At 45.3% G+C, this 71,488-nt stretch overlaps 3 protein-coding genes across 7 annotated transcripts; 1 reads left to right on the top strand and 2 right to left on the bottom strand.

Annotated features, from left to right (window-relative positions):
* Positions 1–2,938: 2,938 nt before the first annotated feature.
* LOC309675971 (G-protein coupled receptor 12-like) lies at positions 2,939–4,021 on the bottom strand (the record flags this gene model as incomplete). The annotated part of the gene is made up of 1 exon (XM_082488407.1): positions 2,939–4,021. The coding sequence occupies one exon, from the start codon at positions 4,019–4,021 to the stop codon at positions 2,939–2,941; it is 1,083 nt and encodes a 360-aa protein (XP_082344533.1).
* Positions 4,022–23,325: 19,304 nt separating this feature from the next.
* On the bottom strand, positions 23,326–55,039 carry LOC309675861 (ubiquitin carboxyl-terminal hydrolase 12-like). 5 transcript variants are annotated; one of them, XM_082488267.1, is made up of 9 exons: positions 54,899–55,033; positions 41,144–41,224; positions 36,706–36,919; positions 35,522–35,748; positions 34,236–34,312; positions 33,260–33,343; positions 32,414–32,611; positions 30,315–30,393; positions 23,326–25,711 (listed from the first exon to the last, which is right to left on the bottom strand). In XM_082488267.1, the coding sequence occupies exons 1-9, from the start codon at positions 54,944–54,946 to the stop codon at positions 25,610–25,612; spliced, it is 1,110 nt and encodes a 369-aa protein (XP_082344393.1). In that variant the 5' UTR covers positions 54,947–55,033; the 3' UTR covers positions 23,326–25,609. The 5 variants fall into 5 exon arrangements, with proteins under 5 accessions (XP_082344393.1, XP_082344395.1, XP_082344394.1 ...); XM_082488269.1 differs by lacking the exon at positions 30,315–30,393; XM_082488268.1 differs by lacking the exon at positions 23,326–25,711 and having other exon boundaries at positions 29,519–30,393; positions 36,706–36,779; positions 54,899–55,039.
* A 6,683-nt stretch (positions 55,040–61,722) lies between these two features.
* On the top strand, positions 61,723–70,967 carry LOC309675840 (ras-like protein family member 11A-like; the record flags this gene model as incomplete). Its single annotated transcript, XM_082488242.1, has 4 exons — positions 61,723–61,867; positions 63,307–63,363; positions 65,771–65,853; positions 69,792–70,967. The coding sequence occupies 4 exons, from the start codon at positions 61,723–61,725 to the stop codon at positions 70,257–70,259; spliced, it is 753 nt and encodes a 250-aa protein (XP_082344368.1). The 3' UTR covers positions 70,260–70,967.
* Between the last annotated feature and the right edge of the window lie 521 nt (positions 70,968–71,488).

Below are 71,488 nucleotides of genomic sequence, written 5' to 3'. Positions count from 1 at the left end.
TGGACTCATACCTGCTCAACTTCTTCCTCACTTCTCCTTGTTTTCCCCTCTTTCCACTGATAAAAAAGGAGAGGGAAAACAACAAAGGGAAAAAAAAAAAACACCTAGAAAAATGCATTATATATATTTTTTAGGGGAAAGACTGCAAAAATGCCAATTTACCAAAAAGCTCTTCAGAGGAGATTTCTTGAGACTTTTTCCTGAAGCCTATCAAACATTTTTAACAACTTCTGTGGCCACCTTTAACAGTGTCCAGGAGAGAGTTCCTAGACCATCACTCGAAAAAAAAATAGATCAGCATTTTATACTAAATCTGAGCACGCAACATGCTCGCGCCACATCTTGATGCTGACTGAGAGTTGGATTACTGCAGCAGAATAAAAGTCTCCTTAGTGCAAGGACCAGAATTTAGGCAGCAGAGTTTGCCTTTGATGAAGTTGCTGTAAATATGTTTGGGTGACTACCAAGAGTTTTGGTGAGGACATCTCCACCTCCTCTCTGAATTAGCTGTCTGGAAGGGGCCGTATCCTCCGCTTTAGCTCCTCACATCCCAAATCTTCCTCCTACTGCTGTGGAGGGCCACTGGGGAAAATTATCCTCCACTTCCCCTTTTATGCCTTTGTCAAAACTGATCAATGGATCCCTCCAACTGAGACAAGTTTCAATTATACAATTAAACTCTAAAACAACACTGTTAAAATCAAAATCTTCGGCAATAGGGAATTGAGTGGAAAGCCAAGAAAATGCAACTTTTTCATGTCAAGGTTTCTATAGAGCTGATTAGTTAATTTACGTTTCATTTGAAGTTACAAAATGAGCCGCCCAGGGAAACAAATACCGTCTTCTAGATCAGGTTGTATAAAAACATTTCAAAATGTTCACAAAGTTTCAAAAATGGTTTAAACGAACTCTGTCTTGAGTTTTCACACTGAGGAACTGCAGGGACCTGGCTGCACTTACAGAAACCAGAAGAAATAAAATGAGCAGAGAAAAGTGGCTTTATAGATATATTACTCTTTCTTACACATATATATTTACTTTTAAATGTATGCTGATTCAACATTGTGCCTACTGCCCGTTGCCCAAGGTATCCGAAACAGAAAGGAAATTAAAAAAAAAAAAAAAAAAAGAGAGATTGGCCACCTTTCAAAGGCAGACAATAAGTCCAAGCCCCAGGCACACTTTGGAGACTCATAGCTTTCTCATGTGCACTCAGCTCTGAGGAGCGAGAAATTCATTGCACAGATCCAGTTGTGCCTGTATCCAGCCATAAAGTGGCTTCGTACCCACTACAGCCTCACAAAGCAAGAACATTTCTGTCTTCCACAAAACTCCGGTGTACACGTGCTGCGGTTTGGTGGGGGTGATGCTGTTGGATTGCGTTGATAGGAACCGTTGCCTGTTTTGCCCATGGCGGAGCAGAACCGAGCTCCTGCTTTGAAGAGGGGCATTTCGGATGCTGGAGATCACAGCATCCTTCTTTAAAGGAGAGCAATATGTTTGGGATACCAGGCTTAGCTGGTGGTGGTGGGGGGGGTCTTCTGCTTCACCCACTGAGCTGTTCCCACGCCAGGCCCCAGAGCAGCACCCACCACCTCTGCCCTGAGCCACCCGAGGGGTTTCACCCCGAGCCCTACCACCTCTCTCGGAAGGTCGCTTGGGTTTCTTGCTTGCTTTTTAAGTGAATGCACTATTCCACTTCTCGGCCAAAAGAAAGCACAAGATAAAAGGACACTTCGTCATGGTCTCACTAACACCACAAAGCACATGATACAGTAGAGGAATGTGAGGGTACCATAGCTTCTCTAATGAAGCAAGTTAAACTGGCAGCATCCGGAATAACACACCAGGACACGCGTGTGATTACAGAGGCCTCCCTCTAGGGGACCCCAGCAAGCCCGGCCCCGTCTTTGGATGAAAATCCCACCCCATGTAAACGAGCAGCGTGGAAGGGAGGGCAGCCGGAGGAGCGCATCACCCCATAACCCCAAACCGGGCAGGAGAGCCCTTCCTCGGTCTCCCCACAGCCTCGGGCGTGGGGGGGGCACCCACCGCGACCCCCCACCTTGCCCGCGGCCACCTTTTTTTTACAATTTTTTTTTTTTTTGGGGGGTGGTGGTGAAATGGATTCCCCGAGTACCCCCGTCCCTGCGACAGCCCGAAACGATGGCCATACCCTAAAGTGCCTTTCGCCCCGCAGGTTCTCAAAGTGCTTCGCAAACGACATAGAAACAGAGAGGCACCGTGTGCCCCCTCCTCCCCACCGGCGGGTCCCCAATTCCCCCCCCCCCCCCCCCCCCCGCGCTCCTCCGGGCCTCCCCCCGCCGAGCCGGAGCTGTCCGCCCCCGCGGTGCTGAACGCGCCCCCCCCCCGTTATTGCATAGCATTGCAAGACCTGATTTGGGGGGGGGGGAGCCCCACACAACCGCCCCACACAACCGCCCCACGCGTGGGGACCAGCCCCGCCGTGGAGGGGGGGGAGGGGGGGCGGACCCGACACCCGCCCCCTCCGCTCCTGTGGCCTTGCCGGCGGCCGCCACTCGTGGGGGGGTGGAAGCCACCCGGCCAGGACCGGCAAACCCGCTGCTCCCGTGGCTCCTTACCCCGAGAGGAGACAAACGCCATCGGAGGGAGATCCTTTTTTTTTTTTTTTTCTTTTCTTTTCTTTTTTTTTTTGGTGTTTTGTGTTTTTAAATAAAAAATAAAATGTGTAAGAAAATAACATTTCTAAAGGAAACCATTATCATTCTACTCTCTCTCTTTCTTTCCCCCTTCTTTTTCCCTTTTCCTTTTTTTTTTTTTCTCTTTTTGGCCATCTTTTCATGGAACGAGATGTGCTGGCCGGGGGGTTTCCTCCCGGTAGGAAACAATAACAACGGAGGGGAAAAGGAGGAGGAGGAGGAGAGCAGGGGAGCGCGTCTCGCTCCGTGCTCAGTCCTCAGACGTCGCTGGATGTCCTTGGTCTGGAGGAGAAAGTGGAAGGGACGCACCCGCAGCAGGCCAGCCAGAGCGACTTCTGGATGTCTGGGTTTCTGAAGGCGTAAATGATGGGGTTGATGAGGGAGTTGCAGGTGGCGGGCAGCGCCAGGGAGTAGGTGTAGACCACCGGGTAGCTGGAATCGGCCACCAAGGAGTAGATGGCGAAGGGGATCCAGCACAGAGCGAAGGTGCCGAGGATGAGCGAGAGGGTGGAGAGCCCTTTGCGGGTGGAGGTGGCCTGCGCCGTGGCGATGAACTGGTGCTGCACGGCGATCTGCTGGGCGTGCCGGAAGGCGATCTTGCAGATCTGCAGGTAGAGCTGCATCATGAGGGCGAAGAGGAGGAGGAAGGTGACGGCCAGCACCGCCGCGTTGTCCTTGGTGACGGGCCGCAGGATGCTGCAGGCGCTCTGGTCCCTCAGGCAGTTCCAGCCCAGGAGGGGCAGTAGCCCCACGCCCAGGCACAGCAGCCACATCAGCAGCACCATGGCGCAGGTGAAGCCCAGCGTGCGCTCGCTGTGGTAGGTGAGCGCGTTGTACAGCGACAGGTAGCGGTCCACGGTGATGGCCAGCAGGCTGCAGACGGAGGCGGAGAAGGCGGCCAGCAGCAGCCCCGCCGCCCCCAGCTCCGCCGCTTCGCTGGGCGGCCGCAGCAGGTACCGCACGGCGAAGTTGGCTACTAGCCCGAGCCCGGCCAGCAGGTCGGCCAGGGCCAGGCTGCCGATCAGCAGGAACATGGGAGCCCTCAGGCTCGGCGTGTAGAAGAGCACGGCCAGCACCAGCGCGTTTTCCCCCGCCACCGCCGTCCCCGTAGCGCACAGCGCGATGTCCCAGGGGCTCACGGCCCCCCCGGCCCCGGCCCCGGCTGCGGCTCCGGCTCCGGCTCCGACCCCGCCGCCGCCTCCCGGCGCCGCCGTCCCCGCTCCGCCCGCCGCCGAGGGCCAGGCGCTGGGCTCCGAGGCGTTGCCGAGCCCCGGGAGCCGCTGCTGCTGCTGCGGCTGCGGCTGCCACGGCTCCCCCATGGCGGCGGGGCCGTGCAGCATCGCTGGGGAGAGAGGGAGAGGGATGCGGTGAGGGACCGGGGGCACCCAGCGGCGGGGAGAGGCGGCGAGCCCCGCACCGAGCCCCGGGGAGACCCTCACCGAGCCCGGCCAGACCCGCTCCGATCCCCGCACCGAGCCTGAGGACCCCCGCGCCAGTTCCGCTGGAGCCCCGCACCGACCCCCGCACCCGTTCCGCTGGAGCCCCGCACCGGCCCCCGCACCGCCTTCCGGGAGCACTCGCCCCGCGATACCCCGCACCGAACCCCGCACCGGGCCGCCCCCGCCCGCCGCAGGGCGCATCCCCGTCCGCCTCCCCCCAGCCCAACTGCAGCTCCCCCGGCATGTAACACACACACCCCCCCCCGCCCCAGTGCACCCCCACCCCCACCCCGGGCTACACCGTTATACCCCCCGCCCCACACGCACCCCTCGCCCGGGGGAAGCCTCGCCGCTAACTCCTGCTCCTCCCGAGGACGGGCTGAGGCCGGACACAACTCAGCGCCGCGCTGCCTCCCGCAGCCCCCATGCGCTCTGCCCCGCGCAGGAGCCGCAGGCGCTGCGCACCCCGCCGCCGGGGGAAGCACGGTGCCGGTGGCCCCCTCCTCCTCCTCCTCCCTTCCCCGGGGCACGGCTACCTTTTTGCTGCCTATTTATAGCGCAAAGCGCGCTCCCCCCCCCATCGCCCCCCCCCCCCCCATCCCCCGCAGTCTTTTCTTTTTTGCGTGCAGCGAGTAAAAATAAATACTATTAATAGGCCATCCCTCGCATGTATGCGGAGCCGCTGATGAAATGAGAAGGCAGCGGCAAAGGGACAGCCTGCATTAACTTTCTCCTTTCTCCCTCCCTTCCCCTCCTTTGGAAAAGGGCTGGTGCAAGATGCTCTCAGCCAGCTGCAAACAGCTGCGAAACCCTGCCCTGCTCGGCGCGGTCCCCCTCGCAGAGTCAATCTCCCCCTCTCCGAGCCGCGCAGCCGAGGTGTGAAGGTCGGGGGGTGGGGGGGAAGGTTTTGCCCGCAACCCCCGCCACCAGCATCACCCCTTCCCTCATGCAGCCCAGCCCGGGGGGCAGCCGCCACCACCGGGGGGTTGTTGTTTTACCTGGCTTTAATGCTCGAGGATCAGCTTGCTTCCCCCCGTTTTTATTTTTTTCCTTCCCAGTCCTTCCAGTCCTTGGTGTTAAGCCTCATTCCTCGGTGAGCATTGCTAATAACGTTGGCAGATAGCTGGCATCGACTTGCACTTAATATTCCTGCCCCATTGGATCTGCTGATAAATCTCAACTCTGACGTCAAAGTCTTCACTTATATTCATGATCCAAGTCTGTGAATCAGAGCCGCTGTGATCAGAATAACAACAAGGCTGGCTCCCTGCTCCACATCCACATCCACACCCGCAGGCACGAGGGGCTGCGCGCACCCGCACGCACCCATGCACGCACCCATGCACGCACCCGCCCCGCCGTTCATTCATGAGCTCTCCCGCCACCCCGACGCACCTCCCCAAGGTCGGGGCCCTCCGCACCTGCGTTCTGCGGATGCAGTTTGGGTGCCAGCCAGGCCCCGGCGCCTGGCAAAGGCGGCCGGGCAAGGTTTATTTTTACCGCTTGTGCCGAGGGACGCGGGGATCTGAAGGGGGGGAGGGAGGGGGCTGATCCGGCGTGGCGTGGCTCGGCTGCCCCGCTCTTCAAGGGCAATGCCCAGGGGCAGCAGCACCAGTCCCCCTGCACCCCCAGGAGATGGCAGCTGGGGGGTCCTCTGGGGATGCGGTGCAACCAAGCTGGGGCAGACGCATCACCCCGCAGGGGAGACATCGCACCCCAGAGCCTGTGCCCCGCACAGGGTTCCCTCCAGCCGGCGTAAAAGCTGGGGTGAGGAGGATCGACACCCGGGAGCTTTGCGCGGGCTGCCCAGCCCGGCACCCACCCTCCTGCACCGGGGGACCTGCCCGACAATGATGGGTGCGGGAGTCTGCCCCCATCCCCACACCGCTGCACCCACCCACCCCCAAGGCATCCTTCCCGACTATTTGGGAAAGGATCTGCCTGGAAAGGAATAAAGCCCAAAGGCACGATTATTTTTCTGGCCGCAAATGGCTCCGCGATTCAGAGAGGGGGCAGGATCTTCAAAGCAGGGATGCTCAGCTCCCGTGTCGGCAATATTTCAGCTACACCTTCTCCCCCCTTTCCTGCTGGTTTCATAACACTCCAGCTTCACTCCTTCATCCCCCTCTCTCTTCCAGGCTGTAGCTACGCAGCGCAGCGAGCTCGATGCCGGGAAGGATTTCCAGCTCCTGATGTGCTAAGATATTTAGGTGAATAACGGTGGTTTTGGCTGAACCCAGTCGCCCCAGTTAGGAGCATCTGGGTTCTTAATCAGGCCAAGCCCCGTCCCGGGGGACTTGAATCGTCATCTACCTGGGGCCGCCGGCCGCGTGACTGAGCGCCGTTGTGTGCCGAGTGACATGAGCAGCATGAAAAGGGGCGGAGGAAATCTGAGTGAAGAGCTGAATGAATTCGCTCCCGCTCCCAGTAATTACGCACCGCCTGGGAACGGGGAGGCGGGTGAGGAGCTCTGATTGACTCCCATCGGCACCTGCCTCTGCCAGGAGGTGGGTGCAGAATTCAGGCTGGACTGAGCTGCTGCGGCAGAGGGGATGTGGCGGCCGTGCGGGGTGCTCTGCAGGGACACAGCCCCCCCAGCGCCCCCAGGGTGAGATGAGTGCGGGCGGCCTCAGCCCAGGCAGGCTGATGGGCCACGAGCAGCTGCAGGTCTGAGCAGGGACGGCCCTGCTGTCCCAAACGGATCTGCTGGGGGCTGCCGAATCCCCCACCCGGCAAAAGGGAGGCTGCTGCAGCTCGGGGTCCCCAGGTCCAGCTGGCAGCGAGGCTGAGCAGGGATGGGCACAAGCAGACGCACTGTGCATCTACCCAGTAAGTGCCCTCAGGCACCCAGTTGCCCCAGCGTGGCCCTTGGATCCCTTCCTCCATAGCTGCCTCTTGTACCAACACACACACCCCAAGGGGTCTCAGGTGACCCCAAACCCCCTGGTCGCACCAGCAGTTGGCTTGGACCTCCTGCTGCCTCCAGCATCCAACCCCTCCTGCAGTCTCCGACGCCCACTCAAGCACCCCGGGGTCTTGGCTGATCCCCAGGCCCCATGGTGGCCCTGGTAGTCCCGAACCACCCCCCTTCCCCACCTCCAGTTCCTCCTCTCAACGTCCCACCACAAGTCTGGAGCAATCCCAGGCTGCTTTTCCCACGTCCCGCAGTGAGTACCAGACCCCGCAGGTGTCATCCCGCTCCATTCAAGAGGTGCCCCCTTTCCGTGCACACATCGCAATGGGCTTCTCGCCCGGCAACTGGGGATGCTTGCCCTCCTGCAACAGCCCGGGGAGGAGCAGCTCCATGTCTCCGATGAGGTTTTGGGGAGTTTCACCACCTGGCTGTGCCCCCCAGCATGTGCCAGCGGTCTCCAGCTCCTCTCTCATTCGTCCCATACCGAGGAGAACATAGAATCATAGAATCATAGAATGGTTTGGGTTGGAAGGGACCTTGAAGATCATCGAGTCCCCCCCCCCTGCCCTGGGCAGGGCCACCTCCCCCCAGCCCAGGTTGCTCCAAGCCCCGTCCAACCTGGCCTTGAACACCTCCAGGGATGGGGCAGCCACAGCTTCTCGGGGCAACCTGTTCATAGAATCGCTGAGGTTGGAAGGGACATCCATCAAGTCCAACCATTAACTTAACCTGACAAAACCACTTCTAAACCATATCCCCAGGTACCACATCTACCCTTTTTTTAAACACCCCCAGGGATGGCGACTCCACCCCCTCCCTAGGCAGCCCATTCCAATGTTAGATAACCCTTTCAGTGAAAAAATGTTTCCTAATATCCAATCTAAACCTCACCTGGCATAACTTGAACCCATTTCCTCTTGTCCTGTCACTTGTCACCAGGGAGAAGAGGTCACCCCCACCTCTCTACACCCTCCTTTCAGGTAAACCATCCGCTGTGCCGGCCGCACAATGGTGCACACGATTATTTCCCTATGAGCTGGGAGTCATTTTGGGATGCCCTTAGAACCTTTCAGCGGTGCTGTGCCTGCATTGGGCACTGAGCGGCAGTGGAGGGGCTGCCAGGATTCGGCAGCTGCATGGGGGCCAGCATGTCTGTCCGTCTGTCTGAAAGGGGAAATCGCCTGTGCCAGGGCAGCCGCGGCTGCTGGGGCACTCCAGGAGTGTCACGGGTTCCTTAAGCCTTCCGCCGGTGACAAAAATGACATTAGGTGGCCACTTTTAAACCAAGGCACGCCGCCTCCAGACCTGCCCTGATGGCAAGCGGCGTCGCATCCGTGAGAGTGCGCCATGGCACATTGTATTTGTAATATTTGAGGATCTGCCTTTCATAGTTGCACATATAATGGTCTGAGCTCCCTGGGTACCTACAAGAACATTTTGACGAGATATGAAGCATGCTTTATCTGTATTCCAATTACAGACTCAGTAGCAAGGGGTAAAAATCAAAGCTAATCAGTCACCAGCCAAAGCCCAATGCTGTGATTGCACAGGGAGAGGCCAGCAGCCTCACCCAGCAATGCTGTTCAGCAAGGAGAAGGCTTTCCCTGCTCTCCATTTCTCTTCTTCCTCCTCCTCCTCCTCCTCCTTCTCCTCCTCCTCCTCCTTTTCCTCCTCCCCCTCCTCCTCCTCAGCTTTTGGCCCCTTCTAAACACCACGTGGTCTTCCCCAGGCACTGCCCCGTGGGGATGTGGGATGCCAAGGCGGCTGCCAACCCTCCGCAGGGCTTGACCCGGGTTTCATCCCACCTTAGAAATTGTGCTTTTTTGGTTAAAACCCAAGTGGCTGGCAACGCGGCTGCCCGGAGGGCAGGAGATGAACTTCGGAGCCACCGAATCTCTACCCCCGTCGCTGCCTTCCTTCACTGCGGCTATTTCTACAGCCAGACCCTCGTGGTGATTAATTAGGTGGCCCTAGGAGGGAGCTAACGAACGCCTGGGTGGGTTGCAGGGCGGCAACCGCTAACGACCCGGCCGTCCAAGGCAGAGCTCACCCGCAACAAGTCTGCGCAAGGGCTGATGCTCAACAGGCATAACGGGCGGCGCAGAGCTCCCCAAGAGGAACAACTCCGATGCCAATAATCTGCAAAAGAGGACAGCCCAGCAGCATTTTCACCCCTGTGCGTTGGTTTTGCAAACGGCAACCGAAATGCCCCGAATGCCACGGGCAACCGAGCCAGAGGGCAGACGGGTTTAGTTCCGCTGGGCTCTGCGGCGAGCCCTGAGTCGCCGCCGCCGGCTGGTAATGCCGTGGGGCTTCCGCTATCCGTCACGGGCTGTAATAAAACCACACCTGGGACACATCTGCTAAAATAGCCATGATGCAATTCTCCATCTTTTTTTTTTTTTCTTTAAAAGTATTAAAACCATCTTTATTTCTTTTCCTTGGGGAAAAAATCATTACCTCCCTGCATCACATCAGCTTTTCCCACCCTCGTTCCCGCTTCTGCCGGAGCATCCCGCAGCCGAGACAGCAAACCCGTGAGCTCGTCGCCTTGAGACCTTCCCAAGACTTGAGTGGGAAGCCGCACCGCTGGAAATTCATCCCTGTGTTTATACCGGCGTCTTTTCCGCAGCGAGTGGACGCAGCCCTATTTCAGCGCCTCTGTTGTTCCCTATTACTCCAACGGTGCTTGACGAGCTATAAGAAGGAAAAGCACAGCTATAATTAGCAGTGCTGACTAATCAGGGTGGCAAACAAGCGCGCTGCGCCCGCCAGCCTCCCCAAAATGGGGCCGTCGGGGGCCGCGCGCCGCTGGAGAGCGCGTCAAGTCCTACATTCAAAGGCTTTGCATAATCTTTGTGAATTCGGGGTGGAAATTAGGCCATTTTCTCGCCGCTGCTGCTGCTGGGGAGAGGGGACTTCTCCCGGTGCTGCTTGGGCTGCCGGGCTCCAGCCCCCCAGCCCGGCAGGAGGAAGGACCAGGGCTCTGTGGTGGGTTTGGGGGTTGAGGTGCCCATGTCAAAGCCAGGCAGGGGAAGAGGTGGAGGCAGGCAGGAGTCCGACTTATAAAATCATCCGTCTCTGCTGAGAAACAGTTGATTTGGTTGAAAAACCTCTCTCACAGGTAGCTGGAATGGTCCTGTTTGAGGGCCAGGCTTGCAGAAGTGACCTCTGCCATCCTGCCTGCAACAGCACCGTCGCAACCTTATTTGTACCTCTTGGAGAGCTACGGATTGATGGATGGATGGACGGACAGATGGATGGATGGACAGATGGATGGATGGATGGATGGTTTTTGCAGCCCCGGGGAACACAGGTCGCAGTCTGTGCTCTGGCGGCAGGGCCAGGCTGCCAGGGCCACCCCTGCTTGGGGACAGCCTGCATCCCTGCATCCCTGCATCCCTGCATCCCTGCATCCCTGCATCACTGCATCTCTGCATCCCTGCATCTCTGCATCCCTGCATCCCTGCATTCCTGTATCACTGCATCTCTGCATCCCACTGGCACCTGCACGGGGACAGGACCCTATTGCCACCTGCATAGGGACAAGACCCCAGTGGTGTACGCATGGGGACAGGACCCAAATGGCACTTGTGTGGGGACAGGACCCTATTGCCACCTGCACAGGGACAGGACCCAAATGGCACCTGCACGGGGACAGGACCCTATTGCCACCTGCACAGGGACAGGACCCAAATGGCACTTGTGTGGGGACAGGACCCCCTTGCCACCTGCACAGGGACAGGCGGACGAGCAGGGGTGATGCCGACCTGCGGCAGGAGGGAAGGAGCAGCCCTGTGTGGTTTGAAGGCTGTCTCTGACTTCTCCTCCCGGTTCCCCCCAAACACTCAGGCCAAACCAGGGGGAGGATTTTTCCTCCTCCCTTCAGCGGTATCGTTCCTGTCCGAACGATTTTGGTCCAAGTCCTTCAGCTCCAGCGCTTGCCTGAGCCAGAGGAACACGTTTTGAGGCACCTTTGCCGGCCCACACCGTGCCGCCATATGTCAGCTCAGCTCTGGCGAGCAGGGCTTCTGTGGCAGGCTGTTTTTTTCTGAAATAAAGGGCTTTTGTGCTGTGTTTTCCTCCTTCTCCCAGGCTGTATTTGGTGCTCTGGCTGGCTACCTCATCAGGAGCAACCGTGCTTTCCCTACGCCACGATTCATCCCGCCAGGGATGCGTGTGGGATGCCAGGCAAAATATTAGGGCCAATGATTGTGATAATTAATAATTAACAATAACCTAATTTACCTGACGTGGCACAGAGGTAAGGAAGGTTTTCTGTGGGTTTGGAAGGGGCAAAACGATAAAGATTCGTTAAAAAAAAATAATAATCCGGAGACTTTTTGCAGCTGAGTGCAGGGCAGCCTTCCTTCCCTGCTGGTCTCCCTGCTGCCACCAGCGTGAGCTTCCCAAAGCCGGGCTCGGAGCGAGCCGTGCCGGAGGAGCCGCGTTGCTGCGCCCGCTCTGGGGCCACTGTAACCCCCGAGCCCCGGCGGGGACGCCGGTCTCAGGACCAGGGCTGTCCCAGGTCCATGCAGAAAAGCCATCGGCTGCCCTGGAAGCCGGTGATACATCAGCGCCGAAAGAAATTTGCAGCCCCCGCGCGCCGGCGGGGACGGGTTTGTTGTTCCATCACAAGCGCTAAACCTCCATGCCCATCCCTCCCGATGTGCCGGGGGGGGCATTAGGCAGCCCATCCAGCGGGGAAACCCCCCCCCCGGCGGCAGCGCTCAAAGGACCTCCAGCCTCCCCCAGTTCCTTTCCCGCTGGGCAGGAAGGACGTCGGGTTTCATAAAACCCGGGGAACAAGTTCTCAGCTTTGAAGTGGAGCAAAAAGCAGCTCCGACACCCCCTCGCCCGAGCACAGCCGGTCCTCTCTATTTATTGATTTTAACTCCGGCTTCTGACATATAAACAGGATCCTACGTGGAGTGGCGGCGCCAGGCTCCCGTCCAAGCATCTCCCTGGAGCGCGGGCACATTCCCTGGGATCAGGCCGGGGACCACATCGCCCAGACCCAGAGCTTTGGGCCGAAACGTGGGGTGGGCCGGGATTTTGTCCGAAAAAGGTCACAGCCGCTGGCTGGTAAGTGAAATAATTAACACTAAACCAAGTGATTGGCTTGGAAAAAATTCAACCGGAGCTAGGGAGTTATAAGCGGGTAGAGCCGAGTGCCAGGAGCCAACAGGAGCAGCCCCATGGGCTCATTGGAGATGTCACTCCCCCCACCCCTCCTGCTGCCTACATGTCCGAGCCGGAGCCCTGCCCGGCCCAGCAGGATAGGGCCCAAAAGGGGCTGAAAATGTCCAAATTTTCCCCAAATTCTTAGAAATAGAAACATCACAGACAAGGCAGATTTCAGCCCCCTGCATACGACAGGTTCGGATGCTCCCCCAGCGCCGGGCACAGGCGTGAAGTCCTCATCTCGTCGATGATACAGGAGATGCTGTTTCTGCCCGTGAATATTTCGGGGGGAGCAGTGAAGGCTTCCTGACCTCCCCGGGCTGCAGGGCAGCATCGCTGCAGGCCATGGCCGCTGCGGGCACTGGGCTTGCTGGGAACCTGGGTCTCATCCCAACCTTCAGCCTGAGCCGTACACAACCAGATTTTGGGTGTCCAGAGGTATTTTTCCCCCTTTGGGCATTGAGTTTCCTCCTTTGGCACCACTGCCCACAGCTGCGTCTCAGCAGAGGGAAAAAGAGACATCCCCGGGGCAAAAGAGAGATTTCCAGCTGCGCGAACACCCAGCCCGAGCGGAGACCTGCTAAATATACTGGGAATCCGCCTTCTCCATCCTCCGGGCTGGGGTTTAAACCCCAAAATTCCCAAAGGATTTCCCTCTGCCCTGGGGACTTGACCCCAGAGCTGTGCTGCGCCTCTCCCCGCAGCAATGCCAGAGGTCGCTTGGCCGTGAAACATCGTCATCCCCGAGACTCTCAGGGCCGAAATTTATGGCAGAAAGGCTCTTGGCGGAGGGAGCGAGAAAGCAGTGGGGGAAGACCGTCCAAATACTTTAAACCTGCCAAATTTGAAGGGACCGGGGGAGGCGGCGGTGCGAGTTCCTGGGAGCAGAGCAGCAGTTTCCCCGGCGCGTGCAGGAGAAGGACGGGCGGCCTCGGCAGAAACGCGATGCACGGCACGGACGGAAGCAGAGTTCGTGGCACGGACAGAAACACGATGTACGGCGTGGCACAGGTCGTGCCTGGCCCCGGGGACGTGTCACCCCAGGCTCAGCCAGGACGAAGCTGCAGGTCCTTCACGCCGCAGGGAGCCCCGGCACCGGCACCAGCCGGTGGCCCACCGCGGATGCTGCCTCCCGCTGCCGGCAGAGAGCCGCGGGGGGTTTACACTTCACAGCGCAGAGACTCTTTGCATCCGATCTGCCTTTATTTACCCCCCGGGAGTCCCCAGGCGGGGCGAGGGCGGCAGGACGGGTGGAGAGGTTGAGACACGGGGCTGCACCTTCCCGTGCAGTTTTGAGCTATTTCCCTTATTTTTTTTAATTTTTTTTTTTTTCCCTCTCCCAAAAGGTCAGCTCTCTTGTCAGAGCTAGAAGTCACGATCATCTTCCCTGATATCAGTGTAATCATGTTTGATGAGTCACTTGTTTAACGGGAAGAGGCTGCTGGTTGCTATAGGGATGGCAGCAGAGGGGAGAGGATCCCTTCATTACCCTAATCACTGCTTGTGACGGAGAAAACACCACCCCGACCAATTCCAGGCCAAACTCCCCTTCGGCATAACTTTTTGCCAGTTTGCTGTGCCGGGCTCTTTCCTCAGCCATGGGGCTGCAGGGATGCCTGGGCAGGTCCCTGAGCGTGGGACAAGCTCGAGTTTGGGGACATCACAGGGCTGGAAGGTGGCAGGGACCGGGGAGGGATACGGATACGCGCAGTGCTCGATGTCAGGCTTGGGTGCCATGGGGAAACCGGGAGCTGCAGGGGCTGCGGTGGCTTTGGGGTGATGGAAGGAGACACACAGGAGCTCCTCACCTGTCCCTCCTTAAGCTGTTTCTCTATATCCCAGGAAAAACTACGGCTTCTGGGAGCGCCGGGGCTGATCCCTGTGCAAGGCAGCCGGTGCCCTGGTTTGCAAAGGGGAGATGCTGGCAGCACGGGGGGAGCTGCAGCTGTTTGTCACCTTTGGAAATGAGGCCACCAGGTCACGGCGTCCAGCCGCCAAGGATGCCGGCACCCATCTCCTCCTGGCTCGGTGCTTGCCAGCCTTTCTCCCCGCTGGGTTTCATCGCCATGGGGCATCCCGGTCCCGCAGTCGGGCACCTCCTGGGAGCACCCACTTGGTCCCTTCGCCCTTTGCTTCACCTTCTTTTCTCCCATGCCATACTGGGGGATTTATTCCCCAATTCAGTCCCAGAGGAGGTTCCTACCCGCCTCTACAGGGGACACGGGGGGGAAATTCTGCCAGGTCCATCCCTGCAGACCCCCACCACCATCGGTAAGTCCCCCACCATCTGCATGATGCTCGGAAGAGGTGCTGCTCTCCCCTGGGACACCCCCTGCTTTCCCAGCTCTTCATTAGGGAACCGCTAATTACCACCATAGTGTTCACTGATGCCGTTTCACCGCAAAGCTCTCGTTTTGTGTAAATGAGCTTTATTTAGCTCCTGCCGGGGATGCAGCTTGCCCGCTCACACTTTTTCCTCCGGATCAGGAGAATCTGGTGCCTTTTGACAGTGGGGAGGAGAGAAGGGAGAAACCTCCAGCCTTCAGCCTCCAAAAAGGTTCGTAGTTGTTCTGTCCCGCAGGTTTGAAGAGCTCCTTAATGGGCTCCCAGCAGCGCTGGGTTTCAGAAAAGAGCACCCTTCCCCCTTCACAAATCCCACCGTGGAAAAGAAAAGGTGGGAAAAATAAAAGGAGGATGGCACCGGGGGAGACCCAAACCTCCAGGTACCGTCCGGCCTCTGCCTCTTTGGTGGGCAGCGCCTGAGGTGCTGCAGAAGAGCGCGGTTTTGGGTGCTCTGATGCCACGGTTGCGTCAACAGTGTTGGGGAAGGCTCTCTCCGGCCACGCCTGAGCCCTCCAAGTGGCTGTGACCCCATCAAACCCAACCTGGTGAGCAACTGTGTCCCCAGGCGTCTGGGGAGATATTCATGCTGGCAACGCCGTGCCCTGGGAGGGGCCCTCTGCTCCATTGGCCGCTTGGCACAAGCCATGTGGGTCCCACAGCGTTCCTCCGCGCAAGAAAATCCTCTAACACAGCTGGCCCTGGAGCAGCCCTGGGGACAGGGACATTGGGGGAAGCGGCTGTCACTGGAGGAGATGCAATGGGGAAAAAACCACGTGGTAACGCGGTGGCCGCGCGGGTGCAACGATGCCGCCTCGAACGCTCCAGCCCCGTCTGCTCAACCCGTCTCACCCCCGTGTGCAACACAGGGACCAGCGCAGGAACCCACATTTTGCTGCCGCCTTTGGGGTGTCAGTCCATGGTGGCGCTGGCTCCGGCTTCGGGCAGAGACCCCAGACCCCGCGCAGCCGCTGTGGGGGCTTGCTGAGCCCCCCCACCCTCGCCGGGTCCTGCCGAGCGGCGGCTCTCAGCCTCTCTGTTTGCCAACAGGCTGCTGGGGACGGCAGCGTGTGCTGAGCCGCGGCGTGACTCACGCCTGGCTCAGCGTCTCGGGCGCCCGGTGATGCTGCTGGGGCCACACGGCCGCGAGCGCCCAGGAGCAGGGATGGGGGCTGCTCCGCTTCTCCCGGGGCTCAGCGGGGAGCTGGGTCCCGGCCGTCCCTGCCCGCGATGCCCAGCCCGGGCACGTCACCCATCCCACCATCACCAAGTGATGGGGGTACAAGGGGCAAAGCTGGGACACCCCAGACACCCCTTCCCTCCCACACTTACCGCCTCTGACCCAGCGGAGACAACCTGGAGGTATTAAGGAGGCAGGAAGAGGCTCAGACGGCGTCACGGCTCTGCAGCTGCCTGCAGCCCGGGATTTATTTATTTCCAGGCACAGTTTACGCGGGTGAAAGCTGCCGCAGAGATGACAGCGGAGAGCAAGGGCTGGGGGCGAGCTGCACCCAGCGCCAGCGAGGTTTGTCCTCGTGGGACCCCCACCGGGCATCATGGGGTGGCCGTGGGCCAGAGGAGCTACCTGCTGCCTCCACTGCCGAAAACAACGTCAAGGTCATTTTTATGTTTTATGTACCTTAGTGCTACACATAACCCCCCCCCCAACGTTTTCAGACACCTCGGGCAGGGGGATGCAGGTGAATCCCTTCGCTCAGCCCAGTGCGGTGCTGCTCCTGCGTCCGCGCTCCTCCTCGGCAGACCCCGCTGTCCCCAGGGCCAGAGCGGCTGCTGCAGCCGAAACCGCCCTGGAGAGCCCAAACCTCTCTCCTTCGGGAAGGGACTGGTGGTTCCCCATCTGCCTCATGGGGTGTCTGTCCCCAAATCTGCCTTGTTGGGTGCCTGAGTCCCCCGAATCCTGCCGTCTTCGGTCCCTGCATCCCAAACCCTGCCTCGTTGAGTCCCTGCCCCCCAAATCCCACCTTGTTGAGTCCCAACCCCCCCCGGCTCCTGCCTCAGCGCGTCCCTGACCCTCGAATCCTGTCTCGCTGGGTCCCCAGAGGGGACAGCCATGTCCACATCCCCCGCTGTCCTGCGGGGAGGGGGAGATGCTATATGGCCGTGCAACTAAATGACCATTATAGCCCACTGTGTCATTAAACCTGACCCAAAATCCTCAAGTTTGGGGGAAAAAAAAAAAAAAAAAAGTAAAAAATCCCTCTACTTTCCCCACCAGGTGTTTCTTGAGACAGAGAAAAGGGGAAATAGCTTCTTTACCTGGCGGAGCACAGGAGGCAGCTGGCGGAGGGGGCAGCGGGAGGCAGCCGGGCTCCCGCTTGCCGGAGCTGCGGCTCTGAAGGTCAGCCCCGCGCACAGCCTGCGCCGGCTTCACGCCGCGACACCGCGGGCCAGCGAGCGGGCGGAGGGCTATTTTTAGCCGCTCGCCTTTTTAAGATAACAAAACCCCATCCAGGAAAAACACTGCTGATGCATTGGGAAAAATAACCTCAGCCCCGATGCCGGTTCTTGGGAGCATCCCGTGTCCTCCGCGGAGTATCTCCGTACCCTCCTGTGCTCGCAGGTGCTGCGCTGGGGTCGGGGACCGGACCCCCAGCCCTGCCTCAAAGCAAATTTAGAGAAATATAGGGGATTTGTCTCCAAGGAACAGCCTGTTTGGATCGCCTGGCTCTGTTTAACTGGAAATAGGGGAGTGAACACCCTGAGCGGGGTCAGAGCTGCTACTCGGTGCTGGATGGATGCTGTGGTGCTAACTGGTGCCCCAGCTAAAACCTGGAGCGAGCGCGGATGGGGAGGGAGAGCGGAGGGCAGCCAGGGTTTGTTTGCAGAGCGCCTGTGAGAGGTGGGTCCGGGGCCGCCCGGTGAGCCCGGGGCACGGCAGGAGCACCGCCACGGCAGCCCAGCTCAGCCCCTTTGGGGCTATTTCGGATCTGGAGCCGTCCCTCGCAGGCTGGATGCCCACCAGCAGCTCGGGACCATCCCCGTGACCGTCTGGCAGCCACGGCAGAGGCACCCCAGGACATCCCACCGCTGGCTGCCCGCGAGTGCCTTCCTCCCTGCCGCTTACACGACCAGCAAAACCAGGGGTGTATTTTTTCCTCCCATATTACAGTATTTTCACCCTGGAAACCTTTCGAGGTGCCCACAGCAGCACATGGAGTGTGACGCAGTCCCTTGTGCCAAGTCCTCACCTTCCCCGTGCCCTGCAGCGGGATGGGGGCTGGTCCCCGCTGCCCAGCCACGGGGGACGGGAGGGAGCATCTGAGGAGAAACGGCCCCAAAACAGGGGGGTTTCGGCCACTGCGGGCCAGGAGAGAGGCTGCTCGGTGGTTTTGGGGCATCGCAGCCGCTTGCACGAGAGAGGAAAGAGAGAGGAGAGAGAGGAGAGCCGGTTCCCTCCCAGCAAGATTCGCCAGCCCGGCGTGTTATTTTTTTCAGTGCTGAGATATAATTAGTGCCAGTTCTCCAGGAGCTGTCACTCACCATCACGCAACGTTTGCTTTTCTTAGGAATATGACTAACTGGCAAATGATTAAACACGCTCAGGGAAGGAGGAGGGGGAAGTGAAATTTCTTTTTTTGCTCCCTGGGAAGAAAAAAAAAAAAACAAAACCAAAAAACCAACAAACCAACTTCAAGAGCCACTTTGCAGTCCCAGAGAGTGGAATAAACTTCAACAGCGCTCGAGGAGCGATGCCTGAGCTGCTCGCCAGTCACGCTGGGCGGCCCACGGCTCCCCCCAGCACAAGGATGCTCAGAGCCACCGCTGGGGTGGTGGGAGCCGCCGAGCTGCTCGTAACCACGGCTGCTCTGCAGGGACGCGACCACGACAAAAAGTCAAGCCACCTTCCCGCCAACATCCCGTTTTTCCCTTCCCGTTTTCCCCACAGCTCACACCTCCAGACGGTACCGCGGAAGATGCTCTCGTTTGCACTCCCTCCCGGCAGAGCCCTTTTGACCCGGCGGGTTTCTCGAAGCTCATCTCTCGCCAGCATTGCTTCGAGGAAGGATGCGTCTCCCAGGGACCGAAGGCAGCATCGCTCTAATTCCTGCCCTTTAGCTGCGACCTGCAGCCGAGAGCCGAGCTACGGCCTCCGGAGAGCCCGAAACTGGATCCCGCTCTTTCAGATGGGTTATTTCAGAGGTTCTATGTTTTGTTGGAAGATATTTTTAGAAGAAGATAATGCAGTTGCCAGCTCTCACGGGAATCCTTCTGTCCTCGAGTCATTGCTGTTGAAGCACTTGGCTCAAACTGTGGAGAAACAGCACAGAGAAACTGGTTTTCCCAAATCCAGCAACCTCCTTCCGTTGGGAAACTTTGGCAGAATCAAAGCTTGGCCATTCTGCCAGGTCTGAGGCTCAAGAAAACGAGAGGTCCCAAACATTCAAACCCAGGTTTATCTACAGTTTTATACTACCCACGAGAAACCAGGCAAATAAGGGCAAAAGCTCCGTTCAACTCTTCACTTAGGGATAAGTTAATGACAATATTTCCATTTTGTTCTGTCTGGTGGCTTCACATATCCGTTTATGCCCCTTCCTGGCCTGAAGACTCGCTTTCTGATCCTCACCACCCCTCATGCTTGTCCCCACATTTCGGGGGACGCCCCGAGCGCCTGGCGGGAGGCTTTGGAAGGTGCCCGTGAGCACCCTCGGTGCAGGGGCACGGAGGTGTCGGGGCAGTTTCTCCACCCGCATCGGCAGCAGGTACCAGGGCGGTTTGGCTTTTTCATGTTGAAGTGACGGCAAAGAATTTTGAAGGAATAAACTGGATTTATTCCAAACTCGTGGCCTTTCGCTTGGAGAAATATTATGACTCAAAGTCTGAAAATGAACAGTTTAACATTAAAAAAAAAAAAAAGGATTTGAAAAAGGCTTGCCAAGAATAACACTTTTTTCCCCATCACCACCACGGCCTCTCTCACGCAATTCGCTGCTCCCTCACTGGGGAGGAGCGGAGGGTTTGCTGGCGCGAGGGTGGAAGCAAAGGGACGCGGAGGAGGTTCGTAATGGAGCGATCTTTTGGCACTGATGGATTTTTACCTCGGCTTGTCCAGGTGATGGGGAAGGGGGACCTACAGGTGTGGCTCGGACTTGAAAAACACAGGGCAACCTGGCGGTGCCCCAATTACAGCCAAACATCCACCCAGGGAGGTTCCATCACCGAGGGACCGGCCGTGATGCAGGGACGTGCTGCTGAGGTGACTTTCCACCTGCCACAGCCCCCTGAACATGCGGCGTCCCCACGACCAGCAAAGACACAGCTCCAGACCTGATGCTTTCAAACCAGAGGGCCCTTCCAGCCCTCACCAGTCTGGGATTCTGTGAAACAAATGCACTAATAGAGTGCTAATTAGGATACTTAATTACAGACAAAGTTATTCGGCTCCTGCTATTTTCTTTTGTGTCTCCAGCTAGGGGTAGACACAAGAAACAGCTTCAGCTGCATTTGACCTTATCTTCATCCACGGCCACAGTCTGGTGGTCCCTGGCAGCCTGAGGTTGACTCCAGCTGGAGCTCCTGCTAACTTGTCCCTTCTAAGTCCAGGCCTTAAAGCCAAGAAAATGCCTCTTCCCACCTCCATATTCCTCACGCGACATATTTTGCTAAAGCAGCTACACTCCAGATAAAAACCATCTCGAAAAGGAAATGAACTGGGAGTAGACCTGGGGACGTTCCCAACACCAAACGCAGCTCTCAGCCCCTGTCCTTGCCTTCTCCTCTTCCTTCGCCACCTTGTACACTGCCTGTGACTTGGAAATTGCCAGGGAAGACTCAGCTGGGACTATCTGCATTTTTTTTTTTTTTTTTTTTTTTTTTTCCACAAATCGCAGCATAATCTGGGCCTCCACTGCACACCCCAGTGTTGGTGCAGCTCCCTGGGGCTGGATCCCGGTGCAGAGGACCCTTCTCAGCAGCGTGGCACCAAAAGCATTTTGCCCTCAATAAATCTGGGCCAACGTATCCAGAGTAATACTTTGGGGGCTCTGATATTTTAAGACCTTCATGAATCCTCTCTTATCTTTGCCCTTCAGGTCCAAGTCCTCCTCTCGGGGTTTCTAAGCCACCCTCTATTCACTTCCCACCCAAGCTGACACTGGTGGATGGGCCCAGTGGCCATTGTGCCACGTGGGTCTGGGAGAGCGTCTGTTCCTACACCCATCATCTCCCACATCCCAAATCCACCTCTCCACACAAACATATCCTGGCATGGCATGAGGTGCCCTGACAAAGGGAAGAGTTACCAACCACAGCTGCTGGAGACTCTTCATTTTCACCCAGAACTGGAACATTCCACACCAAGGCAGCTCAGCAGCCTCGTGCCTTCCCTTGCCAGATTCCCCCAGCAGCTCACTCTTCGTATCCTTCGGGAGGCAGCTAACGCGCCAGCCTGGGAACAGCACTCAGGGCTGCTCCCTCTGTCACCCCTTTCCTCTCAGGGACCGTGGAGGGAATGGGGCCGGCCCCCTCCCACCTCCTCAAATGCCATGTGACACCTCTCCAGGCCCAGCTGATTTCATCACACTTTCTTTTCAAGACAAAGCTTCGCAGGAGGTAACTAGTTCTCCTACAACAAGGTCCTAAAGTCAGATTTTCATAACCTTTATGCAGTTTTTAGTAGTTTCTGCATCCAGCAGATTGTACTGCTTCTGCTGAAGATGAAGGGAGAACACAATTAAGTACATTACCAAAGTGCTGATAACCACACCCGTGGTATTTGCGTTTTATTTGTATTAGGGAGCTTTTAAAACAACTGACAACCGCTAAACGTGCTCATTAGTAGCATTTCAAATAACGTGCTGCCACTACGACACTCGTCCTTCCCTTTCAGGGCTTTGTCTCTCTCCCGCCAGAGGCAGCGCAGAAACTTTGCACACGCGACAACAGGTTCATGAGTACCATCCTGCCCCGGGCGGCAGGAGCCCAGGTTGCCCAAGGACCTGTGATGCCCTGCAGCCTGTGCCACCAGGTCTGTCGCTGCTGCAGGCACTGTGGTACGCGCAGCCTCGAGCAGCGAGACCCTCACCCCGGCCCAGGGCTGCTGGGTTCCGCTTGGGACACAAAAGCCGCTTCCCAGATGCAACAGAGCCACAGATGCAACACATCCCCTCCAAACACACGCTGCCGCAAAGGCCGGTTAGCTAAAATGAAGAGCCAGATGGCAGAAAGGATCAACCTGCTTTCCTCTGCAAAGCGCCGTCTTCAGAATAAAAGGGCAAGATGACCCCTCACACTATCCCACCGATCCCACTCTCTTTTTAACTTCACGGACTCTGAACTCTCATCTATAGATGTCTAATCCCCTTCGGCTGCTGCTTTCAGGAACCAAACAAAGGCTGGCCCGGTAGGTGGGAACAAATTCTGGAGATAGGACTGATTTTGCAGGAGTGGGAGAGAAGCAGACAGAAGTAGCCCGGAGGTTAATTAGTGCAACAGCAGCAAATGCTAGCAGGACTTTACATGTTGAGAATTAATTACGTTTCAGGGGATTGTTTCCTTTTGATGAATGCCGAGGACTACAATGCGAAGGTTTCACTTGTCTCAGGGGCCTTTGTTAGTCTATTTTCTTTCTTGCGCCAATCAACTATGATTTGTTTTAAACATATCCTAAACTGAGCTGGCACGGTGACTTTAAAAGCTCCTGCTGGTAACTAGAACATGCCAAGCGCAAACACCAATTCATAGACAACCTCTGTTTCTGCAGTCTTTAGGGCAGAGCCTCTCCACAAACAAACTGTAGGATCTGCTGGACTGGAAGTGACATCCAAACACAAAGTGTTTTGGGCTTCTGCTGGTTAGCAGAGAGAAGTAATACCCAGGGGATGGTCTCCACCCTCACTCCAGCGCTGGGTTCTGGAGAAGAGCTGAAGTGACAAGACCAGCCCCCAAATCCCAGTACCAATCCTGCCTTACCGGTACCCAAAGCTAAACCCACGTTGCTTTCAGAGATTCCGATTTTGGTCACTTGCCCTCAACAAAATGAATTTCAGGTAACGCTCTTTCTAAAGTGACTGAAAGTCAAACTCGCGCTCACTAGCGTTAAAATTAGCTCCATTTATTTATTGTTAACGCGTGACCCGGCACCGGGACCAGACAGTATTTGGGATTTAAAACGTGTTTTTACCGAGCAGCTGTCACTTTTGAATCCCATTTGCTTCTGTTGCGCTCTGCCCTTGTCCCACGAATTCCTACTCAGGGGAGCAGCCTTTGATCAAACGCTCCCCTTATAAAAGTGAACTCCAGTGAACAACACAGAAATGAAGACCTGTCCCGCAATGAACCTGGAAAGCTCCAAGCATCTGGTACTATTTTTGCTTTTAAATGCCTCTGTTCCAGATCAGTCAGATAATATTTGCAACAAAGTCTTACGGAGTCCAACAGCAAGGGGAGAAAGCTGGAGGAGGCGAAAGGAAATCACAGGGAAAGGCAACGGCAGAGCTACAGAGGATGATGAAGATTAAGGAATACCAGCAGCGGGATGGGTGTCAGGAGAAAAGGCCCTGCGTAACCTCTCCTCGGTTTACCAGCGCATCAGTTATAATCTATGACACTGAATTATTCATTTCTCCTGGTCTAAACCGCTTATGAACAGGTTATACGCGTGCAAATACAGTGGTGGGAATCCCTGAGCCAGCAGCACGGAGGGAGAGGCTACGGAGAGTGAGCGATTAACCAATTACTCTTATTTTTGCCTCGGATTGAAATTCAAGGAAAAGCATTTGGGCCATGTGCGTTTGATCATACATGACCTTTATTGGAGACCGGTGGGGTCATTTATTATACAGAAGTAACATCACACCATTCTCTTCCAATTTAATTCCTTTTAGTCTCCTTATAAATCTGTAGCAAAAGTGCACTTTTAGCAGTTTTTAATCTATAGTATATATCTTTCAATATTCTCTCTCAGTCAGGTATTTTATTTGTAAAAATGTCTCCCCAGATATACAAAATACATGTCTAGTGTACTACATTAATTTTCGTATTTACTGTTTAGATTATTTTTAACTCAGTGCTCTCTTTTTTTTAAATTTTTTTTTGCAAGACTTAGTGATGACAGGCTTCTGGTAGCGCCACCAGGAGAGGACTCACAGCTTGTGCGTGAACAGGGGGAGCAGACTCTTAGCCAGGAACAATTTTCACACAATAGGAACAAGATGGCAAGAACGTTTGCTGTTACTGAATATGTCCCTTAAAATGACAGTACTCTGTATAATAAAAAATAATTAAAAAACCCAACGTCCATATTTTATCTTCTGGAAGAGGAGATGTGCCAGGAGAATGGAACCTGCACCCAGATGGAATACAACGGTAATGGATTAAATTGCATTTTGAAGACAGGAGTTAATTGCTAACATTACATTTCTGCTCACGGTAAGAAGAAACAGATACATACAGCCACAAGAAACTGGTTGTGAAATGCTGTTTTCCTGAGGACGATATTTTGGTAAATATTTTATATCCTGTACAAGCCACAGAATTGCATAAGTTAAATGTCCTCAAGAACAACAATCACCGGTACATACCATGAACGGCTGTGCTGGGAACAACCCCACAGAGGACAGCTCTTGCGTTACCTAACAAGACAAAGAGAGGAAAACACTCCTTTCCACAGGTAGTTTAGAGCCAGCTGCGACAAGCTTTGGCACGGCAACAGGAATTTTTTGAAAAGAAAATTACACAAGATTTTCTGAGATTTCTTACATACTCCCTTAGCCTTTTCATCCTAGTTATCCTTGAGATTATCATATATACACATGTAACGGATAATTACTTAATCTCAGTCTTCAAAAGACTAACAATTTCCCCTGTTAAGCAAGGCCTATAGAGGTAAAACAATCAGAAGCATTTTTAGGGGCGTGGTATGATTCCCAGATCAATACAAACATTACCACCAGATGAAGAACACTTAGCAAGGTGATGGTCGGGTTGGTGGGTTTGTTATCCTTCTTACAGGTTCATTATCTCAAAGACTGAGAACAACTGGATTAGTTACATAAGTAAAGCTCCCCTTGGTTAACCCTTCACAATTAGTGCTGTTTCTGTGTATTAGCATAGATTCAAAACACTAGTTGCATCAGTTTGCTATGTATTGAATGAAACGGTGAACAGATCCTGTTTCTGAATGAGGGCACTTTTGGTTTACACAATAGCTGCAAGAAATGCTGGAACTTCAGCTTTCCTACAGCAACTGGTTGCCAGACATATTCTTCAAAAGGTAACTGCTTTTCCGCTCCCCTTAAGTCTGCAGCAATGTGGCTTTGAGTCAAAACTTCTGCTTCAAAAGAAAAACGCACTATAGACTAGGCTGAATACAGAGAAAGTTCTGTACCTTCTGAAGAAGAAGCAGAACAGTAAAAATAAAAATATAAAAAGAAGCAGTGCTGTTAGTGTTATCTAAAACCAAGATAATGCATAATGGGGAAATTTACAATGCTGCACAGAGAGGTTTTTTTGTCTGTTTTTTTGGTGGTTTTTTTTTTTTTTTTTTTTTTTTTTTTTTTACAAAAATTACAGACTTGACATTTCCAATATGTCTTAGCTTTGTACTGCTTCTCAAGTCTGAGTCACCAAAAATATCCAGCAACCAGCTGCTGTTCATATCCTAAAATATGCCTTCAGCTGACACTGAATATTGAAATCATTCTGCTAAAATACAGAAAAACGACGATGGTAGAAACCAAGGTATAGCCTCAGGCCAACATTAAATGGTAAAAATTCTACAATGCTACTTTTAAATCTCTTCTTCAGTTCGTGAACAAATAAGCAGCCAGGTTTCAAGTAGAGGTAACACAGATTTTGGAAGATAGCACGTAAAAAAAGCCCAGAAAGAAAACTGGAACAAAAGCTCTTCTTGTTACGGCAGTCAGCACTAATCCTCCACGAAACGGCAGGGAGAAACCTTTATTTGCCCTGCTGGATCTGTCCTGGTCCTACAGCAACAACGAGGAACTGCTTCTGCTGTCACAAATATGTTCCATTTGGACATATCTTGATCCCTTTTTTCTTTTATTTGTATACATGTATCTTTTGTCTTAGTCTCTTGACTGGTAGAAGAGGATATATCCAGATTCTGAGTTTTTGGAAATGTCTGATGTTAACCCATAGAATTCTTCAATGGCCTGGGCATCAATTTTCTGAAAATTAATGAGAGTTATAATTAGCCTCAGTCAAAACACAGCCCTAAGAATCCCTCTCCCAGACCAAGCATTGTTTTCAGTCCTTGGAGGTGATGCCGGAAAGTCACGCAGTATTAATACAGCAGTATTTCAATATCATTGAATCCAACCAAATACAACAAAACCTTTTTCCACTTAATACCTTATTCACTGTTGAAAAAAAGGATGAAACGATAACCTCTCAGAAGTGGTGCACTCTTAAGATGGGTTATAAAAAAAAGGGATTCGTGAAAACGTATCCTTAAAAGAGTATATGACATTTTTTATATTTGCTTTCTCATTCAGACTGGTGTTACCTTTCCTGACTATAAGTATGCCATGTAGATGAAAAAAAGCAGTCACTGATCAGCAAAGAAGATTTTTATACAGTTGAGAGTACATAAGCACCATCTTGAGCAGATTTAACATTCAGCTAAAATAACTCCAGATTTTAAAGTTCTCGTGGCCCTCTTACATACAGAAGTCCTGCAAGTGCTACCGGTAATTCTCCAGGGAATCTGTGGATCCCATCTGATCATTATCTTCTGGTCTTATGAGAGCTTTCCTTCCTTAGGACTTGCTGGTACAATGCCTACTGGGATATTATTTCTCTTCAAACACAAACCTTGTGATAAATTATTTGCCATATTAATAGAATTGGATGGTCTGCTTATATTTAAAGTTGTGAACTACGTGCAGAAAACCACTTTTTCATTTTATACTCCAACCAGCAAGGCCTGTAGGGCATTTCAAAGGGCTTTTAAAGATGCAAGTTCTACAGTCTTGATCCCGCTCCTGAGAATGACTGGCTTCACATTACTGAATTTGATTCTGCAGTCAGAGGAGAGCAAGCATAGAGACTAAACCACTGAAATAAAATACTCCCAATGGCCCGTGCTGCCCAGCACTCCACTGTGTTTTAGTATTTTAAAATACCTTTAGGACCATCCTATGATTCTATGACTCTGAATCCGGACAGGTGAGAGGCTGAAGTAGCCTGGATTTGTTGTGGAAGACCAAAGGAGACTAGCCTAAAGTTTCCCTTTTTCTCCAAGGAATAAAGTTAAGGAAGCAAACATTCAGAATACAAGAGGCTCTGGGTTGAACATCTGCTTTCATCCTGAGAAGGAGTAGCGGAGACCAACTTGTGCCTACATTTTAAAAGAAAGGGACCATGCTATGACTCCATCAAGGAGCCTCCTCAGCTACAGAATCCATTTGGCAGTGCACTAAATCATTGCTAACGGAACAGACTGTAGCGTCATCAGCAAACACAGAAGCATTGGTTTCTCTAAGTGGCACTGCCAAACAATGTGCAAGTTTAGGCCATCCTTTTCCCAGACTTTTTAAAGCACAAGAAAAGACGACATAGTAAATTTCCAGAAGATGCATCAACTGCTGGACAGAGCTGCAGAGATTCTCCCTGGATACTTTTTGTTAAACACTTTCTGTTAAAAAAAATAGGGGGGGAAACCCCCAAACTGATGTTTTGTCTTTCTTCTCCATTCAAGGACTTCAAAGAAGCTCAAATACCGTACTGAGGGCTTTGAATTTTCACACAATTTATTAGCATAACATCTACTACAAACTGTTAGATACACATTTTAACAGAAAAATAGCAAAAGAACATCCTTCAGTCCTTGTAATATTTTTAGCAGACAACTCAAACATGTTTTATTTTAAGTGCCAACTATCTTGCCAGGCAATCAAGTCTATTTCCACTACTCATTTTGAATGCAACTCAAACATTTGATATAGATTAATTCATCCTACAGATATTTTTAGTTTTACCACGGCAAAACTGACTTCCTTTTTTAATTTCACTACCCATAGAAAACACAGTAGAACTGTAAGAGGATTATACAGACTCTATTCTTCCCTCTTCAGTTGACCACAAATATTGTGGACAGCAAAGTTTTACCCAGTTGCAACCTTAGAGTAACAACAAGTTGACGGTTTCACAACTACTTTTAGGACTCTGCAGCCTCACCTGGCATTAAGATGATTTTTCCTGTTAACTGAGCTTAAACATCCTTTGCTCGTTTCCAGACAACTATTCTTGTTCGCCAAACCAAATCCTTTTCTTGCATACCATTCATAGCATTCAACTGAACGCTGCAAATCTCTGAACAAATATTTAAGCGAAGACACACAATCATTCTCCCCCTTTTTGTCAATTTGGAGAATGTCATGGATGGACACTTTTCCCTCTCTGTTTCAGATAAACATTGTCACTGTGATGTATCACTCAGCTGCTCTAATGACAACATGTCAAATTAGCCAGAGATCATTTACTCAGGTTTCTCAATTAATTTGGCTTGGCACAGTATCCCATTTGGACCGATTTGCCTCCTGGATTTGATGCAGTTGCTTTTCACATATGCTGTAGTATGTTTGATTATCATCTATCTTCAATTTAATTGAAAGTTGGCCTTCCAACCAAATCCAAATAGATAAATAAATATGACTTCACCACTTCTGACATTTAGTGGGTAATAAGGATAAACTACTTCCTATTGACAATTCAGAGCTATTTATTCAGATCACTTGCCAAAAACAAAACAAAGCTTTTTAACTGTATTTAAGGGGGACAAGCTTTCTCCTGTGTTCTGCGAGTTGCGCAAGGGCTATGGACTCATCTGCTGAAGTCTGCTGACTAATACCTGTTCTGTTATGTAGTCAGTTCACACCTAGAATGTTAAGTCTCCAAAGCTTAAAAATAAAAAAAATCGACTTTCAGGTTCTTAACAGTCTCTGAAGAGTAGAAGGCTCCTGTGGCTAGCCCCAAAACCAGAAACTTATGTACAATTCATGTTTTAGGGGATTTGGGGCTTTGGGTTTTTTTCGCCACTCCACTTTTGAGGCCAACCTCTAATGTCACACATAGCAATACATTTCCTGTGGTGTCACCTTATGGCCAATCACAAGCAGTTTGAAAATAGCACTTGGTCAAGTTCAGAGTAGATATTTAAATCTCTTTAGGCAGCAGATGGAACTGACAAAAGTAGTTGTGGCTTTACTTCACTTTTTCAGCAAATAGCCTGCAGCACCAGTAAGGAACTAATTCTCAAGAGCTGATGACTAAGCGGGGAGAGAGAGAACAGATGAGTAAAACTGCAGCTACTTCTTCCATCAGCCTGTAGCATCAGGAGAGGAAGAGCAGCCCCCACTATCCTGTTCTCCTTAATCACTGCATCGCCAGAAATTCAGGTGAGTTCTAGAAGGTCAAGGAAAGAGAAAGGTTGGTACTTCCTAGGCAGAGGGAGGTGAGATGTAAGCTTCATGTTCATCACACACTTAGAAAGCAGGAGCAGCTACAATGGATAGTCAGTGAAGAGATCCTCTGGGACAAACCCAGCAGGAATCCTCACGCTACACTCTTCAAAGCAGGTCAAGGAGCAACTGTTCACCAGAAAGGGCCAATGATCTCAAATGACTCATGTGAAAAACTCTCATGCGCAATTTTTCATGCCCTCCAGCAGTAGGAAAACCAAAGCCTAAATTTTACAGAAAACAAACACCAGCCAGGGAGAATCTTCCAGCAGGAAAAGTAATCTTAAACTTCCAGATCTGCAGCTGGGGCAGAGGTAGCGCTACAGGACAGGGCTACATGGCTAATTCTAACAAAGACAGTGAAAATTAAAGAACCATGGAAAACACAAAAAGTAGAAATTTCAGATCAAAGAGCTTTATTTTTACGGCATTTTAGACAAACTCTATAGAAGAGGAAGAATTTAAAAAAGGAAGCCATGATTAAAGTTTGAAAAGCAACTTAAAGGGGGGGGGGGAAGCATCCCTCCAGGAGAGAGGAACTACATTCTAGCTTACTTGTGACAGCTCCTTGCATTTGTTGCACAAACAGTACAATTTCATCTTTACAAAAATCAGTCCTACTGCGGTATTGGTTCTACTGTTTGATATTTGCTTAATAATTACATGAAATACATGGATATATAAATATTTTGGATATTTGTCTTTACAGACACATTAGCAGAAAAGTTAAAAATTTAAGGGAAAATCTGCTTGAGCAGACTGTTTAAACATTATCGCCAATAGCCCAAACATGTTGGTGCACCCGCAGGACCTTACTACCATCTCCCAAATCTTTTTTTTTTTTTTTTTTTTTTTTTTTTTAACAGTTTTTCTACACTTCAATTTGTTGGGGAAAACTGCCTACAAAAAAAAGGTTAAAGTTATTAAATGCAGCAACAAAATGCAACTAGTACAAAGAAGCCCAAAATGCAACAAAAAGAAGCCCAAAAGGTGAAAGCCCAAAAGGGCTGAAATAAGAGCATTTCAGATCTTGAATAAGAGAACTGTGTTATTTCAGCCTGAACAGGCACACACTACCCTATGTCTGAGGTGTCAATACAGCCCTCCTGCTGGTTTGCCATTCTCCACAATATTTGTATAATGAAGAGGCACAAAGATACTGAAGTTTACTTTCAAAACATCCAAAATTATCCTGTGTCCCTTTTTCCTGGAATAATTTCACAGGTGCAAAAGCTAATCCCAGACATAACAGGAGAGCTGGAGAGTAATGCTGTCTACACTTGTTTTCACCATGTAAAAGCACACCTACCTCTACAATGTCGTCATCAAACAGCAACCAAAAGCCATGGCTCTTCACAATAGTGATATAATGTCCACGGTTTGGACCGCTGTCAGAAAAAAAGGATTGAAGACTTATTACTCTGGTGCCGACAAAGGCAGGACCACCGCTCTCCCGCACGATTATAGCTATTACTGGCGGAATTAGGTTTCCCAGCTCTTAATGTTGTCTAATACTACTCAGAACGTTGTTTAGATTCTTAGACTTTGCCAAATTGCTTGAATTGAAATATCTATCTTTGCTACTTGCAAATACAATACAATACAATCAAAACACAGAATTTGTAAATATTTCAGATAGTTATTCAGATATTTCAAAAAACAAAATTAAAAGCCAGTTATTTCAATCACTGTTTGGTTGCATTCATCACTGCTGAGTATTTTGACCATTGTTCAAAAATTTTAATAACTGTCTGAAATATTTTGTTTGCACAGGAGATATTTTTTTAATTCTCAGTGTGGTTTAGTCTATGGCTGACTGCAGACAGGCTTTCTGCGACTGCTGTTCCCACTTTTCCGGTGGCAGTTTCCCAGCCCGATTCTATCGCCTGGATCCTGAATGCTTACCTTGAAGGGAAGGAACAACAAAATGACCTAACTCAAAGGGAAATGGATCTGCAGAGTAAAAGCAGACGGATCCGCCCTGAAAAGGTAGTTGTTTGGGATAATAAACTATATGGATGGAAACTACGAGCTATCAATCTACTAACCTCAAATTCTGAGCTAAAAGTCCAGGGACAGAGTGGGGAAAAAAAAACAACTCTCTCCCTCTGAATTTACCTTTTACTTAGCATCTACATAAAGCTTTAAACCAAGCTACATTCATAGCAGCTTCAGGCAAAAGGACATACTTCTGTAGTCCTTCCAGAATTATTGATACACTTCTGCACATTATCTGTCACAGAATGAAACTTCTTTGTTTAGAGCAAGTACATGAAGAGTAAAACTGTAAGGGCAAAATATTCAAAACAAGTTCTGAGAACTCAAATATTTAGAAAATACAGTTTATCTTAAGTCTTTGGTATGTTCCTAGTAAGAATTGAAACCATAAGAGTCACAGGACTCCTAAAAGCCCTGTAGAAGACAACAGGTTTAAAAAGAAAAAGCAAAGCCATTTAACACATCTGAATTATTAATCACCAGTGTTAAGACATATCAGTGTAGTTACAGGTATAGCAAATTAAGACTATACAGAAGAAAACGCATAGGACGAGATCTTAAAATAATAAAAATAATTTAAAAAATAGCACAACCATACCACAACAGAAATGACCTAGAATTATTATGTAGTTTATTTATATGAAATCTATGCAATATTGGTATGTTTGATTATATTGTCTTGCTCCTCAGAAAGATATTTCAAAACATTTGTGTACTGTAATAACTTATTACTTTAAAACTCACACTTCCAGAAGGCAGATATATTTTTTTGCCTTCCATGTCTGCTTTTTCCCTAAAAGTTTTTAAAACTTTTTCTTCTTTGCTTTTAAAAACATAATTAAAGTCACTATGACAACAAGAAATATTTCACAATGAGAATAAGGACATTTTAAAAAAATCAGCAGTACACAGTTTATTCCACATGGTGGCACCAGCTTCTAAAAAAACTTAAATGGTTCAGCAAGTAGCAACATGAGACCTGTAACTTAATTCTATTTTAGTAAGTGTTTTTCCAAGATTTGTTTTCTATTTCATTTAGCCTTCCTGGAAAGCAGGGGTGGGATAGGGTTTTTTTTGTTTGGTTTTTTGTTTTTTTTTTAAGACTGCTTTTACTTTGCTACAGCTCAAAGAAACACCTTGTCTGAATTGCCACCATATTTGAAAGGTGGTAAAAGAGCAAACCTTGCACTGTGTACTCAGAAAGCAAAATTGAAAATAGCAAAACAGTAGGAAGAGAAGACAAAATTTTTTGAAAAAACAAAATACATTCGGATAACTAGGTCTGATGTTGCCTAGCATACTCCCACATTGTCAGCCACTGTACTGTTACAAAATGGCATACGGATGACAGACTCCTTTGAAATTTCAAGGAAAAGCATTTAAGGCCCAGAAAGCACAAACCCAACATACCTGCCACAGTGAACAACTACAGCCACAAGGTCATACATTCTGTCAGGATTCGTAGCATCTCCTGAAGTGTTAAAGAGCCGGAGCTCCAAGGGAAAGACTACACGGTAGGAGAGTTTGGTGTATCGATGCAGCTGGTCCATGTATTTGAACCTTTTTAAGTGCAGAGCTAGAATCATGGGTAACTTTTTCACTCTCATTCTGAACCAAAAAATGTGTTACAAAAAGAACAAAGTATTAGCAGATCGCCGAAAACAAAGCTTTGTTTAAGAACAGTTTCAATAAGAAGGAGCTTCTTAAAAGGCATCTAAAACGTTAATGAAGATTTTCAAAAGGCTGCATTTCTCATTCCAGTGAGAATAGGCAATATTTATTCTGAAAGGCTACCTACACAAGTGACATCTGAATGCAGGAAAACTGCCTAGGATGAAAACCTCAACTTCTCATCACATCAATGGAAAGAGATGGAATAAATCTGTCTTGCTGCTCTGCCTGTGACCAAGTATGAGGTGAGAAATAAGATTTTTGTATATAGTATTCATAGTGAAAGCAGATAGGATGGTTTTCAGTAGCTTTAAGCTGATTAATGCTAACTGGGGAAAATGCAAATGTCTGGAAGCACCAGATAGAAGGTCTTCTGGGAGGAATACAAAATTAATCTTTTCATTTCTCTCTGATAAGGTTGCCACAAAGTTACTTGGTCTCTCCACTTTTCTTTACTCCCCTCCCCACCAAACACAGACCTAAACAGTCTTACATTTTCTTTCTCCTGAATTCACAAGGTGTATTTTTCCAATAGCCGCCTATTTGAAGAGAACATTTACATTAGCCTGAATATTTAAACCTTACCTCTTCTGTGCTTCCTGTTTACTGCGGCACTGCTCACAATAGTATTTATATTCACTGCATAGAGTTTCAGTATTACTAAATCCTCTGTGGAAATTAAAGCAAAGTCAGATAAGCAGGGATATTTAGTCAGACCATCCAGTTAAAAATTAGTGCTACTAATGCTAAAAAAAAACCAAACAACACACAGAAGATTAAATTCCTCTTATTCATATCGCTCATACCTCCCAAACATATTTTAGGTCATTTGTCCCAGTCTCAGGACGTAGCATCAATGTCCAGCTACAAAAATTGGGAAATTACGCCCTCGGGTATTAATTGCATACTTTCTGGAGTCAAACACAATAGTTAACAGCAATAAGGCGATTGTGTTTTGTTTCCAGAGATAGCCACTCCATGTTTTCTTTGGTGGCAGATATTAAACGTTAAGATCTACAGCCACTAGCCATCGACTAGACAAAGTCTGGATTATCTTTCAGCTCCTAGCAATTATACATCTGTCATTAGCTATTAAAAAGCCAGGTGCTATATGCAACTTGCAGTATCCTAGCAGCTGATAAGCCTTGGATCCAGCAGTCAAATACATGGAGCAAATTTCTATCAGAAAAAAAAAAAAAAAGACCATAAACATCAGGTCCAGACAACTGAAATGCAATAACAATGAAACCAAACACACCATGTTTAGTCTTGGTAAAACCTGTCTATATGATGTAACAAATTAAAATCCCCATAAAAGAAAGTGAAAAATCAGTCTTACATACCACTAAGAAATCATTATACTCATTAACTACTAAAAACCACGAAGAAACCAGCAGCTTCAAAAATCCACAATAAAGATAAAGTGAATAGCACTCTGAACAGAACATATTTTACCATAAGTCGAAGCCCACAACTGTTGCACAACAGAGCAACTAAGCTAGGCTCTTTCCTTCTGACAAAGGGCAGGTATTTTTTTCCATTCACCAATATTTTCATTTACCTTAGACAGTGTGTAATTGATGTATTTTGTTCCACATCAACCGATAGATCCAGAAAGTCCTCATCTTTGCTACTAACCTTGAAAAAAATAAGAAGAAATATTTCATAACAGTTTAGAACCAGCAGATTTCTTTTAACCATTTCTAGAATGGTGCAATGTCCTCGTTGCAAGTAGAGAGCTTCATGATAAAAAAAATAAATATACACACACACAAAAGCCCTTTCTTGAAGTAAATTAAAACTGAGGAAATAATCTGATGTGTTGTTACAATCCAGAGATAAATATTAAAAAAAAAAAAAAAAAGCCAAAACCCAGGGAAAAAAAAACAAAAACAAACCCCAAAACCTTTCTTGCAAAACATCTCTCCCCCTTAAGACACATCTGCTTACTTCAATGGCAAAACCAAGTTTTTAGCCACTCGGAGCCCTCAGAGTTGGAGAAGCTTTAACTGTATTCCACTCTGCTGTGTAGACTGATACAGCTTTTTGCTGCATTTCAGAGCTTAACAGTAAATACTTATAGGAAACACAGAAACAAGCAGATGGGTTTTCAATGGGTTAGCAGAAGGAAAACCATTCTTCCGTTTGTGGAACAGTCACATTTAATTTCAAATTTCTTGAGACAGTCTTATTAATGCCATTTTTCAAGCTTCTATTCACCATATAGCCATAATTTTAGATTTAAAATGCCAAGAACAGTCATTTCAGTTGTAATCACTTCTGTTTTTTTTTCTCTCCCCATCCGTGCTTTCAATTTTTAGAAATATTGAATCAGACTTAGCACATAGCTAACTACAAATTCCTGGTCTGAAGGTGGTGTGGTTCTTCTAATTCTAGACTTTGTGGTGCTTCTTTTGCTCTCATATAGAGTGGCTATGAACCAGCACCAAGAGGCACAGACTTCCAGTTTAAGAAATTCAGTTAATCCCAGAGTTATATAAATAGCGAGCAACTCTCATGTAGAAACACAACATAAACTATCAATCACTGACACAGGAAATAACACGAAGACAAAAAGGCAGCTTATATCAGCCAGGTGCAGACTGCCTCGATGGAAACAGGGAGGAGGAACAGAAAAAACACTACGCTTTTTCTGAGAAACATACCTTAATGAGTATTGGTTTGAACATAGAGGTGATACAGTCATAAAATACGCTATGCTCCATATTTTAATAGAGAGAGTGCAATTTCATCTATCCTAATGAATGAAAAAGTGTTCTTAGTATTAGGGGTAATGATCCAGAACCTGTGAAAAATCTAAGAGGTTTTGTTTTGTTTTAAACGTACAGCCTCACAGTTAAGACATCTGGTTTCATTGGTTAGTGTTCCTTGGAAGATTTCATGGACCCACGTCAGATCAGCCTTGTCTCCTTCTTCGCTCTCAATGCTGCCATTCTGGAGTTTGCCATTCTGCTTCTCCTGCTTTTTCTCTTCTTGCAGTAAGTCAGCAATAGTGTTAAGTAGGTAGTTTAGGAATTCATGTGCATCCTGCTGCATATAATTATCAAATAATTCTGGAAAGGAAGAGATCAAGGAGAATGAAAAAATACAGGTACTTCATAATATCAAGTTTCTATGCTTTTAGTAATCAGTGCGTGCCCTTCCCCCTTCTCTACCCTATTATACAATTGTGGGTTACACTGTTAAGAGTCTTTGAAGAATTGTACTTTGTTGTTCTTGCAACAGATGTTAGGTTACCCTCATCTACTCCTCAGCTTGCAAGAAACCGACACCTAAGAAATAACATAAAGGAAACCTAGTTTGGGCATTTCTTGGAACTGACGAAAACCATATTGTTTTTTAGGTATTTTTTGTTGGTTTTTTTTTTTTTTTCCCTTTGGGGAGGGAGAGAAATAAAGAAATTCAGATGTGTTGCCTTCAGCCTCAGTTCATTAAGTCCAGCATCAAGGGGCAAAAAAAACCCTACTGTAAGTTTGTTATCCTTTCAAGTTCAAGCAGAGACGATAAATCAATGTACAGAACTCTTCCTCACAAAGTAGCCCTAGTTCTCATCATGAGGAATTTACCCCACTGAAAATATAAGAAAGCAGGCTAAGGATGGTTAAGTCTCCTTAGAGAGTTCAACTTTGACCAGCTCCGTAAGGTCTGTTTAGCCCACGACAATTTCTAGGAATGACCCAAAGTACGCTGACTTGCAGCAGACCTCTACAGAATATGATGCCAATGTGGAATAACCGAAGTACAGAGACTGGTATACATGCTCTGTACTTGGTCTAAGCAAGTACAGAAACAAAGAGATCTAGATAATCCTCTTACGACCCAGCACAGTTGTGATATAATCTCTTCCTATGCTACAGAAGTGGTCAAATTCACACCACAAACAGAATTTCAAAGATCTTCCAGAAATCTGTTTGACAATTTGGACTCACTTAAAAAGGAAATTGTGTTTGTTTTCTATGCTTAAATCTCCAATGCTTAAATCTGCATAAAAATTTCATTTATTCATTTACCATTTTCTTTCCTCAATCGGGAAATAAATTTCTTGGGTGGGATGACTCCCACCTTCTTCTTTTGCGTAGCAATACTGTTGAAGAGATCAGAGAGGCATGTCAGGAGGCTTTCCTTCTTTCGAGGCTGCACTTTGTACGCCAAAACTTTTTCCCGAAATGGACGACAAAAATAAAGTGCCTGTAAGACTGAGTTGCAGTAGCAGGTATTGCCGAACTGGTTAAAACAGAACAAAAGGAAAACAAATGTTTTCATATTAGGTCTGTTAAAAAGTAATAACAGAAAGAGGTTGCTCATTAAGAATGTCACATACTGAAAATGGAAAAGTCGTCTGTCAGAGTTCATTTATTGGGGAAATACTAGTAGGCATGGTGTAAAAGACTCATCCTTGTATCATCACAGCTGGTAACAGCAAGAAAAGAAAGACAACAGTCACAGTGATACCGGGCACACCAAAAAAAGCAGGAAACCACTGACAAAAAAAAAAAATATATATGATTGAGGGCTCATCACAAAATCAAAACTTCTGGAGACGCAGCACGCTACTAATCCTGATAGGGGAGATCCTGCTGATAGCGATGTGTAGGAGTGCCAATGATCCAGCAGAACAGAGGGGCACAAAATCAGAAAAAGGAAGAGACAGCATCCGTCAGCATCACTATGTCTCAACTGCCTTATAGTAACAAGAGCTCAATGCATGAATTCATGTTAGATTTGCCTGTGTCAGATACACAAAGTACTTTTGAGAGATAGTTAGCAAGGTATCTGTTAAATATTTCCTGCTTATAATGAAATATTATGAGAAGTACATGATGCAGGCAAATTCAAAGAGCAGCTGGTTTACATCTGCCATATCTGAAGGCAGTGTCATTTCAGAGAAAGGAGGACAGTGATAACAAATTCCAGAGGCAGTGTTCCACATTGCTTAAAAAGAAGAAACACTCAGACCGCTGAGATATTAGCACATCATCCACGAGAAATACATCATGGTTTTCTGAGTTGTTTGTTTTTTTGTTTTTTTTTTTTTTTTGTTTTTTTTCAATTTATTGTGCAACAGTATTGTACAATGTTGCTGCTTAAAAAAAGTGAAACAAATTCTGGGTTTGCCAGTCCCCAGATATTCTGGTAATGAGATTCTGCATCTCAAGAGCATTGAGAGCAAAATATTTCAAATAAACAAATGACCATACAAATCTGACTACAGAACGCATAATATTTTGTTAAGTGGTACTCAGAGAATATGGCCACTACTGTTCACCAAAATTTGGTGTGATTACTGTAGCAGAATGATTTCAAGTTAATAATCAGTTTGATGACTGAAACAGAAAATTAAGTTTAATTCACACAGATAAAAAGGTTACAGCATTACAGTTACTTTAACATTAATTTATACCATATGCAAACAACACAGAACAACAGTTAAAATTTATTGACATAAGGAAAACAAATATGCAAGCTGAACAAACATGCGAATTACAACAGAACCTAACTCATATGCTTGTTAGTGACCTAAGAAAACAAATAAGCATCATGCTAACTAAATTTGCATACAAGACAAAACAGGCAAGAGAACTACCAAAAGTCCGATTAAATATTGTTTTCAGATGAGACATCTAATATAGTCGTCGATAACAATCCCAGAAAATTAAGAGACCCAAGAAACTACAAATTAGCCATACTAAAAAAACAGGAGGTCATGGTGCATCAATAGTCAAAAAAGGTGACAAAGTAATTAATGAGATTTCAAGAGTGTATTCATGGAGAAATCATATCAAAAAGCATGAAGTCAACTCGTTATACATGTCCTGCTTTGATGCTATCCACACAGAGAGAAATTATTAGAACCAAACTAAATGGAAAACTTAAAGGAGTTAAAGAATTAAAATTCCATCCAAACAGCTTTAAAAATTCATGACAGTAAGATGCAAGATGTTTTTCAGTAGTCAAAATGATACAGTAAAAAATTCACTTTATGGCATGCTTTAGGTTTTAAAAACGTTCTTCTAAATAGTATTTCAACTCTCTTTGCCTGCTACCACCTTTACATAAAATAACATGGAAGAACTTTTATTCCTGAAACCAGTATCTTGCATGTTAACATTTTAGATGTTTCACTGCATACCAAGTACTTTACAAAAAGACCACATGATGCATTTTATTTCAGCAATTCTGACTTTTTTTCATATTAGAACAAAATCCTTCCAACTTTGAGCAATTCAGGTCCTTGGGAAACTTCTGAATATCTCAATTCTTGATCTATCCTTCCCTGTAGTAGAGACAGTTCTCCACAAATAAACAATATCACATAGCAGTGTCACACTTTTAAACCGCAATCAGTTTGCATTTAGGAGTACAAAGTAGTCAGATTTTTCCAATCATGACCTTAACTTTGATATAAATTCTTCTGAAAAAGAAGAGGGCTCTAACCATTTGTCTTTGACAGAACCCTAAACCGCAGGTTGGCAAGACAGTTCGCAGTGGGAATATTTCCAAGCCTGAAGTGACATGCACAGATCAAATACACAAATATTGTATAAAGTCTAATGTGACCTAAAACACAAAGGAAAAACAGGTACAAGCACATAGGTTTTAAAATATTTTTGTCATAGTTTCTGTGGTATAAATAAATATTTTTAAAAGATGCCAAAACATAGGGGCTTTTTGCTTAAAACTGACTGCATTTAGAGTCAACATTAGCTAACTACCTAAGAACTTGTAAAATTTTACACTTCCAATATAAAAGTAAAGTCTGAAGGCTTATTTTAAGAGAAAAGCTTTTTAAAAAGAAAACTGAGATGAAATTCTAGAACAAAAACATTGTTCCATCCCTCTTGCACTTCAGTTCAACATTACACATAATCGATTTTACCAGGCTGTCAGAAGGAGCGGTCAGATCCTTCTCATATACTCTGCGGTGGCTTTAGCAATAGTTTGACTGCAGGAAAGCTGGTTCAGCTCACTGATCCAAACCGAAAATAACTATTAAATAAAAATTTAAAGCCTCTATTGTCCACGGGTTCAACACCTGATTCTATTTGCAGTGCGACCACACATCTACTAGTATTGACGCTGAAGTCATGAAACTGCCCTCATTAAAGTGCTCCAATTAACTTCAGATCATGAAAGAACTAGAAATAACTTAGGAAAAAGCTCTGCAGAACAACAGCATGAAAATGACCATCTTAGAGCAATTGGTTGCAAGAAATAAAGCACAACAGTATTAGTCATATTTTGTCCTTCATAACAGAGAATGGATGTGGTTATAATAATTCTGGTTATTTTTAGAATGCTATTTTTCCTCTTCACACTATTCATCGCTCTGCTATTTATGTCACAATTGGAGATGCCTTCCATTTTTCTCATTATGGTGCAACCCTCAGCAGCTTTGGAATGGCCATTAACACCATACTTAAGGAATATAACTCGATGTGTTTAGATAGTTTGGTGTTTGAGAACACAAACTGCTAGAAACCCACAGAGCAGTCAATTAAATAAGTTTGTAATGAGCTGCAACAAATAATACTTTAGTAGCTATGTTAACCTTATTTGGTGCGTCAAAATATAGATCATCTTTCAGTTTTCAACAAAACGTACCTAAATGACTGGCAAACAGAAGTATACTTATGTTTCTAGTGAGTTCTGCCAAAATTGTATTTTCTCATCATAAATATGATGCCACAGACCCACTGTTTCTATTAACTAACTTCCTATATTCATTGGTAAAAGATGTTACGGGCGCAACTGCCTTCCTCCTCCAGAAGCACTGGCAAGATCAACATCAATGCTCCATTCTCTCCATAGTTAATTTAGGTAGACAATTCTTATTGCCCAACAGATCCCAGTCAGGTCTATACAAGCTGAGAGACACAAAATATAAACCTTTTTAGAAGAATTCACTGTTATACAGGGCTGTCAAAAAAATAAAAGAAGGAGTATTACTACATGTAAGAAAATTATCAACCAAGTCAATATCATTCATCTCCTGGCTATGTCCTCACATAGAAGAACTTCCACTAATCCCACAAGTAGTATGTTTTTTGAAAAGTAACATGTTTTCATTTTAAAAACTCAAGGCTTCCATACACTGCAGCATCAGCATAAAATCAAATCTCTCTTCTCCAGAAGAGCCTATGAATAATGTTCACCCTTTATTAATGTCTTTTCCAACTAAATATTGAAATCCAATAATTAGAAACATACCTGAGTAGGAAGGTTTCCTTCAAAGACTTTATAATAAACATACTTGTTTTTCTGTGTTTAAGATGACATTTATATCTTGGTTAATAACAAGGCATAGCACCATATTGCAGGATGTGGTGTTTATGCGGAGTCCCGCTTAAAGTCAGAAATGCTCATAAAGTTCTAACAGAGTATACTGTTAAATTCAAAATTAGGATTTGAATTAAAAAACAGTATTTCAACTGCAGAAAATTTACTTACATTGACCAAGCCAAAGTAATGTTCATTCACAGGGAACTGTTCGGGACCAATCTCTTTCTCCAAAGCAGAGGCATTGGCGCCCTATAAAGAAATAGTATGTTTATGTTAGAGGAAAAAAAAAATCCTAAAAAAAAAAAAAAATCCCACAGAGTTCACACTACTACTATAAAAACAAAGCAGCTAAGGAAATAAATTACTTCAATTGAGAATTAGCATTGCATGTTTCCTATGTTGTTCAAAATTAAATCAATATGATGCTTTATTACTATGAAAGTTTCACTTAAAAACTAAGCTTCATCAGTCAGAGTTAGAGCTATTTGATCTAACAGAAGGGGTTTTTACATTTGAATTTATTTGAAAGTTAACAGCAAGAAATTTCTTCTCACCTAAGACTTCAGGTTAGTCACAGTGACCTAGAAACACCAATTTAATTTTAGCCAAGAAATGCATTGTAAAAATAAAGAATAAAGAAACTTATAACACACAGAGAACTTCTAAACTTAGAGGACAGAAACCATATGGGTTACAAATCCCATGAAAGAAAAAATGGGTTTTTTGTGATGTGGACTGCACAAAGGGTTTGATGTGGCTGTTTATTATTTGCAACTTATATAAAGAATTCTTGGAAAAATCTTGCCTTCACTGACACTTTACATAAGAAATACAATAATTTTCTAACATTATTTCTGGAAAGTGCTATGGACAAATGAAGCACGATTACAAAAACCAAAACGAACGGAAAGAAGAATTTTATCAGATATTCCTCAAACTCAGAATATGGAAAAGTGCTTTGGCTTTGTTACCCTTAATTTAAGGACAATGCATCAAGCTTATAGTGCATTTTGATACGTCCTTGAGTCTCCAGCAATACACTGAGGATAGAACTTACTTTTTTTAGATACAACTGAAATATACCACTACACACCCATTTGGTCCTAATTGTCACATAGAACAAGAACTAAATCATACCAACATTTCAATTTCAATTTTAACTTTGCCTACTTTGAATTCAAAGTGGTTTGTGCATCTGTTTCCATCTTTTCCCTTGTTTTTTAATCCACCGATACCTTATACCTGAGCTTCCACTTGGGATATGGTACCTTCCCTCATAATACTCCATCTTGTTCTCTAATGTTTCTCGCTGATCTTCCAACAGTCCTTAGCTGCATCTCTGCCGTTATCTAAGGAGCTGCCATCATTCAATGCAGAACCCAAACACTTTGGATTCTTGACTTGTGTTTTAAACATCCAAGTCACTCCACCTATAACCTTCTGCAAACAGTAAACAGAGATCCTACTGCACAGATGAGCCATCTTAAAACACCTCAGAAAAGCACTAAACAAATAAAAGTTACAGTCCAGCAAAACTAATCTATTTCCTTGAAGCTAGTAATGTTTTTTAATTGCTGAGCAAATATTTCAATCGTTTCCATTAGCATTCTGCTATTAATATAAACCACAGACAAGTAGAGACTGTATAGACAGTTCTATCTAGGTTGTCTTTAACAAAGAAATAACTAAAAATTTTCTAGTAAACAGGAAAGAAACCAATAAATAATTTCATTTAACAGGAAGAATGTAAATCTCTGCAGTTGGATCTCCCACATCAGATTTACAGTGGATTACACATACCAAAAGACAGAAAATGAGGAAGGCTCAAAATTGGGTAATATAAAAAAAACCAAACACCAAAAACATTCACTCTGACAGATTTACAAGCAAGACTCTTCGCAAGCAGCAATTACACAGAATTTTTTGAGGCATCAGTGCCAGTTCAAGCAGTTCCTCTCATTTGTTTCCCTACACCCATTCCCTGCTTCCAAGTACCTTTTTTCCCTCCACTACCTTCCCCAAAAAAACCCAAACCAATCCCAGATGTAAGAATAGCTATCTGCAAGGGGGAACTGCTGATACGGCTCCCCCCAAATCCTACTTCAGCTCTTCACTTGAATTGTTCTGATCAACACTGCAACTTTGGGTAACAGCATAACAGGAGATTATAACACACCTACTATGTAAAGGCACAAGAAGTTATGATGCTAGTTTTGAGAAATTTTCAGTCTTGAAATTAGAACTGATTGCTAAGTAAAGTTCCTCTCCTCTTACATTCTGCATGTTTCAAGATTAAGGGAGGGATATGTGTAAAATCTGCAAGTTCAGTTTAAATTTCTCTGAACTGTCTTCTCACCTCCTCCACAATCTCCACCTAAAGCAGGTACGACAATTTTCAGAACTAGTGAAACTCGAAACCCCAAATACTTCGAGTCTGTAAAGCAGCATATAGAATAAACATCTGAACAAAGAAATAAAAGCATAAGAATTGTAATTTTTAACAAAAGTATGCTACAAAAAATTTAATAACCTACCATAAACCAGTGCTGCAATTCAACTAAACCACCGACCCGTATTCCACATGTATCTACCCATTTATTCTAACAGGTTACATGTGCCTTTTTTTCCAAGTGCTTCCTTATATCTGCTGCCCACACTTTGCAAATTTGGGTAAGTTAACTGCAGGGGCAGATTAAAAAGTAAGGTTTCCTTACTAAATTAAATGTTAAAGTTAGTCAATCAGCTACAGAAGCTAAATTAACCTAACATTTAGTTGCAATGTTTCTGAAGTTTCTGGTCAGAGAACATTTTAAATTAGCATACCAAAATCATGAAAGCCAGAACGGGACTCAAAGTAATTGTGTGAAGAATCAAAATCACACACTAGTCATAAATAGTTCTGAAGATGCGAATTTGCAAATTAAATAATACATAACATACTGAAGAGGCTCTAGAAAATGCACATGCCCAGCATACCAGGATAAAATAACTACCCTGCAAACAGTACAGAGTGATTTATCATGGGAGTCGGTGCCCAGAACTACATCGCACAAGGCAACAAGTACATAGGGAAAATTGCACTTTATGGCGACAGCACAAATTGGCCTCGGTCATGTTTCAGGATGGAAATACATGTCACATTTGTGCATACGGCTGCATAACTGAAGTCAAAGTTCAGCTACTCGCAATCCATGATCTTTGCAACTAAATTTGCAAATAGCAAATTAACCAACTGGAGACCAAATCCAGTGCAGCACGAACTGTGTCTTGCTGTAATGAAGCCTAATAAGCAGCTTTTGTTTTCAGACTGATAGGTGTTATATGCATTTTCCCACCCCCGCTAAAAGATTTTTCCATCTGGATAAATACTTCTGCCTCAGATCACATAAACATTTGTTCATAAGAAACAATACATACTTCATAATTTTGGAAACATGAAAGTCACACTTCTCATCTAGAAATAAGATGAGTGGCAAGTGTCCCAAATATGAAACTTTATACTTGATTATTTGGGAAATCAAAAGAGATGCATGTCTTCTGGGGTGCCACAAACAAACTATTCCACATCTTACAGTACTTTACACATGTGAAAACATAAGAAAAATCAATCCTGTTTTGCTAAACTATGACACATTGTGAGAGCAATAAAATATCAAATATGTACCAATTGAGTTTGCTTGACATATAAAAGCTAAGCAAATAATGTACACTAAAATGCAGCTAAATATAAACCTTAATGCATGAGATTAGAATTGACTTCTCATTGCTAGCACAAGACAAATAAATACATCTTATAAAAACCCCAGAAGTACATCCTTGGACTTCTAGGAGGCCCAAGAAAACTCTTTGAAGGAACTGCCTTGCCACTCCAGGAAGAGATGATAAAACTTTCTGTACACAGCTCTGTGAGCAGGAACAAAGCAAAAATTTATACAGTCAACACATAATTACGTGATGAGGAAAACATCCCCCTAGTTTAACTAAAGCGGTAATACCGTTTTACTTATGTAATTAGACTCTCGGAGAGATGCAAATTTAACACTTCCATATTGGTGGGGGAGGTGACAACTAAAGTTTCAGCAACTGGTAATCAGGATTTGTAATTTTCTAGAAATTACTGTGACTTAAAATGTTGTCTCAGAGGTTGGTTGCACTTCCCAAGAGATCCCTATTCTCTTCACACCCCCGCTAGCAGAACTGACTTTGTATCTTGAGAAAGAGCAAGCTTAGCTCAGTGGGTTTCCGCAGTTCCGGCACTATTAGTCAAATAGAAAATCGGAAAGTTGCCTGGCCCGCCTGAACTATCACCATTTTAGCACTTCAGAATAACAGGTACAACTAACAGTGGCCAAGACGACCCCAACAGACCAACAATAAAATATTTTCTGTTACAGCTGCAGTAATTTTACTTTATGCATATTGCTAATTAAAAAAGAGACCTATCCAAGAACATTTGTGCTCACCAATTTCCATCAGAAAAGATAAAGAACACACTTAAAAAAAAAAAAAAAAACAAAAATATTGAATTTTAAAGTATCAAACAAAAGTACAGGGAACTGTTAATATTCAAGTTTTCCTCCATTTTTCATGCCAGCTCAGTGAGGGACGTCACACCAACATTAGATATGTAGGAGATATAGGGAAGATAGGACCGAGCAAAACTAATATTTATGCAAAGAACACCATAAGGTTTCTAAGGCAAGTTTTGTTGAGTTTGGTGAAGCAAAAAGGGATGGTAAAGTCAAAAGGGACATGAAAAGACCAGTTTCTAAAACTCTCACCTGAGGTAGCTGTCTAATCAAGTCATCACAGATGAAGTGATCCCACAGTATAGCTGAAATTTTAACTGAACAACCCATCAAAACCAGAACAGAGATCTATCAAGTCTTCCAACTTATAAGCTAGCAGTCCTTTTTGCTCAGTAGAGAAGTCTTAAAGATTTATTTGCAGTTCAATACACCGTGCAAGTGCAAAAATAGTAGTAGACTTCTATTTCTTACCCAGATTACACTGCCAATGCATTGCATCAACAAAACCAGTTAAGAAAGAAGTATGCTTAGGCATTACGGTCTCTTATAAGCTCTACAGTTTGTGACTATTCCTGAAAAGCAAATGAGTATTTTGCCTGATCTAGAGTTAATTGATTTCAGAAACTGGAAATGTAACAACGCTTTCCAGGGGCTTAAATACTTCTATGGCCTTAAATTTGTTTAAATTTGTAATTATTCTTATAGAAAAATGGCTTATAGGTCACATTCACTTATCTGACAAGAATCATAAGAAATTATTGTCGGAAGATGAAGAAAAGTTATCACTTTTCTACTCACTACACATAAGTAGCTTTACAGTATAAATTATAATAAGGCCCAGAGCTGAAGAGCTCTTTTGCAGCTATCGATGAAAAGAAGAACAGCTGGGAGTGATTAATTACAACTACATAGCTCAGAACACAGACTATGATCAACTGATGACAGAAATCCACGTCTGGCATCCACACAGTTCTTGCTTCAAGTTATAACTTTTTCCATCTTTAGTATTATGAATTTTACTAAGTTTCAGTGAAATCCTGGTCCTCTGCAAAACTTGGCTGAGAATAAGTGGACTATTATTACAGACTAACCAACATTACCAGTCAAAATCTTTTATCCTGAACTAACACTTTCACACTTCGAGGGAATTCACACTTCCATTTATAAGTATCTCCTTTTTGCTGCTATGGAGGCAACTTTGCGGATGTGGGAATGGTTATAAAAGCAATGTCATCCCATCTTGATAAGCACGCAAGCAGACCTTATGAGCACGAAGCAGCTGCTGCTCTAGCTTCAGTAAAAAAGGATCAAAATTAGCACAACATTGGGTCAGTATCGTTGCTGTTATTCAGAGCTCTTGTCAAAAATAATCAGGTTAATGCTGTACTGCTGCTTGAGCAAACAGTGAACAGAGACACACTGAAGCTACAAAAAGGGGGGGGGGGGGGGAGGAAACACAAAGGAGATGATGGGAAAGGGTTACAAGTGGAAAGATCCCACTGTCCTCTTTTCAACAGCCATGGAATTTGGTGAGGGGAAGTGAGTAGTTTATGTCATTTACTCTTGCTACACTGCAATTCTATCAAGGATTGGGACAGCACACAAAGAGGGCTCAGGCCGCTGACCTGCACGTTTTGGAGGGTGTTGGTTTCACATCTGCTTTGACTGAATGGTGGAGTGTCTCACGTTAGCACCATCCACTAGCTATTGGCAACTGGGTGTATTTTCTAAACTGTAGAGGTGGGTGTGTACCACATTTATGGAATAGGCTGGAAGACAGAAAGAAGTACAGTAAGAAAACAATAAAAAACTATGGGGAAAGAAGAAGGATAGTAAGTGAAGATCCAACAAAATATAACCATTAAAATAGTCATTAAAGGCAGCTACATTGCAACCAGCATTTCCGATGTGTTCTAATTATACACAGTTTTAGAAATTATGTAGGAAAATCCATGCAACAGCAGATTGTCAATAGATTTATAACCATTCTATAACCACTCATTACTAGCTCAACATAATGACATAAAAAACTAAAGATTTGTTTGGTTTCTTAGAAGGACATGGAAATTTAGAGACACGCGAACAGATAGTGCACTTGTCAAACAAATGCTAACAGAGTTTTTTTAATGCTAACGAGGATGAAGCAGTTGCTTAAAATACAAGAAAAGGCAGTAACTACAGCCATGAAGCCTTTCTCATCTTTTCATAAAGCAGAACCACAAACTTGTAGATTGTTTCTTTTTTTTTAATACTAATCATCCTGATAAAATCTACAAGAAATCTGAGTAAGTCATGGCTGTGCATATTTTGGGGCGCTCCACCATTTTAGATGCTCCATTTACAGTTCATTTCTAGACAGCAGGAGATTTTCAGAAGAGAACTGTAAACATCTGGATGTATATGTGTATTACTGCTCCTGAAGTTCCAGAAAAAATCCTATTTGTACATTGTATAACGTTTAAACTGTTGTTTCCTATGCTTGCCTATAATTCAGCTGCTTTAGCCCTATCTAAAACACATGCAAGACTAACCTCATCAGCAGATTACTTTTAACGAGCTAGAGACAATCAGTTCATTTAAAACACGCTCCATACAGTCCATGGAAATCTGAAGATACAGCCTTTCTTCGAGGATAAACTACTATTTTTTAGCTCAGTGCAAAATATTAATTTCCAAATTTTATGCTTTTTACACAAGCCTTTTATCCTTCTCCCATTGCAATTAATATCATTCAGTTCAAATGAAGTCATTAAAGCACTGCAACTTAGGATATCTCTAAACTTCTATTACAGCTGTACACACACTCAGAAGCTGCATACCATGCTTGGTATAACAGCCTGCTGAAATAAAAATCCCTTATGGTATACTAGCTTGGGGTCGATACCATACTAACTCAGCTTTTGGATTGGAACCAGCTTATTCCCACTGAGTGCACAGCACACACCTGCCTGCAAAAAACATTTCCCTTAAAGAAAGGCAAAAAAGGGAAAGCTACCTAGGAGATATTCCAGTGTCCAGAACGTATCTGGTGCACAAGTCTTGCTGAAGTTTCGAATTATTCATTTGACTCTTTCTTTTTAACAAATTAGAGTCAGGTAAGATTTAGGATTTGAAAAACCTGGAAAGCAGCTTTCAAGTTGGGCAGAAAGGCTCCAAGGGACACCATTATGCAGCTCTCAAGATTAGAAAATCTCTTTAAATATACTGCACGACTGAAGAGTGATATTTTAGAGTGAACAAACAAACCAAAACCAAAAAAAAAAAAAGGGGGGGGGGGGGAAGGGGGAGGGGCAGGGAGTGAAGAACAAGTACGGCCAAGCCAGAGCTTCTTAAAACCTTTCAGGAAAGAAATCTGAATGAGATGATGCATTTCATAAAGGCTGCCTGCACTTACTTTGCTGTATTAGCTGCAATAATAGTTCCAGCTTCAGTACTATTAAAATTCCCACGTGGGGAAGTGCAGAAGGAGCAGAACCGGCATTGTATTTCTGAAACAGTTTATAGAACATAGAGCCATGATTTTTTAAACATGGAATTAGATATTGCTTCCCCATCTTTTAAAACTCCTTGGTTGTGTAGCACTGAAGTCAGATAAAAAGAGTTGTCAGCTCAACTATCACTCACTATCATCTTGGTTTTCAAATCATCCATTTTCATGCATCCAGGACAGCTGCTGTTCTAGGCATAACAAATTATAGTAAATTAAACTTTGGATTCCAACAGTTAGCATGCTTATGCAGACAAAACAAACTGATAATCTTGAAAGGAGCAGGTATAACAGTATCACAGACTTTCCAAGACTCCATGCTTTCAAATACTACAGAATCTTCTTAATCTGCCCATTCAGTGCACCCAGGAAGGGCTGACTGTGCCCACTCTTCATCCAGAGTAAAGCTTACAGAGCGCTCGGGCTGCTGCCAGTATCACGGAGACCACAGTGAAATTAGAAAATGCTGTATTTCAAAAATAAGTTTACTACTAGGAAGCATTTAAAACCTAAAGTCTAAATTAGAGTGTTTTTTAAATAAATGAATACAGAATGCTTTGTAAACTGTTTCACATAAATGTGTACTTAATTAGGAGCTGGTCTTGCAAGGTCCACAGGATCTATGCCTCACTTAGAAAGGTAGAGCAAGTCATATACGCTTGTGAAATTCTGTAATTTTATGCTTTTTCATATCAGATAGTAAAGCTAGGCTCCAGTAAAAAGAACATAAGGAAAGGATGCTGGATTAAGGGTAGAAAGTACAGAAATTACTGCTCTCAACCTTTGTAATGTGGTACTGTAAGCAACTGATTTCCCCCTTTTGAGCCACTGTCTCTGAGATTATCAGTGTTCACAGCTAGTTCATCCAGCTGAGAAGGGCTCCACAAGATTTCTCCTAACCTTGGGTTTGTCTCAAGTGACCTAGCGACACACATAAGAGTAGATGTCTTGCTAGTACAGCTCTCGGATATTTTACAGCTTTTTGGCTCTCTAAAAGAACAAACGCAAACAGATCTACAGTTGTACCTGTACTGTTCTTTTGTGAGTTGGTAATAAGATTTTATCATGTCCTTCACACATCAAACAGTGGAAGAACAATACTGCAAAAAGTGAGGACGTGGATGCAGATAGAAGGCAAAACATAACACTACAGATTTATGAACAGGTAGTAACTTCAGACATTAAATATGTACAGGTTAAATAGGCACAGAGGTAAGGCTGGAAAATTCAGACACAGGGCCCATCAATGGATCTGAATGCATATATATTCGCAACACAAGAGGTTAAGTGGATAAATCACTAGGAAATGAGCTGAAAATATAAAATATGACATAAGAAACAAAACAATGATCTACAGTGCAGCCCTTTATTTTGGCAACAAGTCTAGGAATCTTCCAAACTGACATCAGTAAGAGCAAATACTGAAAGCCATTTATTTTTTTAATAGGAACAAGACACTAAGTAATATGGATGTAAATACAGATGAATTCAGTGTATTAAAAGCATTTGCTCTAAATCCTTATTAAAGAACAAAACAAGAACGATTCAATAATATAGAGCACCTCTTGAACTACCTATACTCTTCTATTTTAACATCTTTTCCCAGGTATTCATACTTCATTTTTAAATTGTAACAGCTCTGTAGTAGAGGTCCTCCAGTGTAATTAACATCTAGTTTCAACTAAGGAACTATACACTGCCCATATTTTCCTCAGTACTCCATGGCACAACACAGTCAGGATCTCTCATTTTCCCAGGGACAGTGAAGTCATGAAATCTTAAAGTTTATAGAACATCTGGGATCAAAACAAACGCCAGCACAGCAGAACAACTCATCCATGTGGCAGTTCAGGACTCCTGTAAAAAACCTAAAAATCATTCAAAGGAGAGCTGTGCACCATCCACCCGAGCTGGCTGTTAGCTGCAGGCCGCCTGTCTGCTTTGCAGAGGCTTACATCTCCAAACTGCTACAAGTCCAAAATGCAGAGAATGCATCAATAACTACCCATCACACACACTGTATTAAACTAGAGTACAAATGACATGCAGGAAAACCTTGCACAAAGTGACCTATTAACTGGTTTGCAAAGGGTTACACACATTTTTTTCCCCTAAAATAAAGCAGGTTATTCTCAAGCTGGGTTTTAAGTACAAAGACGAATATTTTGTTTCTTCAGCTTAACAAGTCAAGCAAGAAGCAGAGCACTGCTGGAAACAGAAGTCTGCTTAGCTAGCTCTACTTTTATTCTCCCTTCTTTCCACTTCCTCAGTGATATCTTCCCAGCTATAAATGCTATTCCTCTGATAAAGCTAAATGTAAGGTAAAACAGCAGTAAGGCAAACATTATACATCAGTGACATGAAAGCCCTGCTTGAACTGAATAGTGTAAATTATTCAGGGGGTAAATGGAAATGTATTACTTACAAATGATTCAGTCATCTCTTCTCTAGCACTGATGTTAATAATTATATCCATGCTGTACTGATTCACAGGAGCAGAGTAAGACTACCACCAATTGTATACTGGATTTGAGTTCTTCAGGTATGTCTTACTGGTTTAGCAAACAATTAAGACATGAATCTAGGGGAAGTGTCCCTAATTAGCCTACCAAGAAACACCAATATTTCAGCTAAGAGCTTACTACGGGCTTTTCACAAAATTAGCTGTCAGAAAGGAAAAGATCAGATCTATGCCTCACACTTTGCTCCATTCTAGTGTTCCGTTTTGCATCTCAAAAAAAAAAAAAGTTATTGTCAATGCAACAAAAAAAAAAAAAAAAACAAACAACTCCTGACTCAAAAACTCAGTTCTGCAACTGACCGTCTCAGCCCCTTGGAGCACAGCAGGCATATTCTGGATTAGATGATGCAGTCAGACCCCTGGAAATTCAGCCCTCCTTGCTCCCTCTCCTCAGTCAAGAGAGGATTTGCATCTGTCCATGACTGTGCCACAGTACAATAAAGATATGACTTTTAAGTATCTTTGAAACAGAAGCTATGCATTTATCATGAAGGGGAACAAAGTGCCTCAGTAGTGCTTTCTATTTCACTCTCCCACTTAATGTTGCAGTTGCTTGCAAAAAGAAAACAGAAACTCCTAGAGTCCCCCGTAAAAACAAGAGCTGGGAAATAAAACTAAGTCAAAGGGACACAGCAGAGAACCAGAGCTCTCATTGGTAGCTCTTGGCTACGGATGTGTCTTGCCATATGGTGTCAGCAGCCTTACCAAGCAATGAATCATATTCAAATGAACAAGTATTTTCCAGTGAGTTTCCAATCTTCGCAACGCTATAGTTGCCACATGAATGTTATGCAACTGCTGAAAAAGGGACGGTGCTCACATCAAGGAAATGCAATGATCACAAGGCATGGGAGAGCTGATCCACACTACAAACCCCCTAGAAATTATTTTAGGGATGGGAATATGATTAAAGTTATAACTATATTACTGTCCACTAATGAGATTGGGCATTGAATTTAATTTTTAAAGAGATATTGCAGAAGAGAGGAGTGTCTGAGACGGAAATTCAGGCACACACCAGTCCCTGTGATGCTGACTGACTGAGGGGTCTGAGGATGTCATAAACCTGTGTTTCACTTTTCCAGCCTGAAGCACAGAAGATGACTGGAAGTGCTGGTAAAAAACGTGTATTTTACTAAAAAGATGTACAGGACTGTACAATCACTACATATTAGCATAATCCTGAAGAAAGTACTTTCCCAAATGGACTTTGTTAATGTAATTAAATGTTTTTATAAAGAAGGCTTAGGTTTTTCACATTCACATTATGACAAATAAAACAGTATTTTTACTTACTGGACATTAATTGAAGTAGATGCAAGTAAACTGATTCAATTTTAAAATATAGCACTCGGAGCCCAATTTTTCTGGGCTAGCTGAAGAAAAAAATAATGAGGCTGACAGTAAGTTTGGCCAAGCTATATATGCACCCAAAACACTGATGCTGAAAAATTCCATTGCATTTGATTAAACAGCTATATAAGAAATTTGGAAGCAAGTTTCATACAATCATTTAGCACTAGCAGCACTGCTCAAAATTTTCGGCAGAGAAATGAAACAGCAAGTTCTCCACTTGAAACAAAAACAGTAAAGAGAAACTGCTTCCCCAAAGCTGCAATATTGCAAAAAGTCTCCTCTTAAAAAAAAACACCATACTCGAGGAGGGACATTAATAGGCTACAAGTATCTGCTTAGCTTTCTTCTATCATCCCAACCAAAATCAAGGTAAGTGCAGGAGCAAAAATTAATTCAAGATCAAGTACGTTAGCCAAAGTTTCTAAAAACAAACCACCAACACTGGAATGGCTGTATTCAGGTTTGGCTACATACTCATAGGAAAATGCATTGCCTTACATTTGCCCTCTTAATCTGAGGCTCAGTCAGCTGATCTCAGGAATGCATCCAAAATATTATACGGGATTGAGTCAATCACTTGCCTCTGGGGTGCAGAACTCCACAGTGAAGTCATGATTCAACCACCTCTCATGACCTTAATTTCACTCGTGTTTGTGATGGGCAATTAAAAAGACAAATTATGTGGAAAAAAAATCTAGTGAGATTAGTGAAGTATGAAGTTCTGGGAAATCTTCTGCAAAACCAAAGGTATCCATTGCCAGAAATTAAACAAAAAAAGAAATAATTAATCTCTCTCGCTAAGAATATTACTACAAAACTCTGAACACTCAACTTTGTACAGCACCACTGTGGTTCAATTCAACTGGATCTCAAGTTAATCAAAACCAGCAGTCAGTATCTACGTGGAAAAGAAACAAAAAATCTGCACTTTTTACACACGTGTGAAATCAGGCTCAGCAAGCTGGGATGCAAGAGCCTCTTTTGACACTGCTGCCTATTCTCTGGTTTGCTACTGCTTCAAATAGATCTAAAACTGAAGTTTCACCACTTGGAGCAGTTAAGATGTGGGGCTATGAAAAACAAAATACTAAAATTGAAGACCCTGAGCCTGATTCTACGTTGGATTTCAGCAATTCAAGCCTCTGTTATAGCTTACGCTGATTAAACTCCTTACGGTAAGAATCTTTGTGAAATGTTTAGATGGCGTATCATTAACGAGATGCAATATTTTATTATGAGTCAGCTGTGCTTTAGTGCTAGACAAACCACTCACTGGCCTCTATTTATGCAGCAATGTAGCTTCATTAAAAATTCTGCATAATCATGCAATTACCAGTCTCCCTCTTGCTAGATTTTCATTGGCAATATAGATACCCTGTTACATGCATTCATGTGAAATGATTACAGAGCTTTTATAAACTAGTATAACAACCTTTAAACTGAGCCTAGTTATCACAACAAATGACTGTGACCTGAGCCAGAAAAAAAGCATTGAGGTTCAATAATTCCCTTAGTTCCTCCCTCTCCGAAGGAAAGCAGCCACCTGCCCTGGCCCTGTTCCTGCCCACAGGCCGGCAGCTGACACACCCCCCAGAAGGCAGCGAGTTCCCGTTTGTGGAGAGGGCTCCCTGCTCCCCCGGCCACCTCTCCCCACCCGACATTAGGGCCTAATTAATCCCAAACCGTCAAAACGGCGGCGCCGAGTAGCCAGGCTGGCGCTCCCCGCTCCGCCCGGCCTCACCGACCACAGCTCCTCTCGCCCCTTCCCCGGCGCGGCCCCCTGCGAGGCCGCCACCTCCCACAGACAGCCCCCTACCCGGACTGGCGGCGGTTTCCTCCCATAAACCCTCAGTTTTAATTACTTTTACTAATTCTTATTGCGCCCGGCCGCGGCGGACCCCTCCTCACCCCCTCAGCGCGGGGCCCTCCTTCAGCCCCTCAGCGCGGGGCCAGGGCCGGCAGCGGAGCCCCTCGCCGGCCTCCCGCCCCCCAACCCGGCACGACGGCTCCCGGCCGGCCGCGGCTCTCACCATGGTACAGATGGAGGCGAGTCTCCGGACCGTCATCAGTATTTCCATCCGCCCGACGCGGCCCCGCACCCCGCGGCCGCCCCCGCTGCCGCCGGCGCCATGTTGGGACGCAGCCGCCCAACTGACAGCGGCAGCCGGAGCCGCAGGTGGCGCAACCGCCAAACGGGGCCGGGCGGAATCGGTGCGGCGCCCAAATGGCGCCGGCTGCGCGCCGCGCCGCGCCCCGGGGAGTTCCGCCGCCTCTCCGGCCCCCTCCTTCTCCGCTCTGTCCTCCTCCGCCCCGGGCGGCCCGGTCCTGCGAGGTCCCATCGCTCCAGGCCGACGTGGTGTCGTCCCGGCGAGGCCTCCCTCAGGGTGACCGCTTCCTCAGGGTTGCGGCTTCCTCTGCTGCCGAAACAGAGCCGGGGACACCCTGGTGGGTGCAGCCATGGGCATGGTGGGGGGCAAGATGTGCTGCGATGTCCTTCCACCCAGGTTAGACATGCTGCAATGTCCCTCAGCCCAGGTGAGGTGTGCTGTGACATCCCTTGGCCCAGGTGAGACGTGCTTCAATGTCCTCCCACCTGGGTGAAACATGCTTTGATGTCCCTCAGCCCAGGTTAGACGTGCTGTGATGTCCCTCGGCCCAGGCGAGATGTGCTTCAGTGTCCTCCCACCTGGGTGAAATGTGCTTTGATGTCCCTCAGAGCAGGTTAGATGTACTGTGATGTCCCTCGGCCCAGGTGAGGTGTGCTTTGATGTCTCTTGACCCAGGTGAGGCATGCTGTGACGTCCCGCAGCCCAAGTGAGATGTGCTGTGACATCTCTTGGCCCAGGTGAGATGTGCTCAATGTCCCTCAGCCCAGGTTAGACGTGCTGTGATGTCCCTCGGCCCAGGCAAGACATGCTTCGATGTCCTTCCACCTGGGTGAAATGTGCTTTGATGTCCCTCAGCCCAGGTGAGACATGCTGCAATGTCCTCCTGCCCAGGTGAGACGTGCTGTGATGTCCCTCAGCCCAGGGAGGTGGCTGGAGGCCCCGGTGGGATGGGCGATGCTGCACATGTCCCCAGCAAAACTGGAGGAAGGTGCCATGGCTACAGGGATGGAGCTGAGGGACATCACCAATCCCCCCAGCAAGGGAAACCACGGCCACCCCAGAGCACCGAAACACCTCGAAATGCATGCTAAAATTCTGCTTTTCCCGAGACACTTCAGGGGCTGTAAGCACCCATAAACGGATTTTTATGCTGATGCTCCGTGCGATGATGGAGTTGCACAGTGGTTTTGCACCGAGTAATCCTTTGCTGTTCTGCACAACATGTCCCCATTGCAGCAAAATAAGAAAAAGGACTCTTTCAGAGCACAGCGCTACGAATGACAACAGTGTCTATTGTGAACCCAGGAGGAAAAGGAGAGAAAAACGTTGCCGAGTCGCCATACAGCACTTCCTGCAGTGCATACCAAAAGCAAATACGCGTCTGAGGAAAACATCCCTTGCAAAGCCAGGCATGGGTAGAAACATTTGTCATCTGGCTGATAAGGAGCTACAGAATTGGGTCAAACCTGGAAGGAACCTGGCTCATATTTTGGATTAATCATAATCGAACGTTGTTGAAAAGCGCCGATGAAGGTGGCTGTAAGGCCCCTGTCCACGCTGTGCACGAAACACACCGTCAGCGGTGATGGGACTGTTTCCACACGCTGCCCCTTACTCCAGCCCTGATCCTGTGGGAATTTCTGTGGGGAAGGGAAGACGGTTCAGTTTCCAAAGCACAAACTTTTTTTATGAGGCCAAGATGTTTCCATTCTATTTGAGTTGCTCGCCCGCAGCGATGTTCTCTTATACACATTGTACTTTCCACGTCATCTACTACAGGCTCCCAAGGGACAGTATTCCGCAACCTAAAAAAAAAAAAAATTCCTGACAAAATATGCTAAAAGTGAAAAAGGACACGTGCTTCTTACAGGGTTTCCATGAACAGCAATACAACAAAATTAGGGACAGGAAATACAGAAATAGTGGAATCTGTACAGTGTTTAACCAAATTGAACTATATATTTAAATGATTGCTTCCCTTACATCTCAAAATAGAAGCAAATATGATTTATCACAGCTGTCACAATAGTATCTGAGGACACTTCCTTCCCCTTTGGCCTCAGGATCAGAACAACTTTGTGCTGGGTACAAATATGGTGCTAAAATGGCAGTCTTGTCCCCAAACAACATCTTTTGAGGTTACTGCTGAACCACTCGGACACATTTTTGATGCGTTTTACCCATGATCAGGCTCCACACAAGGTGAAATCCGAAGCCCACAGAGAAAGGCTGGTTCCTCACACACATCACATTCCATCCTGCTCCTTTCTTACCTCCTGCAAAGATGCTTTTTATTTGCCTTTCTCAACTATGAGGGTGTTTAGTTACTGGGAGCAAAAAGGTGGTTAAAACACTACTTTTGTTTCGTGCAGTGTGAGAACTGGCCTTTGGGCCCCAAGTTTGCAACAAAGAACAAAGACGGTCAGACAAAGCTGCAAAGATCAATCTGTTGTTGTTTGGAATGCGTTGAGGAGCGGGGGCCGTGTACGCGAGCTGCCAGCTACGAGTTTTATCACAGCATCTGCCGAAGCAACCGGCATTTCCCCAGCACCGCGTTTAGCATTTCTGCTTAGAAATGAGCCATACTTCTCCAGCCACGTCGCCGTAACGTCAATATACTGTACAAAACCATCTGAGAGATACTGGAGGCAAATGTAACAGTTACAAATAGACTTTTAGAAGAAAGATCATTTTTGCCAGTGCTAGGCAGGAGGGGAAAGAGAGACAACAGTTGCCATGTCCCCAACGTGCTGGGATCTTAGCAAGATCACTCTGGCTCTGCTCATCTGTTACTCCTTTTGTAAAATGTACAAGGAATAATTGTATCCAGTTTTAAAACCAATTTGACGTCCTCATATGAAAAGCACTATGGTAATGGCAAATATTTTTATTTTTAGAATGCTTCATCTCTGAAGATGTGTAGGAGTGCCAACAACAATAAAAATAGAAAATCTTATAAAAAACGTAGCCAAAAGCAACATAGACCAATAAATAAATCTGTAAAAAATTTGGTGTGGAAACAACATAATCTCTGTGCAGCATGCAAAGGCACACATCTTTGCATGGAGCAACCCAAGGAGCGGTTAGTGAAACCTCCAGAATCGTGCAAATGTTTTCAAAGTTGCTCTGAGTTTTGCAAACATTCTCCCTCTAATTTAAGCTATTGTTTTTCCAAGAGAATTTGAATTTAAAACACGGTTTTCTTAGCTAAATATAAGTCCATTGTGCACAAACAATGACAATCTCTTTTAAAAACAGTTCTTATTCTACATGCCAAGGGTTATACAATCTCAAATAGTGTGAATCCTTCTGCATGGTTTCACTCAGTGAAAAGACTTTTCTGACCATCTAGAAAATCAGATAAGGATCAGATATGAAAACCTCTGGCTTTTATTCTATATCTTACTCAAATTCTTTCAGAATTAGAGCCTAAAAGTTGGGGGGGGGGGGGGGATAGGAGCTTCAGAAAGATTTAAAACTTTTGGAGAATATGCTGCTTTTTTATTATTACTAGAACCCTTTCTCTCTGGACAGAGATTTCTGCACACAGCAGAAACAAGCTTTGGTTAGAAGCACAAGAAGCCGGGGCTAGTGCATAAGAAATTTAGATTGAACCGTATTAGCAAAGGAACTAGAAATCGATGGGTCTGCTTCCAAGATGCAGTCTAAAAGTGCTTTCACATTTGTTTTCAGCAACCAGAAGCCATCACAGCTGCCAAAAGCAGCAGTTCAACATTTCCTCCACTGCTGGTCTTTCATTCCTGCCCCCACGCATCTCTCTTGTGTCAGCACCAGCATCCGTGCAAGCACATGGTAAACAGCTTTTCCAGTCTCTCCTCATACAGCAGCTGCTCTACACCCATGGTCGGTTTTGGTGCCCAGCTCTGTGCTGTCGCAGACCCCGCTATGTCTCTGAGAGGCAGAGAACTGCATGCCGTACCGGCGATGGGCATGCGCCGAGGGTTTATGTAAGCAGCAAAAGGCTACTATATGTCTGCTCCTCCGTTCCGCTCCCGAGGGTACCCAACATTTCATTCACTTTTTTGGCTGCTGTTGCATACGGATCTGATGAGTGTGAACTGCCAGTGATGATGCCAAAGCCTCTTTCCTAATTTGTGAGTGCCACACCCAAGTTCAGCGTCATTTAAGCATAGTTTATATTCTTTTTCTCTAGATGCATTATCTTACATTTTTCTAGATTAAAGTTCACCCGCCGACTTTCTGTGCACTCGCCCACTTTTGCAAGTCCTTCTGGAGTTCCTCAGCACTGGCACAATGTTTGGTTACCCAAAAGGACTTTGACTTTTGTTTCTGTTGATTGTGTTGCCTCTCTTTTGGAGCAAGACAGCAGATCTATATTCTTCTAGGAATGCCTTTGCTCTTATACAATGTTCTCCATGATCTTTCTCAACTTATCTGGCTTTTTTCCCTGGGCTGAAACTCTTCTGGCCACCTAGAAGCTGATAGATATATTACTGTTTGGTTTTATAGGACGATTATTCTGATGAATACTTTTATATTACTAACATATGCTTTTAATAGCAAATGGTAACAAAGGTTCCAACATCCTACACTTAGAGAGGCAGACAGTTACGTACTGCTGCTAGCTAATCCCAACATTTATAATGTGTCCAGCTCCATAACACGTTTCAAAGTGCCCTGTTAATTGACCACAAGATTTTGAGCATTTTCCTATACCTCCTCTCATTTTCCCTCCTCTTACAAAACTTGTGTGAGATTAAAGCACCCTGGTAATGAAATTTCCTGGAAAAGATTTTTCAGTGTTTGGGTGTTTGCAAAAATCTGGAAGCAAATTTACACTGGAAGATTTGAAAACCATTCACATAGAAGCCATGTCCCAAAAGACACATGATGTGGTGGCTCCCTCCCAGTACCATGAACTGGGTAGCCCTCCAGACGTTTTGTTCCACCTCTTCATCAGCTGACTGTCATGATGGTCAAAGTAATAACACTTGGTGCTTAGACAGCAACTCTGCAGAAATACCGCTTCAGAAGGAGTTTTTAGAGGGGAAACAGAGCCTTAGAAAAGTGACACATCCATAAATCTTCTGAATCTTGTGCTTCTTTCACTGCACTGCTGTGCACCAAAGCTGGATTTTTCTAAAGCCAGTTCACACTCGGCACGTCCTCTGCGATGCTGGCGTGGAAATTGGGATCATTTGACAACCTGGGCCCCAGTACTTTGGGAAGGGGTGGTAATCTAGAGACCTGGCCTGATTTCTATCCTCTTGTGCTAGCTCACAACCATACTCCCGGCCTCTAAAACCTGCTCGTGTATGCTGTGATTGAAAGCAGTGGCGTGAAAGCAGCTGGGGAGAAAAAGTCTTTTTGGTGGCCGCAGCCTCTGCATAACAAGCCATGCCTGCCTTCTGCCTGCTAGGAGCCTACAGAAGACTGGAAAAATCCGCATCCTCAGGTCTCCATGATCTGTGGGTGGATTAGCTGCAGTGCCACTTTCTGTTAATATCCATGTCTCCCACACCGCGTGCCAGAGTACACATCCCAGAAATATGCTGCCTGTACTGGGCAGGCTTGCCTCTTCCCACTGCTGCCTAAAGCTGCTCCTGCCCCTTGCAGACCTCTTTTGAGAAGTTTTTCAAAGATGAATGTGCTAACTATGTTTTCTGTAGTTTAATTTACATCTGGTTTATATTATTTGCAGTTTTGCTTTATCTGGGTCATTCCCTCCCCACTGCTCTTCCCTTTTTCTTCCCTCCCCATTATCCTTGATAACTGAGAGTTGATTGTAACTAGCGTATAGTTACGTGCTGTCATCCCAACAGACCTCGCAGCTGCCAGCTGTCTTAAAACTACACTGTTTTTTCCTATAGAAGTCATTCTTTCTTCATTGCCTGTCTGGCTCACTGCGCTGAAGGATACTGAGTCCTCAGCCTTCCCAAGGCTGTCGCCAACCCTAAATTCACTTTTCCATGTTTGGAGAAACTGCAGTGTCCCAACCCAATGCTAACCCGCATTCCAGAGGGCCATTAAGACTAACAACATGTATAAACCAGCAGATCAAATGTATCCTGGAGGATACATACGTGAGCTAGTATTTTGGAATAACCCACAGCTGCCTGAAAACTGTGGGGGGAAAAAAATGTGTTTGTTTTCCTGAAGAGGAGTGTCCCATCAGCTTCAGCACTCTGGAGGGGCCCAACTGCAGGACACAATAGGGCAGGGAGAACAACAGAGCATGGAGCTGGAGCCAACTGAAAATGCAAAGAAACTAGACAGGCAGAACGGGATTATTCAAAGTGGAATTAGAGCAGAGCACGGGGGTGACTGTATCTCGCTGAAAACACTGCCGTGATGACTGTAAAACAGAAGAATCTCGTTTTAGCAAAGAGCCAAGGGAGAGCACATAAAACAGGCAGCCGGGAGATAAAGCGGGGAGCGAGCGAGGGAGCGCGGTTGATGGAGGCACACGCTGGTGCCCGGCTGGAGGAATGTCATGGTTTCACTTGTGATTGGCTGGGGAATGGAGGAGTCAGTTTTCACGGGGGCTGATCAAAAAGTTCCCTTTTGCTTTCCAAAGTTGCTGTCTGAGCAGAGGCATCGGGAAGAGGAGGCCAGTCGCTCTAACATTCCTCGGGAAAGCTACTTAAATGAAATGAGAAGGCTTCGCTATCCAAGGATATACGACCAAGAACAGACGCCGAGAAGTTGTGTTCTTTCTTTTCTCCCCCAACTCCTACTGGAGTTGAACAGCTCTCCTTTCTGGCATGCGTCTCATCTCTCAGGATACTATGTCACAGTATTCTACTAACTTTCTGTTGCTCCCCATACCAGAGTATCCCGTATTAGACTGCGTGCCCAACAAAATCATCAAGCTCGTGGTACTGGGTGGCAGTAGCGTTGGCAAGACAGGTAAGTCCGCAGGTGTAGTTCTGTGCTTCTTTCTCTTGCTGCTGTACTTACGAGTTTATTTGCAGCTCAGATAGACCCAAGGCTGTGAAAACTCTTAACTCTTGCAGCTTGAACATTTTAAGTTACTTTTTTTTCTCTTTTTGAAAATGCGCTGAATAATTTGTGAGGCAGATTTGCTGTAGGTCTGCGTCAGCTGCCAACGTGAGGTGGCCGTTAAGAGGAGAGGGCACTGTGTTGGGAGCTGCGTACTCACAAATGATTCTACCTGCTCTTGTGCAAATTATTTAACCATGTCTAAATTTCCACCCCCTAAAAATGGGACTAGTGTTTTTTATTCTCCTCTTGTAAATGTTTTACGCTCTGCAGACAAATAGCAGCATACAAGATGTGTCTTCCTGTATTATTCTCCAAAGGAGAGGAGAAGAAAAGGGGGTAAAGGGAGCATTATTGCTTTTGAATACGTGGTTCATGATTTCAGAAATTCTTAAAGTCAGATCTGTTTTACTACATCTGAGGTTCCACAGCACTCTGTAAAATGTTTGATATTGGTTTGGATTTGAAGCAGCCACAGTTTCATATTATTTTTGAGTAGTTTGCTGAAAACACCTGCACAGTCTCTTTCATTTAAGAGTACTAAAGAGGTGATCCAGTATCCACTGTGCGAAAAATTATTATTTTAAATGAAATCTATGATAGAGTTGTTTGCAGAATAAAACCTTTTATTTAGCTGTTAACTAAGTGGTTTTGCAAATGATTAGGAATCTGCTGAGATGAAAGCACTACAGAAATATAAGTTAGCTTTACCATGACAGGATTTTAAGTGTTATAAAGTGATCAAGAAAAAGGAAAACATCCTAATCCAACAGTGTAAGAAAGCACCGCAGGTTAAGGTGAATAAGAAGGCCCAGGGCGCTGCAGCAGGACCCATGTGTGCAGAGCACATGCAGTTTGTTTGCTGGATGTGATTAGATATCACTAATGGGTTTCATGAGGTGGACTGAGGACTTTTAAGGTTGGGAAGAACCATTACATCCATCAGCCTCACCTTATGTGACACAGAGGCCTTAAATTTGGCATCGGGATTAATTTCAGTTTACTGGCTTGTTGATGTTTTTGTAATTATTACAAACCAAAGGTCAGATTGCTATACCTGCAGTCACAACAAACAAACCCCTGTTTCCTGCACTGAATAGCCACACTGAATCTAAGGGATAATTTCCAATACAAGTTGCTAAAAACTCTGCATTAGGTACCACAGCCTGGCCCCAGATCTTTTTCTGTGAGTGTTGAGAGAAGCATTTGCAGAATAATATGTGAGCAATTCAAAGATTAACTTGGTTTCATACTGTACTAACTCTTCTAGTAAGATGTTACATGTGTTCTGCAAAGACTGATTTTGGTTCACATTAAAAGCCCATATTTTTTTCATTGTTTTACAGCCCTGGTTGTGCGCTTTCTCACGAAGAGATTTATTGGAGACTATGAAGCCAATACCGGTGAGTCTGCTTTTCTGCTGCAGATAGCTTGAAAAGAAATCTACTCTATTTTGCGACTGGTGCATATTACAGGAAAGCCAAACAGTGTTAGATGTCCATAAGGTGCATATTTTCAGTTAATAGCCTCAAGCTATGAAAGCAATAAATCAAAAGCTCATTATTTATGATCCTTTTGGCTATTTTTTTTTTTTCAACTTGATGGAAAAGGATCACAGTAAAAGGTTTGCTTGGCGACATACCTATACTAAAATGCAGACTCAAGGAACGACTTGCATATCGACTGAACTGTGGAAACCCAACGCTGCTCTCTCTGCAACCCCAGGGAACCCAGAGGAATTCCAAAGTGCGTAAAAGGCAGTTCAGAACTTTCCCTGTGTAATCCCTTTTTTTCAGCAGCTTTTATGACAAGGGAGACTTCCAAACTGAAGTCTTCTTTCCATAAGATAAGCAAAGTGACCATGCAAACTGCTTCTACTGCATTTCTTGTTTAATCCTGACACCTCAGAGGATGTGTTCATGTGAACTGTTTAAGTCACAACCTCTGTTCCAAGGAAGTGCCAACTGTGTTGGCCAGTGTCGTAGAAAGGATCTACGTACACCATGCTCATACCTACTAGCACATCCTACACGTAGGCCATCTCATAGCTTTTGGATGAAGGAAGACAGGATTCAAAGCAGTGGTTGCTTCGCTTTGGAGATGCATGCCTGAATTTAGAATGATGAGTTAGGAAAAGAGATGGCAGTACAAGACACCTTTGATCTCTGCCTGTCTGATGAAATACAATCTGAAAGCTCCTCCTTACAGCTTCCTCTCACTGACCCGAAGTAACCTCGATGGTTGGCTGCACTATTTCTCTTTCTTTTCCTTCATCTCTTCTATGGGAGACTGTACATCAAGTTAGACTTCTGAGCTTTGCAATGGATCGCTGCCAGAGACATTGCTGAGAACCACATGCTTTTCTCATTAAACTACCAGCCCAACAGCCATGCTGTAGAAGAAACAAATATGCCAGAAATAAGAAACAGGTGGCAGTGTATTTGTGATCATTCAACCATGCTTCTCCTTCAGCTGGGTATAAGGCAAAGCACGGTCAGTGTCTGGAAGTACCTGTTCTTTTTTTCTGCAATGCATTACAGGGTAGGAATAGTATGTTATCTGGTCTTGGTTCAGTGCAGTATCTTCCTGTAAAACGGTAACATCTTTTCAGCCTAAAATCTGATGTGTTTTCAAAAAAAAAAAAAAATCCCAGAAGGGCTATATCACCTCACAGACCCAGTATTAAAACATAATACGATAATGTTGGATTCAGATGCAGCAAACTTTGCCATACTAAATTTCCTTATATTTTAAATGTTTCTATGAGCTCAGACTCTTTTCCACTGGAATAAAAACACCTGTTTCCTTCAACTAAAGATGATTCTCAGAAGTGATGGCATTATCGTCACTAACTGACCTCCTTGTTAATCTGAATTCCTTACTCTCCAGTTGATGGGATTTCTCTATGTTTGAGATGAAGTGTGTTGTTTTAGATGGAGCAGTGACAATTGTATTTGGACAAGACCAAAAGGCTGTACACAACAGCTATGGATATAGCATTTCTTCACATATCCATGTGACTTGTATTAAGTTCTAAAGTAAAATCATGATGACATCAGTCTCTGAAGCTGTTCTTGTCACAACCATGGCTAGTTCATAAGATCAAAACTTAAGTTTTCATTGTCACTTAACCCACAGTCCAGTAACAAAATAAAGTTCAAGCCCAGAATAGTGACGGTCATCTTAGAGCTGGATCAGTCCTTGATAGTTTGAAATAGCATTTGGTCTTGAATATGCGTCATTCAGATTAGCCAAAAGTCAGATTCAAAGTGTTCAGTCTTTGGGGATTCCAACCAAACTCTGACTGCTAAGGTCACACAAATCCCAAAGAGCATCTAGATGTTTTGTATACAGTCACTTACTCTGTGTCCAAAGCAAAAATACTTTCCTTTTTTAAAAATGTTGCAGAAAAATGCAATAGGAAACAGCTCACTCCTTTTATAGACAACACCTGGATATCTTGGTCTGAGATGAAAAATATATGCAGTCCACATTTTAAAAAAATAACAGTACAGATTGAAAACCTGAATGGGATTTATGTGCCCACTTTGACTATTTGATTCAATACTAAGTGCCACCTTTCCCAGATGCCACCCTAGGTATACATTCAAAACATCCAACCACATAGCAAATACAAACCCACTTTACTTAAGTAAACAGCCACACAACCACTTTGGTGCCATTGACTTTTCTATATACAGCTACATATCGTAAGCCTCAAAAGTCTGGTTTTCAACAGTTCCATTTTGCCTTTATGTACACTTTCTTCTTCATTACAGTCACTGACTAATGATCTTGCTTTTCCACCAGGTGCTTTGTATTCAAGAAAATTCACCATAGATGGGGAGCAGATCTCTCTACAGGTGCAGGATACCCCCTTTGTTTCACTGGAGGTAAAACATCTGCTCAGTGCATCCATACTTCACAGCACATTAACCGTTTCTTGTTTGTTGCCAGCATGTCCATCTATAAGTAACTCCACTTAGCAGAAATATACCTGGGCTCAAACCCAAATGAAGACTAACGGGGGTACCTTAAGCTCCGCCAAAACAAGGCCTTGAACAAGTTAAATTGGGCTTATCCTTTAAGAGTAAGTCAGAATTGAAAGAAATCTATTTCAAAGGCATTACTGCATCCCAAGCCTGAATAGCAGTAAAATCATTGTCTCACTCTTGCCAACTCCTTGATTGTTTTATTTCTTGTCAAATGGTTTCTGTCCCTGCATGGCAGAAAACTCACCTGCCTAGAGGCCCAGCTGGCTCAGCTTAGACCTTTCTACACACCCAGAATCTCCAGTCTCCAGCAAAGGTGTTGCTTTCCAAGGGTACGGGCCTCACAGCCAGTTGTCATTTCCAATAAGGGTGCTTTTTGGTGCTTTCCTTACATTTAAAAAAAAATATTTTATTTATTCCTTATTTTTAAGGTGTTAGCATTTATGTATACCTCTCTTTCTGTCAGTGTTATAGATATTCTAAATTTAACATTTGACTAGGAACCTGGTTCTAGAAATAATTTCCCAAGCTGGATCTAAAATTAAGATGTCTTTTTTTGAAGATCTGCTTCACATGCAGAACAAGAGGATGAAAATAGTGTCAAAGCAGGAGGAAACATAATGAAATATGTTTTTACATGAATGGTGAAAATGTCATGAGAGTAGTAATTCCTATAGAATAGCTGGATTTCACGATAAAATTAGGTATCCTCATGTCACCACCAACCCCAAACTTCTAGTCTTGGCCTTAACCTCAGTCTAAACTCTGACTTGGACAAATATATGTCTGGATGGGAACACCACCTTCTCTCATGCTCTCTCGTGTCCCAGCTTGCCCTGGACAGCTTTATATGCTTTGTTTTGTCTGCACAGACCCATGTGTGCATGGGTTCATTTCTGTGCTGTAGAACTGTTCCATCCTGAGCTTACAGAACAGGATAAGCAAAGCTCCCACAGCCTCAGTTTCCATTTCCATTTTCTCTGATGACTGGAAGTAGATTTAAGCAGAAAGCTTTGACAAAGCTCCACACTCTGTGCTGCGGCTGGGGGTGCACAGAGCAGTGGAGAGGACCCCTCATTTCCTTTAGACACTAAAAAGCAAACAAAAGCTGCTATGGAAGTCCTCCAAATACTCAAGTGGGACTTAATAGTACAAAGGCCCTATGCCAGCTTGCTTAGAGAGGACCTGCAAAGAGAAGCTGTGGATGGTGATTAGGCACAATTGGGACTGCCTGATAAACACTTAACAAAGGGAATCCCCTCTCTATCTCATGGAGAAAGGAGGGAATGAAGGAATTTAATTCCCTCTTTAACACCAGATATATGTTGATTTTCTGGTTGCCCTGTTTTAATTAAGATTGTGCCTTAAAGTTCTATGACTGTAGCCAGAGCTCTGCAAAATTTAGTAAGGCCAAGAGCTGGGGTTTCTTAGTCAGAAACGATTTTAATTTAGTTCGAAAGGAGTTTCATTTTCTTTGTCCCAGTCAAAGGTCTGCACTGTTTCAGCAGTTCCCACAGACACACTTATCTTAGCCTGTGTCTCTGTTTGCATCAAATGATGTATCTGACGTCATTTGAAGGGACTGCTCCTGAACAGGAGTTGTTAAGAGTGAGAATAGGCTGCATTTTCTGCTAAAATCCTTAAGGAAGAGAGTTTCTTGCACTCTGCAGGCTGAGTACAGTGTTTCAGGAGGAAGTCATGTGGAATCACTCAGGATTCTAGCCACACCGGAAATGTTAATGTTTAAGAGAGAAACAGAAGCAAACAGATAACTGGTTTTGTTAGATGATTCATTACTGCTTGGTCTATACATGGCAAATGACTATGTGTTTCAAAATTTATTCTGGAGCAGAGATTTCCATTTAAAAAGTAGCCCATTAGCCTTTGATTTTCCTGAATAAAGCATTCCATTGGGGATTATCCATCCATCTCACTACTGGGTGGGCCTAGCTGGAGTAACTGAGAATTTCTGCTCATTAGGGCTCTCTGAATGTACACCTTCTCCAAAAAACGTTTTCAAACGCTTGCCAAAGCAATTAGTTCTTTTTCCCCGTGAAAGGAGTTTGCTGGTGAAAAGAGGCTAGCAGCTGATGAAGGGTGGCTAATTATCTACAGATTGGATACAACCCAGACACCAACAGTGCAAATTGCCCTTCTTCCCACAGCCTGCCCTGTCCTGGCTTGAGTTTGCTGTCATTAACCTTTTAAACAAGGCTGCTAGTGAGGATCCCTTTTCATTTGGGTTGGGGTTTTGGGTTTGAGGGTCTTGGGGAGGGAGAGGAGTGATAAGAGCATCTTCTAAGCAATTTCACAGCTAACAGGATTTAGTGTTACTGTGAGCTGGCAAGGGCAAAGGACTACTAGATATGATGAGTCAAGTGCCTCTATGGGCAATACTGAAATATTTACTAAAGGGCAGTTAGCAGAACTCCTGTTGGAAGTCATAAACCTGATTTATACTCTGAGCCTTCAGAAATTCTGCTTCCTTCTTCTCACAGAAGAACCTCATCAGTAATCCTTTCTTTACTGTCTGATCTACCATAAAGGTACTGATTGGTTTTACTCATTCTTTTCCACCTCTGCTTTTTGAAGTTAGGCTTTATAATTCATATTTAGGTGTCAAAATAAAAGTGATCTGCTTTGGGAGATTGCTGAGCACGGGCAAATTCTGTTAAAATGAATGTGAATGGCAGATATATATTCTATAGATAAATAGAAAATATGTTCCATTATCTAATAGTCTTACTGAAGTTGATGAAGATTTCTTGAATGGAATTTAGTAATAATAGAAATTTGGCCTCTGTGTTCACAATGTTGAACTCCTAATATACACAAAAGCCTCTAATTCCTACCAGCTTCATCAAGAGCTGAATACTGAATATGCTTAGTGCCTTGTTGGATATGAAAGAAATTACAAAGTTCCAGAAAGCCTGTAATACTGACAGGAATGTCAGTTCTTACAAACCGAGCATACTGGTAATAACTGCAGCAGTGATCCCCCTATCTGGTTGGGTTACACGCCAGCATGGGTAACAAAGAGTAGAGGATTAGCTGAAAATAGTGAGCTGATCTCTTTTCAAGCCCCACAGTATTGTATTCAGTTTTATATTCCCAACACTGGTGATTGTTATGGCTGTCTGAGTAGGAGTGGTGATGGATTGAACAAATGTGTGACCAGCAAAACAATAACATAAACCCATTGCCACTCTACAAATGAACAATCAGATTTCACCTCATTTTCAGTTCCATCAGTTATTTGTAACAAATTGTATTTCCAAAATAACTTTGCCTTTGACTATCTGGAGACCTACATGGCAGAAAAACCTGTCAGGCTTCACCAAACGGACTTAGTGAGAACCCCTGTCCACGGAGACATTGAATACAGAATTGGAAAAAGCCCTAAAAAAACACCTCAGGGGACAATCGTTCACTTGCAGTAGTGTGACTAGCCTGCTGTATTTTATAATGCTCTTACCGTGCCCATCACAATTTTATCCACAATAAAAACATGGGTTTCTGTCATACTGCTTTAGCAGGGTAGAATACAGAACAAACTTTTCAATATCAGTATTTTGGCTGTTCTCTTATTTTCAACCAATTTGCTCTGACCCCTCTCCACTCCACGTTACTGCTTACCTGTAATGTGTTACTGACACAGTGGAAATTTCTCCTGTCCCTTGTACATTCCCTGGCAGTCAGAGAGGTTTCTGCCTGTATGCTGAAGAACAGCTACACATTAAAACAAAGCTGCGAGTAGCTAACAGTGCTGTATGACTGTTTGCTCTGTCTGCTCCCTATTCTCAGTTTTCTAATCTCACACCTCTTGGTTTTGATGGCAGGATGACACTGACAGCATATGCTGCCAAGAGCAGATAAACCGTTCAATCTACTGGGCAGATGGCTTCGTTTTTGTTTACTCCATCACAGACTATGAGAGCTACCGAGTCATCCGTCCCCTGCACCAGCACATCCGCAAGATTCACCCGAATGCTAACATCCCCCTGCTTCTGATGGCGAACAAAGGAGACCTCCTGCGAGCCAGGCAGGTGTCCTCCAAAGAAGGACTCCAGCTGGCCAGTGAACTGGGAGGTACTTACTATGAGGTCTCAGCCCGCGAGAACTGTGAGGGAGTGCATGAAGCCTTCCAGCAGCTTTGCCAGGAGGTCAGCAGGATGATTGGGAGCTGCAATGGGGAGAAACGAAGAGGCCTCCACCTCGTCCGACCCAAGTCTCCAAATATGCAGGACTTAAAGAGACGTTTGAAACAGGCTCTGACTTCCAAAGGGAAATCTGCCACTACGCTTTGATGTAGCCAACAGAAGTTGTTTTCCACAGGCCTGAAAAAAAGGCAAGAAAATAAGCTGGCAATAAGGGCCATTGCTGCAATTCAGCAATCAGGTTGTCTGAGAGGCTCTCCCATGTTGTCTTTACATCTTCCTTAAAAATCCCGTGCTCATTCAGCAAAGGAACTTACAGAATTTCCTCTTTGGGGCAAGAATTTAGAAACTGTGATTTAAGAAATAGATTGTCCCAAATGATTCTCTTTTTGAAAGGGACACAGTCAAATAGTTTAGGCTTAAAATGTAGATTGTATTAATAAAAATAATTAAATGCTACTTTTAAGAGAAGTGACTTCTCTTTGGGATGGTTGTATTCCCAAACATAGGCAATAAGCAGAAGCAAGCCATGAGGAGACCTATACTGAGCAAGCAAAATTTACTAGATTTGCTTAGTCATAGGACTGGAAAATAAAGGCAAAAAGGAATTGATGAACATAAACAGTGAAAAGTAGTAATTGAAAGCTTTTAAATTGCAGTTTAGAAAGTGTTCTTAGCAACTTGAGGAGAGATTTGTTCATATGCAAACTTTAGCTTTACAGTGTCTCTTTAAAGGGAGATTTTTAAAAAAATCACTATTTTTTCAGATTATTTTTCTTTAAAAGCATATTGCCTGTTTCTGAAAGTGAATGTATGGGCAAAATACATACTTGTAGCAGCATTTTGTAGTCAGTTTCTCAATCACGTACTTCTAACTTTTCTGTAGGTTTTCTACATGGCAATGAGAGGGACAAATAAAGCAGCGTGGTTTAAAGCTTGCAAAAAAACGGACTGTATTAATCAAGAGCAAGGAGGTGACTGAAAACTATTTAACTTTTTTTTCCCCAAACTAGTTAGATTTCAAAATCAAGATGCTGTTTTAAAGAAACAAGGCCTTCTTATAAAGTATATTTAATTCATTAGATCTTTTTTTTTTTTTTAAGAAGAAGAAAACATTTTGTGATGCCTGAAATTTCTGGCTTTGGGAATTCATCATTTTGTTATTTGCCTTAGGACCAGACTTTACTCAATACCTCACAACACATCCAAATCACCAGTCTATCAGTACATATTTCACTGGCAGCATCTCACTGCACTGTGTCTCAGCATGTACAAAGGGATTTGAAGCTGTATCCTGTGAGCTGTCCCATTTTACGGGAGTAATAACAACGTGAAGTATCCATCATTCTGTTCTCAGTGAGAGTGGAAAGAAACTGGGT

Source organism: Vanellus vanellus, assembly GCF_965231255.1.
Source record: "Vanellus vanellus genome assembly, chromosome: 10".
Taxonomy (NCBI): domain Eukaryota; kingdom Metazoa; phylum Chordata; class Aves; order Charadriiformes; family Charadriidae; genus Vanellus; species Vanellus vanellus.
This window is presented reverse-complemented; position numbering and strand designations above follow the sequence as displayed.

What these genes read in the sequence shown, in the direction of transcription:
- LOC309675861 (XM_082488266.1), bottom strand. Translation starts at nt 54,946, where the DNA reads ATGGAAATACTGATGACGGTCCGGAGACTCGCCTCCATCTGTACCATG. An exon ending in AAACAGGAAGCACAGAAGAG is followed by an intron (nt 32,612 to 33,259) that starts GTAAGGTTTAAA and finishes TTTTTGGTTCAG; the next exon opens with AATGAGAGTGAAAAAGTTAC. An exon ending in GTAGTTGTTCACTGTGGCAG is followed by an intron (nt 30,394 to 32,413) that starts GTATGTTGGGTT and finishes TTTTTCTGACAG; the next exon opens with CGGTCCAAACCGTGGACATT.